The 54,558-nt window shown below is 44.4% G+C and overlaps 2 protein-coding genes across 2 annotated transcripts; both read left to right on the top strand.

Annotated features, from left to right (window-relative positions):
- Positions 1-12,469: 12,469 nt before the first annotated feature.
- Positions 12,470-17,751, top strand: LOC103608939. The gene is given in 5 exon segments (XM_008593327.1): positions 12,470-14,257; positions 14,259-14,473; positions 14,475-14,750; positions 14,752-17,400; positions 17,604-17,751. Coding segments are annotated over 5 exon segments (5,076 nt in total).
- Positions 17,752-18,307: 556 nt separating this feature from the next.
- On the top strand, positions 18,308-50,475 carry LOC103608938 (dehydrogenase/reductase SDR family member 2, mitochondrial-like). The gene is given in 9 exon segments (XM_008593326.1): positions 18,308-18,781; positions 44,129-44,296; positions 44,922-45,023; positions 46,134-46,158; positions 46,161-46,197; positions 49,249-49,305; positions 49,636-49,771; positions 50,022-50,068; positions 50,364-50,475. Coding segments are annotated over 9 exon segments (1,158 nt in total).
- The last annotated feature ends 4,083 nt before the right edge of the window (positions 50,476-54,558 follow it).

The following is a 54,558-nucleotide window of genomic DNA, read 5'->3' as shown; positions in this document are numbered from 1 at the left end:
GCTGAGCGCGGTGCGGGCGCAACACTGAGGGTTGCAATCCTGTTACCAGTCAGTAAAAAAGACAAAAAGGGAAAGAAAAAAAAAAAAGAAGAAATGAAATAGAATAGAAAATAACACAGTGCACTGAAACTACAGTCAGGGTGAAAATTGTTTTGTGAAATTTTTGTTTCATTCTTGTGTGTGTATGTGTGTGTATAGTGGGTTGTAATAAAAAATACTTCCTGTGGATTGAGGTAAAGGCAGTGTAACAGGCTGAACAGAAGTGACTCCATTTTGTTAAACTTCTAAATTATAAAGGTTTTTTTTCTTACTCTTGTAACCTGAACTGCAGAACTTGCAGCTGGACGTTAGAATACAATGATTTTTGTTCACATGATTGCTAGAACATACTGACTTTTGCTCACACTGAGTAAGGATAGAAGAAATTATTAACCCAGGTGGCCATTCTTTACTAGCTACTAACCAGATCTTTTTGAGGTTAACAGGAACTGAATCTGTGACTTGACTTCACGGAGGATGGTCACCATGAATCAGCTCCCACATGAGAAGTTCTTTGATGTTTATCTGATACCCACGCATCCCTGCTTAGATCACCATGAATCAGCCCCCCTAACACCTGTCCCTATACAACCCTTTGGCAAGTCTGGGAAAAGCAGAGATGGTCTTTGAGACAGGAGTCCACCATTTCCCCAGGCTGCCAGCTTCCTGATTAAAGGCTGCCTTTCCTTACACCAACACTTGTCTCTCGATTATTGACTATTGAGCAGCGGCAAATTCTGGGAAAAGCAGAGATGGTCTTTGAGACAGGAGTCCACCATTTCCCCAGGCTGCCAGCTTTCTGATTAAAGGCTGCCTTTCCTTACTCCAACACTTGTCTCTCGATTATTGACTATTGAGCAGCGGCAAATGGACCTTTGGGGTTTCAGTAACAGAAAGAGGAGGAGGAAAAGTTGAAAATCTATGCTTTACTGAAAACATTTACAAAAAACTTGATGGAATGTATCCACTTTTTTCTGATACTTACACAATGCTTATTTAGTGACTAGCCAACAGAGTCTTAGGTATGTAGGCCTGGAAATATTAAGTAACTAATTTTTACAAACAATGCCGTTCAGTCATTCATTCAACCCATATTTATTTATCATCTTTTATGGGCTAGGCTTCAGTGAAAGAATCTTTGAAAATGTCAAGAAAAAAGAACCAATCTCTTTGAATGGAACAATGAACAAAAATGAAGAAGATGTTTGAACAGGGATTTAAGCTGGGTTGGTAATGAAAATGAACAGAGCGATGTCCACATGAGAAAACAGGGAACAATCAAGCATGTTCTTCAAGACTCACTGTCTTTGCCTCGGGCGGGGTGGCAGGCCGGAGTGGACTGCAGGATCAGAACAGGCTGTCATGGGGGCACCACAGATCTTCTCAGCATAGGATCCCCTGGGGAGTGGGGGAAGGGCATGTGAACCTTCTGGGGCCAGAAAATACTCTCTTCACCTGGACAGGCGTGGCTCCTGCTTACACAGCTGACTCAAAGTATGCTAATTGAGAGGTGGGGAACGAGGATGATTTGGAAAGTCAATTTTGGAAAAGGAAGGAAGAGCAAAGGAAGTGAGAGAGGGAAGGAAGCCCACATGGGAGGTGACATTGGTAGGGACATGGAAAAGAGTTACTCCTGAAGGACTGTCTGTGCCATGTCACTATTGTTCATCCATGGTGACTCATATTGGAAAAATATGTTAGGTTATAGCTGAGTTGAAAATTACAGAAAAAGGACAGTCTTGGAATGAGCATAAGTTGTAGATGTTGTGGTATCTGACCAGGGTGGTCTCAACATTCTCCTCTGCTTGACTAAACTTCAGGCTTCTTCCTGATTCCAGGCCCCTGACCTCCCTTTTCTTAGAGCATTTACTTTTGAAAACCTGTCATTGTAAATTCTTTCTCTGCCCCTTTGAGATGTAAGCCTTTTTAGAAAGCCCCTTGTCGGTTTTACAACCAGGGAATTCTCAAAGACCTGGGAGCCATCTCTTTGAACTGTAAATATCAAGGAAGATAATGCCCTTATCTCCCAGTTTCTGTGGGATGGTGTTTGCCTTGCTCCAGGTTATAAAACTGCCTCCTGTCAGGAAAATAGAAGAAAGTTAACTTTTTCTTTGGGTAAAGTCAATTAGCAAACACAGGTGGCCTTTAATACCCCAAACCCAGCTCTTAAAAAATCCCTGTGCTTTGTTTCAGCAGAGTTGTTTTCAGACTTTTTGGCCTCTGTCTCCTATTGCAACAGCCTTGAATAAAGCCTTCTTTGTCTGTTTAACTTTGTCTGGTGTAATTTTTGCTTTGACACAGCCATGATTAGATCAAGGAAAAAACCTACCTGGACTTGGATTCAGGAAACTGGATCAAGGACTGTGCTCTGCTTCTAAATTACAGGGACTGTGGGCAACTTCTCCTCGTTGAGCTCAGGATCTTTACCTGCAAAATTTGGAGGTTGAAGAAGATGGTGTCCAAGCTCTCTTCCAGCATTGACTTTTTCTGATGGCCAGAAGCACTGGCTGACACTAGGGACTCTAACAACCTTATAATGGTACATCTGGTCATCAGAAAAACTTGATGCAGGAAGAGAGCTTGGAGACCACCTTCTTCAAACTTAAAAAGGAAGGAAATTCTGCAATATGCTACAAAATGTATGAAGCTTTCGCTAAATGAAATAAACCAATTACACAATGACAAATTGTTCAGAAAATAGAATAATTTAATCAGGGCCCCTCACCTTAGGTACAGTTGAAGGTGGTGCGGCATATTCTTTGTAAGCAAATTGTTCGTGTGGGTGGGTGGAGTTAGTGCACATGCACGGTGCCATGGGCTTGGCTGGTGTCTGCCTTGGGCATCTGTGCCATGTGTGGCCATGCTCTCGAACCTATGGCTCCAGGGAACTTTTTGCCAGTTATCTAGCTCATAGACCTGCATGTGAGGGGTCTGGTGACCCAACCTGGCATGTGAGGGGTCTGGGGACCCAGCCTGGCATGTGAAGGGTTTGTGACCCACTCTGGACAATGGGCTTGAGGGGCCTGTGAGCTCCAGACCCAGCCCCAGCTCAACAATTGGCCCAGTGGGTGCAGGATGATGGGCAGGTAAAAGAGCTCAACACAAATACTGTATGACTCCATTTATATGGTTAAGAGTAGTCAAATTCATAGAAACGGAAAGTGGAATGATGCTTTCCATAGGCTTGGAAGAGGGCAGAATGGGGAGCTATTGTTTAAAGGGTACAGAGTTTCAGTCTGAGGAGATGAAAAATGTTCAAAAAGGGATGGTGGTGATAGTTGTACAACAATATTAATGTCCTTAATGACACTGAACTGTACACTTAAAAATGGTTACAATGGGGCCGAGCCTGTGGTGCACTCGCCGCGGGTTCGGATCCTATATAGGGATGGCCGGTGCGCTCACTGGCTGAGCGCAGTGGGGCTGGTCTCAAAAAGGACAAAAAAAAAAAAATGGTTACAATGGTAAATTTTATGTTATGTCTATTTTACCACAACAGAAAAAATAGGCTGAGGCTTGAAAGATGAGTGTAAGACTAACAAGGAAGAGGGACACGCAGAGACTTCTAGGCAGAAGGAAGAGTATATCCATGTCTTGAGTGTAGAAGGGTTTCTCTTATGGGAACTAGAAAGAAGGCCAATGTTGCTGGAACGTGGGGTGTTGGGAGAAGGCAGGGTGGGTGGTGAGGATAAAGCTGAGGAGGTGCTCTCCCATCCTCACTACCAGTCACCAAACCCTACAGATGCAACCACAGCAACCTCCCCTGGGTCCCTGCTGCCACTGCTTTAGTTGAGACCCTACTCATCTTTTGCTGGTACAACTAAACCATCTCTTAACTGGGCTCCTCCTGCCTTCTAGTCTTTCCCACATGGCTCTGTACTGCGTGGATGAGACCACAGACTCTGGAGGCAGATGGCCTTGGTTTGAATCCTGGCTTTCCCCCTTGCTAACTTTGACCTTGGGCAAATCACTTGGCATCCTCAAATGCCCGTGGTTAAATGTGGCAATAATAGTCCCTGCCCCACAGGGTTTTTGTGAAGATTTAAAGAGCCAATATGCCGTCCCTGCTCCCAAGCTGAATGTCCTCTAGCCAGTCAAAGCCCTCGGGCATAGTTATAGGTGATTGCTTTAAGCTGCTGTCTGTGGGAAATTTGGGTGCTCAGGGAAAATGGATGAGGTACCCGCAGCATCACTACAATGGTCCTTGTCCTCTGACAAGGCTGTCATGCGCTGAGACATCCACATTCCCACATTGTCCTTAGTTTCCTTTGGCCCTGACAGCCAACTTCCATAAGGGCTTATTCACTCATGGTTGTGCTAAAAACAAAGGAAATGTGGGTGCATGATAACAAAAGTTCCTTGTGTGACACATACACTCACATCTGTTTTCTCTAGAGGAAGCAGTCACCATATGGCCCAGAGACTAATAGTGGACATCTGTCCCTTTCATCCAGTATCATTCACTGCAATAATCTTAGAGTACAACCAGACCACACATTAGCCAACTAGCTCATTTTAAGTGAAGTGGCTCAAATATGCTGAGCTCTAGCAAACAGAAGGCTATGAGAGGAGAGGAAATAAAAATTAACCCTAATTGTCCTGCTCTACCAGGCATGGCTGCTATTGTACAGCAAGTGTCTGTGGTGACAGAGCTGGAAGAATTATCCAGAAGCTTCCCTGTCCACTACACTAAAAAATTTGCTGGAGATTCTCACCCCTAGTGTTTGCCCCCAACCACCACTATGACCATCATCATGAGAGGGGAGAGGGGAGGCTGCAGCAGTGTTATGACAGTCAGGGTTCTCTCGGTAGAAGAGAAGCACTTCGATATTCCAAGGAGAAAAGATTTTAATACAGGGAATCAAAAGCTTACACAATGATTAGGTCTGGGGAAGCAGTATGGAAACTGAAATCAGGAAGGGCCAGGTTCAGGGAAAGCTGCTGACAATAATCCCAGCTGCCTACAATAACAGAGCAGGTGATTCTCAGGAGGCTGCCCGGAAACTGGAGCAAAGCATCTGTTCACAACTGCCAACAGGGATACTGACTTCTCTTCTGCCTCCCAAATGTCCTGTGAGTGCCTTTAATTGGCAGACTCTAACACAGAGCCATGCAGGAGACATTGGGCAATGAAATTCCAGACTTCCCTGCAATGCAGAGGAGAATAGAGAAAGGTCAGGGATGACACCTAGTTACAAAGACAATCTGGTACAAGCAAATTAAATCAAATCCCTGTATCAAGGGTGGAAGGCACACAGGATGACATCAAAGCCCTGTGACTCCTTTTGAATTAGTAAAAAATCTTATGGACACTATTAACAGAAACCTTAGGGAAAATTAAGCCCAGGCAGATGTCATGGCTCAATAATTCAGCCAGCTTCTATTTCCTTCTCAAATGTCAAACCGCCTGGAATCCTCGAATGTGAATCTGACACACACATGATTCCCATGTGGCATAGGCTATTTTTCCCTTACAGCCTGGTAGTGTTCTCAAGCATAACTAAACTCTTCGAAGTTCAGATGCAAGAGAGCAAGGTCCAGAAGCGGGCAGGAGCCTGCTCTCTCCCATGTTGAAGTCCTCCCTGGGGCAGCCCTTTGCAGGGCCCAGAGCCTCCCTAATGACTGGCACAAAAATCCACAGCCATCTGCTTTTGGTGACACCAGAGGGCTATGGCCTGAACCTATGGCCCCAGAGGACAGCCATGTCACTGTGAGAAAAAAAAAAAAAACACAGACACTTTATTTGGCATACAAGACATAAACACACGCAGTAGCAGGGTACTGTTCTGTTACACTCCCACATGTCTAACTGGGGAGACTGGGGAGATGGTGGTGTAACAAGTACAGGAGGGAAGGGAGATTTAGAGGAGGAAGGTGAATTCAGTTGGACAAGCTAAGTTTAAGCTATCTGCAGGACAGCCAGGTACAGGCAGCCAACAGGGCCTGGCAGCCAGGATTCTGTGTATTCCTCGTTGAGGATACCCAACAAAATCACCACACTGCTAGCTCCCTAGCCCTTCCCAGATTCACTCTTGTTCCTCCAGGCTCCAGGCACTTCATGCCCTGAGGACAACGCTGTGACAGCCATCTCCCTAGGAGCCCCTGCGGATCTGTCTCCCTGTCCACCCCTCACTCCCCTCATTTCCTCTACCACATTAGCCATGACTAGCGCATTGTGCATGTTCTAGGCCTGGGGTATTGAGTGTGATAACTTGGTCATCACTGAGCAGTCACTTCATAAATATTTGCTCAGTTGGACTGAATTGAACTGATAGGAAAGGCTAAAGCTTTTAAAATTATTACACCATTAGCTGCTTCCAAATCAGATTGAGGAGAAGCCAAACAAGGACCAGGCTGAGCCAAAAGCAAGAAGAGACCAGCTATGCCGGTGGTCCCAGCCCTGTGCCTTCACAGTTCCCCTTTTGCTGTTACATCCTAATCTACCAGCCACCTGCTGAAAACCAACCCCAGGATTCAATTGTACTAGAACTGATTTGGTTTGATTGCAGTAGAACTGCAATGAAGATAGAATGCAGGGCCTCAAAAGGTCTCCTTACTGAAAGTCAGGACCCTATCAGAAAAGGAGAACTCTGAGAACTGGAATGAGGACATTTGGGTGGATGAGATTGATAATGTTGAGCACCTAGACTCCCCTGTACCCTCTGTGTTGGCAGAAGTCCCCCCATCCCCTTGTTAGAAGGGGATATTCTTCTATTTTTGGAGACCCTGCAAAGACCTCACTTGAGGCAGGTGTCTCACGGATAATGCTCATTTACACCAAGATCTGCAGCTGCCTTCACTCATTTTCTCCTGACCAGCAACTAGGATCATGTTGCAACACAGCACAAATGGGGAAATACAGGCTTGCTCTATGGGAAAATAACATACACATCAAATGAATTGTTGGATTTGGCAAATACGAACCAGCAGGAACTGGGAGAACGTATACCAGTGGCTCTTGAGGTTGTTGGAGCAAGGGGAGAAATATAAGGCTGGGTAGGTAGCAGTTTATTGATATGGGAGCACTCTTCCATAACTCATTGACATCCTTGCAAGGTCACTTGGACCTGATTCTGTACATTGCTGGGATGGCTTCTTGAAGCTTGGACATGACAATAGCCTGTAATAAATATGGCGGAGATGCTGGAACTGCCTTGACAGACGATTGAGAAAGGGGTCAGAGGCTCCGGCAGGTAGGAATTTTAGAGTAGATTTAGGACATGAGGCCAGACAACCTACCACCTGACTACGTTTCCCAAGCCAAAGTCCACAATGAAAGGGGCTTGACCCACAGTTCTGGGTCAATAGCTAACAGTCATAGTGTACCTATAGGCAAGACAGATAAACATCCAGTAGAGTGTTATTTGACTTGTACTTAGGAGTGAGAGTAAAAAGCTGTTGAGCAGCCACCACAGTGAAAACTCACAATCTCTTAGCAGTTTCCAGACCCAAAGCTCATTTATCAAAGGGATGGCTAGGCCCCATTTTGGAAAGACATGCAATAGCATTTCAAGTAAACAATAAATATTCTCTAAATCCTTCCCCATTGGGAACTACAGCCATTTACGCAAAAAATGTGCATTGAGGACACAACTTTTGAGGGCTGTTGAATATAGGGGTAAACAATAAATATTCTCTAAATCCTTCCCCATTGGGAACTACAGCCATTTACGCAAAAAAATGTGCATTGAGGACACAACTTTTGAGGGCTGTTGAATATAGGAGCTGAGCTGACACTAAACCTCAAGATCCGGAATACCATAATGGTGCTCTGGTTAGAAGGTGGCTTATGGAGGCCAGGTGATATGTTGGCACCAGCCAAAAAAAGGACTGCTGGTAGCCACAGACCCACTCAAGTGTTGCTCGTAGGGACAGTGGTGATGGAAAGTTCTCCCAGTGGATAGTCTTTCAAACAACACTTTTGGATGTCAATTTGGTACGGGGAGAGAAGTGGCATGAGGTAAGATTACTTCATGATGGATGGCCTGCCTAGTTGGTCAGAGACCTGGAAGGAGCAAAACTGAGAGATTTGAGGAAGAGACTCGTGGGTGGACCTATGGGAGTGGGCACAAATTGTGCAGATCTTGTGTCTACATTGACACCCACAAGAGAGCTTCTACCATAGAGAAGGCATGAAGAAACCAAATAAATAGAATAATTCCCTTTTTGATTACTCAAGCGTTTGTGCAATGGACCAGTGATAGCCTAGGAGGGAAGCTATACATGCACCCAACAGCTTGAACTCCTTTTCACTAATACTGATCTCGCTATCTGCACTACTGAATTCTGAACCTGCCAGAAGTGCACGCTGGCCCTGAACACACTCAAAATGAAACCATTCTTCAAGGAGAGCAGCCAGCCACTTGGGCATAGGCTGATTACACTAGACCCCTTCTACCCTGGAGGAGGCAAATTCCTCCTTACTGAATATATTTTTCCTTCCCTACCTGCTTGTTTCTGCCAGCTCTGCTACCCAAGACTCTGATATTAAGATAAAAATATTTTGAGTTTTGTCCACAATTTCTGGCTCATTACTCCCATGGCCCAATTCTAATCTTCCCCTGCCTTTCTGTCTTGGAGCTGGCCACACAGATATTCTCTGACCTTCCTTGTCTGATTGGAGGTCATAAGATCCCCATTGCAGGGGGGTTCCTGACCCATATCTAGGAGGAAGGAATGCTGCACAGAGAGGCTGAGAAGAATCTGTAGAGACAGGCCTTGCTGGGTTCCCCACATAGTCCATTAGTGTTAGATCACACCCTTTTTATCCAATCATATTTCTACGTGGTTAACCATGCTTCAATCATGCCTACGTAATGAAGCCTCCATAAAAGCCCAAGAGGCCTGGGTTTGGAGAGCTTCTGGGTAGCTGGACACATAGTCCATTAGTGTTAGATCACACCCTTTTTATCCAATCATATTTCTACGTGGTTAACCGTGCTTCAATCATGCCTACGTAATGAAGCCTCCATAAAAGCCCAAGAGGCCTGGGTTTGGAGAGCTTCTGGGTAGCTGGACACAGAAGGACGTGGAGGTTCCTGGGGGGTGGCACACTCAGGGAGGTTAAGGGAGCTCCACACCCCTTCTCCCTATACTCTGCCCTTTGCATCTCTTCATCTGTATCCTTTGTAATATCCTTTACAATAAACCAGTAGATGTAAATAAAGTGTTTGCCTGAGTTCTGTGAGCCACTCTGGCAAATTAATTGAACTTGAGGGGGAGGTTGTGAGAAACCTGATTGATAGCTGGTAGGTCAGAAGTATAGGTGACAACCTACTACTGATGACTGGCGTCTGAACTGGGAAGAGTCTTGTGGGACTGAGACTTCAACCTGTGGGGATCTGACACTGTCTCCAGGTAGATAGTGTCAAAACTGAATTGAAGGGCACCCAACTGGTGTCCACTACAGAATAGCTTCTTGCTTGCTTGCTAGTGGGGAGAAATCCCCACACATCTGTTGTCAGAAGCATGTTGTGGGACTACAGTGGGAGAAAGTGCTTGTGGTTTTTCCACACGGAGGTTTTACAGGATGATTGAATTGTCAGCATAAGATCTTGTGCAACATTGCCTCAGATGGAGGTACCCATTTCATGGCAAAGGAGAAACAATATGGGGTGTGACAATGGGATCTACGGTTCTTGCCATACACTGCATCAACTAGCAGTCTTCCATCAAGGCAACATGGACTGAACAACAGAATGGCCTGTCACAGCTAATCTAGAACACCAGCTATGGACAAGACACTATAGGATTGGGACTGTCCTCATTCAGTATACTCACTCAATATATATGGTACTTCATCACCAATATCTAGAATACATGGATCTGGAAACTGAGGAGTGTAAGTAGTAACCACCTCTCTTACCATCAGACCCCGTGACCCACTTCCTGGGCAGGGGTGACCAAGGAGACATTTTCACCAGAGGAGTCAGTAAAGGTCCTGTGAACTTAAAGCTATGAGTACTACCTGGTCATTTTTGGCTCCTCATGCCAACAGGTCAAGAGGAGAAGAGAGAAATCACTATGTAAGAGAGGAAATTGACCCCAATTACTATGAGGAGATAGGTGGTTGCTGCACAATTAGGAAATGAGAGAGAACATCAAAATATATATGTTAGCTAGGGTCTTCTGATACCAAAACGAGGTTAAGTGTGCATGGATTTTATTAGGGCAAGTACTGGTGAGAGAAAATGAGGAGGGATCCAGGAGATGCTGGGAGAGCATCAGAGTTTCCAAATAAAAAAGAGAAGAAAGGAAAGTTGGGTGGAAATGGCCTAGCCTACTGTATAGTCTAGAAAATCTTAGCAAGGCTGCTGGGGATCTACAAGCTAAAGTCTATTGTCAGGGGAGTCCTACATCTCCTCGGAACAAGCCTGCCTCAGTGTCCCTTCTGTGCTCAGTCATTGTTTGGGAGCAGTGGGGGGGGGGCATGCAGAGGGTGGTATGGATTCCTAGGAAACGCCCAGATAGATTTCAAAGTGCAGCAGCTGGAGTCCTGGGATAATTATACTCCCTGCAGTTGGAGGTATGCAAGGCACATTAGAGCCATAATAGATGGATGGATGGATAGGTGATAGATAGGTGGACAGACGATAGAGAGAGAGAGAGAGATAAAATATGCATATATGAGGGTACTTCAAAAAGTTCATGGAAAAATAGAATTTAAATATAATACAAAATAGAAAGAAAACAATCACAACAATACATTGAACTTTCAGAAGGACAGAACAGAACTGTGATTACTAGAGATGGGAAAGGGGAAGGGGGAAAGAGGTTAGTGAGAAATTGATTAATGGACATGAAGAACGATTATGTTTTGTAATGATGAATATGATAATTATCCTGATTTGATCATCACACATTGTGCAAGTAATAGATTGGCAACATAACCAGCACCATTTTAGACAAGCCCAAGTACAAAATGATGCTGCCCACCTCCTCCCCTCCCCTCCCCCCTTCCCTTTATGAGAAGCCTCCTGACTTAAACAGAACCCCCTTTTGCTTCCGCAAGGACACAGTTCTCCACCCCGATCCACATTAGCATAATGACCCTCCTTGATAGTATCAGACAGCCCTTGGCGCACTATATAAGCTCTACCACCCCCACGCCTGAGGCTGTCCTCCATTTTCAGTGCAGCCCTGGACTGTCCTTCATTTTGAGTACAGCCGGCAGATTTCTTTCTTTAATAAAGCTTGAACAGTACAGGCATCTGGGCTCACTTTCTTTCATGCAGGTATTGATATTCAACTCTGTACCCCACAAATATGTATAATTACTTATGTTTCAATAAAAAAATAAATAAAACCTAGAAAAGATGCAAAAAATAAAATAAAACATTTCAAACTTTAAAATTAAAAAAAAAGAAAGCTAATATAAATCTGTCCATGAATTTTTTTGAAGTACACTCATACAATCTCCCTATTTATTGTTCTTTGTTCAGTCCTTCAGGAGCAACTGAACCAACTTCCCTTTGTAAAGAAAAATATAACTTTAATATGTGCAATTTGCTTCTGTAACAAATGCTTGCTAAAAACGGGGAAACATAACTAATGACATTTTAAGTAAAGCAGCTTCTAAGGGGCCATGTAGAGGTCAGGCGGGCCCAGGCACACTAAAAATTCCAGGAAGGGAGTGACCACCACCCAGTTCCAGGAACTGACCAGTTCCTTATCTAAAGGCCACCTGGCCAGACCCCAGGGAAGATAAATGATTGAGAAATGTGCTGTTCCTTATCAGGGTACCAGCCCGCTAAAGCCTACCTATAAATCTAAAGGTGCCTCAGATAACTAACAACTCATCCTGTTACAGAAGTCTGTCTAAAAAACTATATAAAAAGTGCTTGTGTTAAGAGCTCGGGGTCGCTTCTGTCCAAGAGACTGAGTGACCCCAGCATGCTGGAATAAACTCCTCTTGCTTGATTGCAGTGGTCTCTGTCTTGTGGTCTTTGTAAGGTGAGCAATCCCAACGTGTGGGATTTGTGCATGGTGCACAAGTCTTACATTTTTAGTGCATTGACCGGGAAGCGGCTCTCTCTCTCTCTGGGACCAGAGACTAGAGAACGAGGATTGCTTGAGCAGGTACCGCAGTTGTCTCTGTCTGTCTGCTGTGTCTGTGTTGGAGTCTTCTTTGTTGTTTACTGTAATCTGGTTTTGGATTTTCTGAGGCTCCGAGGTGAAGCCATCAGTCTGTAGTGGTCATAGCAGTGGGTAGACGTACTGGCATGTCGTGGCCACAGGAATCCTGGAGGACGCTCCAGATTCCTCTGTGGGAGATGAACAAGTTTGGCTCCACGGGAGATCTCTAGGAAGGAGACCCCTCCTGAGTTCTCTGATAATCTGGTTGTGACGCCCGTAGCAGGGGCGTGTCAGTGTTTTGGTTTTTGTTTGTCTGGTTGCGTGTGTGTGGGGACTGATGATTTTCTGGGGCAACATGGGGCAGACTGTCTCAACCCCTTTAAGCCTGACTCTGAAATATGGGATTGATGTGAAGGACAGAGCTCATAATTCGTCTGTGCAGGTTAGAAGGAATAAATGGGCCACACTTTGTTCTTCGGAGTGGCCGACTTTCCAACTCAGGTGGCCCACTGAAGGTTCCTTCTCTCCGCCATTGATCACAGTGGTAAAATGGAAGATTTTCAGTTCTGAAAGTCACCCAGACCAGATACCTTATATCATTGTCTGGGAAGATCTAGTCACGGATCCTCCTCCGTGGGTCCGTCCCTTTGTTCCCTTAACAGGTCCGTCAGCTGTATTTGCTCTTTGAGAAATAGAAAAGAAACTGGAGGTCCTGCCATCCACTGACCTGGACTGGCTTCTTTCTGATCCTCCTCCCCCTCCCTATCCCCCTTCTCTCCAAGCACAGGCAGTCCGCCTGTCAGCTCCACCAGAGGACCCACAAGAACCCAAGAGAGGGCCTGCTCAAGGGACATGCAGTAAATGAGTGGCCTCTCCAGAGGCAATTCCTATCTTCCCTCTGCGGGCTTATGGCCCTCCCGATGAAGAAGGCAACCAGCCTTTACAGTACTGGCCTTTCTCTTCTTCCGATCTTTACAATTGGAAATCTCAGAATCCCCCTTTTTCTGAAAACCCCCAGGGTCTCACTAACCTTGTAGAATCCCTTCTATTTACTCATCAGCCCCCCTGGGATGACTGCCAGCAGCTCCTCCAGGTCCTGTTCACCACCGAGGAGAAACAACAAATCCTCCTGGAGGCCCGAAAGAATGTTCCAGGAGACGATGGGCAACCTACCTTCCTCCATGATGTTATAGATGCAGGATTCCCATTAACCAGACCAAACTGGGATTTCAACTCAGCAGAAGGTAGGGAGCACCCGAAGGTCTATCACCAGGCTCTAATGGAAGGTCTCTGAGGGGCAGCAAGACGCCCCACCAATTTGACTAAGGTAAGAGAGGTAATCCAGGGGCCCAATGAGTCTCCGTCAGCATTTCTGGAGAGACTCATGGAGGCATTCCATCAGTTTACCCTGTATGATCCTAGTAGTGAAGTGCACAAGGCTACAGTGACAGTTGCTTTTACTGACCAGTCTAGCAGAGACATCAGGAAGAAACTGCAGAAGTTTGAAGGGTTACAAGATAAGTCATTGAGGGAATTAGTGCAGGTGGCTGAAAAGGTTTATCATAATAGAGAGTCAGAGGAAGAAAAGGAAGAGAGAAAGCAGAAAGAGCAGGAGGCTAAAGAAATAAAGAGGGAAAAGTGCCAAGAAAAAAATTTTCACAAAATTCTGGCCACTGTAGTCAGGGAAACTAGGGAGCCTAGTAAGACAGTACTGGGCAACAGGAAGGGACCCCTGGCAAAGGATCAATGTGTGTACTGCAAGGAGAAAGGACACTGGCTTCGAGAATGCCCCAAGGAAAAGAAAAAGCCTCAGGCCCCCAAAGTCTTGGCCCTGCAGGAAGACAGTGATTAGAGGGGACGGGGTTCGGGCCCCCTCCCCGAACCCAGGGTAACTCTAACAGTGGAGGGGAAGCCTACTCAGTTCGTGGTAGACACTGGAGCTGAAAATTCAGTAATACCACGAGCAAATGGACCCCTTCTCAAAGGGAAGTAGTGGGTACAAGAGGCTACAGGGTACAGGCAGTACTCATGGACTACCCAAAGAATGGTGGACCTAGGCGTGGGCTGGGTATCCCACTCGTTCATTGTTATACCTGAGTGCCCCTACCCACTACTGGGAAGAGACCTCCTCACCAAAATCCATTTTGGGTGCTCAAATCCATTTTGACCCCGAGGGACCTCGGGTACTAAATCGACAAGGAAAGCCTCTCAAGGTACTAACTCTCAGGTTGGAAGATGAATACCAACTGTTTGAAAAACAAGGGTGGGAGACCGGACAGATGCACTGGTGGTTAGAAAACTACCCCCAGGCGTGGGCAGAAACTCCTGGGATAGGGAAGGCTAAAAACCGGCCCCGTCCACATAGAGCTGAAAGCTCAAGCCAGCCCTATAGCTGTCCGACAATACCCAATGTCCCAAGAGGCACGCGAAGGCATCCAACCCCACATTGCCCATTTGCTCCAGCTGGGGATCTTATGAAAGTGCCAATCAGCCTGGAACACGCCCTTGCTGCTGGTCCAAAAACCTGGGACTAATGACTACTGACCGGTCCAAGACCTCTGAGAGGTAAATAAGCGAGTGGCCAATTTCCACTCCACAGCTCCTAACCCCTATAATCTTTTAAGTTCTTTACCTCCACAGGACCTGGTATTCGGTACTGGAGCTCAAAGATGCATTCTTCTGTTTGCAGCTGACTGTAGAAAGTCAAGATTACTTTGCCTTCAAGTGGAAAGATCCAGAGACTGGCCTAGCAGGGCAACTCACGTGGACCCACCTGCCTCAAGGGTTCAAAAATTCGCCCACTATCTTTGATGAGGCCCTCCACCAAGACTTGGCTATGTTCTGGGCCTCTAACCCTCAGGTAACTCTGTTGCAGTATGTAGATGATCTCCTCCTGGCAGCGGCCGACGAGGAACTGTGTCTGGAAGGAACAAAGCATCTCCTTACGGAGTTGGGAGAACTGGGTTATCAAGCCTATGCCAAAAAGGCTCAGATCTGCAAGCGACAGGTCAGTTACCTGGGGTGCCTTCTTAAAGACGGGAAAAGATTGTTGTCTGAGGCCAGAAAACAGACAGTGTTTCATATTCCGCCACCCGCTAATCCAAGACAAGCCAGGGAATTTTTAGGTACTGCCGGGTTCTGCCGCCTATGGATACCTGGTTTTGCTGAGATGGCAGCCCCGTTATATCCCCTCATTAAGAACAGTCAGCCTTTCAAGTGGGGAAAGGAAGAACAACAGGCTTTTAACAACATCAAGACGGCCTTAATGTCCGCACCGGCTCTGGGGCTCCCCGACATAACCAAGCCCTTCCACCTGTATGTGGCAGAAAATAAGGGGGTCACAAAGGGGGTCCTAACTCAAAGACTGGGGCCCTGGAAAAAGCCTGTAGCATATCTGTCTAAAAAACTAGACCCAGTAGCTTCGGGGTGGCCAGCTTGTCTAAGAATCATAGCAGCAGTCGCAGTTCTAGTAAAAGATGCTGACAAGTTGACTATGGGACAGAGTTTAGTAATCTCGGCACCTCATGCCTTAGAGAGTACTGTCCGCCAGCCCCCCGACCGCTGGCTCACAAATGCTCACATGACTCACTATCAGACTCTGTTACTGAATTCAGACCGGGTTACTTTTGCTCCACTGGCAAGCTTAAATCCAGCCACGTTGCTCCCAGACCCTGACCTTGACCCTCCTATCCATGACTGCCAACAAGTGCTTGCTGAGGCACATGGATGGTGGAAAGACTTGTCAGATCAGCCTCTGACGAACGCCAAAACCACCTGGTTTACTGATGACAGCAGTTACCTGGAGGAAGGAGTACAAAAAGCAGGAGCCACTACAATAGGTGGCCAGAACCTAATATGGGCACAGGCCTTACCTGCAGGAACGTCCACTCAGAAGGCAGAACTCATCGCCCTCACAAAAGCCCTTGAACTAGGAGAGGGCAAAAGAATCAACATCTATACGGGCAGCAGGTATGCCTTTGCCACTGCCCATGTGCATGGTGCTATCTATCAACAGCGGGGTCTGCTAACCTCTGGAGGAAAAGAAATCAAAAACAAGGCAGAGATCATAGCCCTGCTGGAGGCCCTTCACCGACTGCTAAAAGCGAGTATTATACACTGCCCGGGTCACCAAAAAGGGGATTCCCCCATTGCCAGGGGAAACAACTTGGCCGATTCTGAAGCAAGGGCGGCAGCCAATAGGTCCATGTCTATTCTGTTAGTTGACATCCCTAAGCTAAAAAATACCAAGTTTAAATACTGTGCTGAGGACGTAGCAGTGATCTCAAGGGACTCTAATAACCACTTTGATCAGGAAAAAGGGCGTTGGCATGCAGCGTCAGGCAAGCCTATCTTGCCACAAGAACAAGCATGCATCATGATCAAACAAATGCACCAATGGACTCATCTAGGAGTAAACAAATTGGCCCAGACTGCCCTGAGGACAAAATATCATATCATAGGGCTAAAACAATTAGCAGAACAGATAGTTAAAAGCTGTGTACCTTGTCAAAAAGTAAATGTCTGCAAAAATACAGCGGGACCTGGCAAGAGACTCAGGGGAGACAGACCAGGGATGTATTGGGAAGTAGATTTTACAGAGATCAAGCCAGGCAGATATGGTTACAACTATCTCCTAGTGTTTACAGACACCTTCTCCGGATGGGTAGAAGCCTTCCCAACAAAACAAGAAACAGCCACCGTCATGGTCAAGAAAATCCTGGAAGAAATCTTCCCACACTTTGGGGTGCCCAAGGTAATCGGGTCCGACAATGGACCCGCTTTCATAGCCAAGGTAAGCCAGGGAGTGGCCAGACACCTAGGGGTCGATTGGAAATTACATTGTATCTACAGACCCCAGAGTTCAGGGCAGGTAGAAAGGATGAACAGAACTCTAAAAGAGACCCTGACTAAATTAACCATGGAGACTGGCGTAGACTGGGTGGTGCTCCTTCCCTTGGTCCTGTTTAGAGCTAGGAACACCCCCTCCCGGTTCGACCTGACCCCCTTTGAAATTCTCTATTGTGCCCCCGCCCCCTTGACTTTACTGGGGAACGCCTTTGAACCCACTTGCCACAGTAACAGTGACTTATATGCCAGGTTAAAAGGACTGCAAGCAGTGCAGAAGGAAGTCTGGATGCAGCTGGCAGCTGCCTATGAGCCTGGGACCCCCGAAGTTTCTCACCAGTTCCATGTTGGAGACACAGTCTATGTGAGATGACATTGCTCCCAGACCCTGGAGCCCCACTGGAAAGGACCTTACCTAGTGCTCTTAACAACCCCAACGTGGGCCAGCCTGGTGGCGCACTGGAGAGTGCGCCACTTGAGAGCACGGCAGCGCTCCCACCGAGGGTTCGGATCCCATGTGGAGACCGGTTCCCGCTCACTGGCTGAGCGCGGTGCAGGCACAGCACCAAGGGCTGTGATCCCGTTACCGGTCAGTAAAAAAGACAAAAAGGAAAAAAAAAAAACAAAAAAACAACCCCAACGGATGTGAAGGTAGATGGGATCTCCACTTGGATCCACGCCTCGCATGTAAAACCCGTGCCGCCAGAGGACCAAGGACCAGGAGACGCCACCTGGAGAGTCCAGAGTTCCAAGGAGCACCCCTTAAGACTGAAAATTGTTCGAACACCCTAAATGTTGTAAGATGAAAACTCTCTTGCTCCTCTTATGCCTAACAATTCTCTTCCAGGGCACAAGAGCTAGCAGCCCACATATCCCCAGAAATTTCACTTGGTATGTTGTAAATGGGGTGGGAGATACAATCTGGAGTCAATCCAAGGTAACTACAGGTGGGTAGTGGCCTGACTTATTTCCAGATGTGTGTAAACTAGCTTTAGGAGCCCCACCCAATTGGGATTTAGAAGAATACTTTGATAGCCATAAATCCCCTGTCGCCCCCAGCCCACCAGGCCGCCCTGGGATATCAGGAGGGGTAGGTTGCGCAACCCCTTCTAGAATAAGTCAGCTAAGTGCTCTCACCTTTTATGTATGCCCTGGGTTCCACCGTGACAGGAAACTCAGCTCCTGGTGTGGAGCAAAAGCAGATTATTTCTGCAAGAGCTGGGGGTGCGAGACCACAGGAGACACATATTGGGTTCCATCGTCATACTGGGATTATATAAAGGTAACTGCTAATTATACCCACCAAAAGACTGTCTCTGCCTGCAAGGGATGGTGTCACCCCCTCCGAATGTCCTTCACGGATTCAGGAAAAAAAGCCATCGGATGGGAAAAGGGATTTACATGGGGACTATGGTTTTATAAAACAGAATATGATGATGGGCTGTTGTTTACCATCAGACTCAAAATAGAAACCCAGTATACTGCCATAGGCCCAAATAAATACCTAGTTCCAGGGGTCAAACCAAAGACTACCCCAGCACCCCCGGGTACCCAACCAGAGTCCTCAGTCCCCACTGCAGGGACAGAGGCAGCAGCACCAAAGGAAATAACTCAGCCCCCTGAGCCTAGGCCTCAAAAACAACCTGGGTTATTCCGCTTAATTTCAGAAGCCTTCAAGGTCTTAAATAGTACCAACCCCAATGCTACCCACTCCTGCTGGCTTTGTTATAATGTTGCTCCCCCATATTATGAAGGAATAGCCTTCAGAAATGGAATTAATACTACAACTGATGTCTCCAACTGTCGTTGGCAGCAACGACAGGTCAGACTCACTCTGTCAGCTGTTATGGGGCAAGGAATATGTGGGAAAAATACCTTCCTCACACAGCCAGCTGTGCAGCCAGACTCTTACCGTGACCCAGTGGTCTAGTGACACATATCTGTTGCCCCCTCCAGAAGGACGGTGGGCCTGCACTATTGGGGTCACGCCCTGTGTTAGCTTACAAGTCCTAAAAGGGACCCAAGATTTCTGTGTCTTGGTTCGGTTGTTGCTTCGGCTCAGTTATCATCCCTATGAAGAACTATTATCATATTGGGATAAAAATAATGGGAACTATGGAACCAAAAGGGAGCCCCTAAGTATCACGCTCTCTGTCCTCTTAGGCTTAGGATTGGGAGCAGCTGGGGCAGCTACAGGGGCTTCAGCTCTAGTTATTCAACATCAGAATTACCAAAGTTTACAGGCAGCCATAGATGCTGATATTAAAGAAATAGAAAATTCAATTACTAAATTACAAGAGTCCTTCACCTCTCTTTCTAAGGTGGTCCTGCAAAATAGAAGGGGGCTAGACCTCTTTTTCCTTCAGCAGGGAGGACTCTGCACTGCACTAAGAGAAGAATGTTGTTTTTAGGGCTGACCCCGTGGCGCACTCGGGAGAGTGTTGCGCTGGAAGCACAGCAGTGCTCCTGCTGCGGGTTTGGATCCTATATAGGGATGGCCGGTGCGCTCCGGTGTGCTCACTGGCTGAGCGCAGTGTGGCCAGTCACAAAAAGGACAAAAAAAAAAAAAAAAAAGAATGTTGTTTTTACATTGATCACTCGGGTAATTAAAGACTCCATGGCCAAAATTAGGGAAGGCTTGGCCAAAAGAAAAAAAGAAAGGGATCAAAATCAGGGATGGTTTGAGCCATGGTTCAACTCCTCCCCATGGCTCACAACCCTCGTGTCTACCCTGCTAGGACCATTAGTTATTTTAGTATTGCTTCTGACCTTTGGTCCCTGCATTTTAAATCGCTTAGTAGCTTTTGTTAGAGAACGTGTTAGTACTGTCCAAATTATGATGTTAAGACAACAATATCAGGAATTAAATCAACTAGAGACAAGTATTTCATGATTGAAATACGCACAAGAAAAAGGGGGGATTGTAGAGAAAAATATAACTTTAACATGTGCAATTTGTTTCTGTACAAATGCTTGCTAAAAATGGGAAAACATAACTAATGTCATTTTAAGTAAGGCAGCTTCTAAGGAGTTATGTAGAGGTCAGGCAGGCCCAGGCACACTAAATTCCAGTAAGGGAGTAATTACCACCCAGTTCCAGGAACTGACCAGTTCATTATCTAGAGGCCACCTGGCTGGACCACAAGAAAGATAAACGATTCGGAAATACACTGTTCCTTATTGGGGTGCCAGCCGCTAAAGCCCACCAATAAATCTAAAGGTTGCCTCAGATAACCCATAAGCAGTATACAACTCATCCTGTTGTAAAAGTCTGTCAAAAAAACTGTATAAAAAGTGCTTGTGTTAAGAGCTCGGGGTCGCTCATGTCCAGGAGACTGAGTGACCCCAGCATGCTGGAATAAACTCCTCTTGCTTGATTGCAGTGATCTCTGTCTCCTGGTCTTTGCAAGATGAGCCTTCCCAACAAGTAAGATTCGTGCTTTCGGGCCAGTCTTACAGTGACACCTGTGTCACTGTGTAGAGTCACCATCAACAAGGCCATCACCAGATGTGTTCCCTGGACTTTGGATTTCCCACCCTCTGAAACTATAAGCAGTAAATATTGTTTCTTTACAAAATACCCAGTTTCAGGTATTTCTGTTGTAAGCAGAAATGGACTAATACACTCATCTGATCCTTGGTGTCTAGTCTTTACCAGAATACCTCCTGTAGGCATGGTTGACTGCCCCTTCACTGAGATCAGTTCCCAGCCCCTCAGGAGATCAACTGATACCTGTGAATCAAATCCCCCACCCTAAGTCACATTGTTGGTGTGGATCAAAGCCCCCACCATAAATCACAGTGTTACTATCTGGCTGGCCCCAGGACCCAAGGCAAACAAAGGCACTTCTACCAAACAGGACATTCCAAGGGCTTGGAGATCACCTTCCAGAAGCTGGGAGCAAAGGCAGACCTCTTTTTGGATAAGGTTAAATTTTCTACTATTCAGCAAGTCTCCAAGTCTTATTGAAAACAATCAGGGGAAAACTGCAGAAGAGAATTTAACAGCATTTCCTTCCTTTGCACACAAGCGTATGGTTCGTTAAGAATCCTATCTCTGAATCTGGATATTCTGTTCATCCTGAGAACTGGACTTTGAGAAGAGAGGAAGAACTTTGTGAATATCACCTGAGATTCACTGATCTGCCAAGAAAAGTTTTAGATTTCTGTGAAAGAAGAGTGTTGTGCTTTTTAGTTTTGTTGCTATTCTTATGTTCATTAGAGAGAGAGAGAGAAAGAGGAGTTTTAGTGAAGCAGATGGGTGGACTACTGCCTCAGGCATCCACCCAGTGCCGTCATGCTTTCCAACCTACAGCTTCCAAGGACCTTTTGGCTGGTTACATAGTTCACAGACCTGCGTGAAAGGGTCTGGTGACCCAGCCTGGCATGTGTGGGGTCTGGGGACCCAGCCTGGCATGTGAAGGGTTTATGGCCTAGTCTGTGAATGGGCTTGAGGGGTCTGGGAGCTCCAGACCCAGCCTTAGCTCTACAACTAGCGTGGTCACCTAGCTTTACAATTGAAGCAGCACGAACAGGATAAAGAGCGCTACAATTGGTGATGTTGACAGGATTCCAGACATTAGCCTTAGCCATAGTGCCACAATTGGTGTAGTTGGCAGGATTACACCACAGCTGGCGTAGTCGGGGTCAAGTAGCTCTGCAATTGGCTATGTTGACAGGATTAAGAGCTAGACAATTGGTGCTGTAAAGATTCCAGGCCTTAGCCAGCCAGACAAGAGCCTTAATAAAATAATGTTAGAGTATATTCTTGTTCGTATTAATTTGGCTTGTGATTAACTGCTTTACAGTTCAAAATTGTCAAATTGTATCATATAGTAAATAACATTAATTTTTAAAATGTATAACACTTATTTAAATAAAACTACCAAGCTGAACTTTTGAAAATTTAATTCCATTTTGGTTTAAGCCACTTACTTAAGAGAAATGTATTATCTTTGCCTTAATGGTTTTTAAAATTTATGGAAAGGAATGAAAAAGATTAATTTCAAGAAAGGTTACTTAATCTTTGACTACTGATTCTATTCAAGATAGATTGGCTGAAAAAGTCTGGTTAGCTTTAAATAGGAGAAAAAACTATTCTTGCATATATCACACACCATGTATATAACTCACGAGCACTTCATATAGTATGAATGTGTCATAAAACCTTTAGGCCTACTTGGATAAGACTTTTTTCAAAATCAAGTAGGATTTTTTTTTCAAATGAAAAACTGAAGTCTCCTCACCTACACAACTGACTTGTAGTAGACGGGCTATCCTTTGTGGGGAGGAGAAACTACACCAAAAATATTAGACTAATAAACTGACCACAGAAATAATAAACTGGTCCACAGAAAAATAGCATTCTCTATTCAAATGAACACTGACAATTAACAGTGGGTTATGACATCCTTAACTTACTGTCGCAGTAATGAATCATAGCTTTAGATGTAATGGTGTTTATGCAGGATTCGTTGAGACCTGAAAATTATTTCAAGTCTTCCATCAAGGTAGAAAGATTGAGAATGGCCTCCCTAGAACCTACTGCTGCTGTGTCAATGTGACGTGAGCTTCTGTGCCCTCTGGTTTGCTCACTTTCTAATCCCTGACGACTATGAAGAGCAAAGTTCTACTGACCACCGAACCCAGCCACTCAAGAGACAGGACCTGTTGTGGTTTTGTTTTGTACAACTTGAGCACCTGGGCCCACGTGGGCACCTGGTTTACTGCAGGGCTGAAACACGGTTGCCAGTTTCCCTATGTTCTCATGAACTCTTTCAGTCAAAAAGTGCAGAACTGCTATTAAATGAGGTAAATATACTCATGTGCTCATACAAAAAGATCTTCTAGACACAGCATGACAGAAAACAAGTTACAAAGTGGCTTATAGCATGTAAATACATTTATGTAAACACATCAAGTTATATGAGTTTCTAGCTGATTGTGTGTTCACAGAGGATGAACTAAGCTACAGGTGAAGTTAAAGGATGTAATACTGTGATAAAATAAGAAACACCTTTTGGTCTTCTTCCCTGGACAGAGCTTGGACAGAGCTCCTATAATCTTTGTAATTTCCTAAGGGATAAAGCTGCTAAAGCATCTTTTGTTCTAATATTTGGTTTTTGACCCCATTCCTGACACAGAGGTACTAAATGCCTTAGATTTCCTAATGATAATATCAATGTTTGTTCTAACGAGGTGACTCCTGCTGGGCTTTTATTCTAGTGAGGTGACTCCTGCTGGCCTTCTGGATGCAGCTGGTCACCAGGAGGACTGAGTCATGATTAGAAACTTGGAACTTTCAGCCTAACCCCTGTTGCCAGGGAGGGGAGAGGAGCTGGAGATTGAGTTAATAATAGACCATGCCTACATGATGAAGCCTCTACATAAATCCCTAAAAGACAGGTCTCAGAGAGCTTCTGGGTTGGTGACACGTCTATTTTGCAGGAGGGGGTTATACCCCAGCTCCACAGGGACAGAGCCCCTGTACTTGGGTACCTTCCAGACCTCACTCTATGTATCTCTTCATCTGGCTGTTCATCTGTATTCTTCATCATGTTCTTAATAACCTGGTAAAAATGTTTTCCTGAGTTCTGTGAGCCATCAGAGAAAATTATCACACCTGAGGAGGGGGTTGTGGAACCCTCGGTTCACAGACAAGGCAGACAGAGTGTGGGTAACCCGGAGACCCACTACTTGCAATTTGGCATCTGAATTGGGGGAGCAGTCTTGTGGTTCTGAGCCCTTAACCTGCAGGGTCCGCACTAACTCCAGGTACTGTCAGAATTGAAATATAATACTTGGTTGGTGTAGAGAGAGTAGGAAATTTGGTTGGTGTGAAGAAAACCGCACACATTTGGTCACAGAAGTGTTGGAAGTGTTGAATGTAGCAGAGAAAACCATTTGTTTTCCTCTTTAAGGTAAATTGGGGGCCGGGAGAGAATAGAAGGAAAAAATTGCCTCATCGAGAGCCATGGAAAGAAAAGGAACTTTAATAATGTAAAACTGCTAAATATAGCAAATGGGATGAGAGCTGCTATATACAAAATGACAAATTAACAAAGTAATATATCCATCATCTGTATATCAATTTATAGTTATCAAAACATTTATATATGTGTGTCTATGCATGTATGTTTATGTAAATATATAGATTATGTATATGTGTATGTGTATATAAATTCTCTGCCTGAAGACTGAACACATTGCTTCTTTACTGGGGCAGGAACTCTGAGTTATACCTTCAAGTCCTGAGTCATATTACTGTTTGTTCTGAATAAAATAAGCATAAAGACAAATATTTGCAAGACTAGGTACTAATGCCAGTTACCTTGGCAAGGATGCAAACTACTACTCCTCTGAAAAGCATATGTGAAAGCCAGATAAAAGTAGGCCTACTGTGGAAAGAAACTGCCTGCTATAAAGGGATTAATTGTTTTCATACATTTAAGCCTGATCCACAACTGTCAATGGAAGCCTGTATCTTGCTAACAAGTCTTAGACATGTAATATTTGAAAAAGGACAGATACATCCTGTACCAAGGACTTTGGAATGGAGATCAGGAAACTTGTAGCTGAGAAAACCTTTACAGAGGAGCGTAGGCTGAAATTAGGGATGTCCACTGTCTTCGTTCATTTTCTGCTGCTATAACAGAATAACAGACTGTGAAATTATAAACAATAGAAGTCTATTTGGCTCATGGTTCTGGAGGCTGAGAAGGCCAAGAACATGGTACCAGCATTTGTCAAGGGCCTTCAGGCTACATCATATCAAGTAGAAGACAAAAGGACAAGCAAGCACATCAGACAGAGAGAAAACAGGGGCTGAACTTATCTTCTTATCAGGAGCCCACTGCCACGGTACTAACCCACTCCTGTGATATGGCATTAACTGCTCTCATGACCCAATCACCTCTTAAAGGTCTCACCTCTTACTGTAAACACAATAGCAATGAAATTTCAGCATGATTTTTGGAGGGGACACTCAAACCATAGCACCCACTTTAAGTGGGACCAGGCAAGAGGTTCTGTAGTTGGTTTCCCGACTTCAGCCTTCATTCAGACACCCCCCTAACTTCAATAGGTATGTTGAGTCAGGATGCAAAATTTCTTGAGTTTTAGTCCACCACATTTTATTCATTTTGTAATTGAGCCCACAAAACAACTTGGCTTAGAAGAGCATGGAGCTTGGAGACCAATCCTACCACTGATGGAGGATGATTATATTGGCTGGGCAGGTTACTTAACTTCTCTATGACTCGGTTCTCTTATGTGTAACATGGGGATAGTACCACTCACCTCGATGAATTTTTATATTGTTGAAAACATTGAATGAGCTTTATTTATTTCATAGTGAGCATTCCAAAAAATGGACCCACTAATTGTGGAAACAAGCACTCTAGAACCCTCTTTAGGAAGAAAGGGGCTGTTTTTAAATGAGATCAAATACCAGCTGTGCTGCCCACCCCATTAATCTCAGCTTGGACTCCCTGAGTCTCAACACACAATCTTTATAATCCTATAAGATGCTCAAGTCATTTGCAGAGGACAGATATTAAGACAGAGATGTGATTTTTCTAAGAGAACCAAGAAATTCTAAATAATAAATGTCTATCATATGAGATCCTAACTCTGGAGGAGTATAAAATATTGACTCTGCTTTAAAAGTACTATCAGCCTTGCAGAGGTTGGGGGAGGGGAGGTGGCAAAACTTAAGAGTTTGGCTGTAGAGACAGACACGTAAAACCAAATATATTTCTCTAATAAGGCTTCCTGGCAGAAGTGATTATTTCCAGAGGAGGTGATGCCTTTGCTGAGTCGTTCTTTCTTTTTTTTTAATTTTTATTCTGCTGCAGTGGGCTACTGTGAACTCACAGGGAGAGGCAGGAAACACCAAGGCTTAAGACAGGAAACAGCGTTTATTGAAGAGTCTGTTGAGCCAAATGCCAGCATAAGTCCAACGGCTGAGCACTGAATGCAGTGGGGCAGTCATTTTTATATCATAGCATTTCCAGGTTTTACATAGCTGGGTAGAGGGTGCTTTATCTTATGGTGGAAAATTACAGGCAAGGAAAAAAAATAAGAGAAGTTCAGTTTCAGCAGTCTGTGATAACCACAGGGTGAGAGAAGGTGGGGCTGTATGACATCTTGGCGGGGGTCTTGGTTACAGCATAGCATGGCAGAACATAGATGTCTAATGGCCACAGCCAGGCTTGACACAGCTGGGTAAGCGCAAGTGCCTCAGTTCTTTTTTTTTTTGGCAGCTGGCCGGTACGGGGGTCCAAACCCTTGACCTTGGTGTTATCAGCACCACACTCTACCAAGTGGGCTAACCAGCCAACCACTTTGCTGAATCTTGAGGGTAAAGAAGGTACAATCCTGGCAATGAGGAGAAGCAAGCATGAAAATGCAAGAAAATTATTCTGTTTATAATAAAAGAGCTTGTAAAGTCAAAGGGAGATGAGGCTAGGAGGTGGGTCAGGGAAACATTAACAAAATCTCAGTGTGAGAAGTCAAAGAATTTATACTTTGTGAAATATACTAAAAAGCATATGTACTTCACAGGGCTTGGTTTTCCAAAGTCTTGTAGTTTCAAATATTAACCTTGCAAGGACAGGAAATTTTCCTCAGGCTATAAGTCTCTGATTTAAGATAAAAAAAAATGTGGCACAGCAGGTTGCTGGCTCAAAGACAGACTAGTTACTGATTGTTATGTAAAGATACTGAGAAATTTCTATAAGAAGAAATGTTTGCTAAGATCAAGCTTGTGTTGATAAGATCACTTGTCTACTGGAATATCATCTGGCTTGTTTCACTAAAAGTTACCAGCCTATATTGTTAAACTATAACCCCACCTTTGTTCTCTTCCTGTAACCTCCTGGTCTGGAAAATAAACGCAGGAAGAGAACCCCAATTCGGCGTTAATTTCCTGAGGAAGGAATGCCTCTTGCTTAAGGGTTCCTGCAGGAGATTAACCACTTCGGGGCTTCTCACTGCTCAGAAGAGATGGGCTTTGAGTAATCCTTTGTGTCTCCATCACCCAGGGGAAGAGGGGTGATAAATCCATGGGGGACGAAGCAACACAAAGCAACAATACTTTATCATAAAAGCCAATGGGGAGCAATTGTTGAGTCTTAGCAATGACAGGGACTTGCACAGCTTTTTACCTTGGAAAGATCACTCCAACTTGGTTTGGAAGTAAAGATACAGGATGTGCCCAGTTTCCCTGAGCTTGGGTTTCAGGACATTCCTCTGGGTTTCCTGCCACTCCCTGAGGTCTCAGGCCCCCTCCTGTGAGCTCTCCCCTGGAGGAAAGCTACTGTTAACAGCTAGACCAATTTTTAGCACCAATATGGGAAAATGAGACAACAGGGGACTGGCTTCTCCAATCCAGTGGTTGGGCATGCTCAGTAGAGAGCACAGAACATTCTGGTGCATATAACTAGAAAACCACTGATTGAATATTCCTTAGATAGAAAAACTATAAAAGCTGAATCCCAGGTGAAGGCAGGGTTGTTGCTCACCCTCCTGGAGGCAACCTGTACTTTGCTGGCTGAGGTGTATATTTAACTTTGTATCTAACTTACTTTCAGCAAGCAGCTGCTCATTCTCTTGAGCCAGTCTGCACTTTCTATTGAACTTTAAGTATGCTTTTCTTGCTTTTGTCTGTATGCTTTTCTTGCTTTTAGACTTCATGTCTGTACTGAATATACTTTTGTGTTAAATTTGGTGTGGGCTCTGCTCAGTCTCTGGAGCTATGCTGCACTCTCTCTCTGGAACCTGTATTTCTTATCTGTTGTATTATACTTGTTCTCACTGTCTACTGTGACTCTGCCCTTGAATTCTTTCCTGTGGCAGAGTCAAGAACCAGGGAAGAGGACTGGGTGGGTTGAGGCTGACTATCAGGCCCCCCGGACCCTACCTCCCACATCAGTAATAGCAGAAAAAAGGCTACAGCTACTCTCCAGGCAAACACATAACCATTCCAACTAACACAGCAAGAGTGGAATGGGGAGAATACCCATTAAAAGTTATCAGATGTAATATTGGCTGAGCTTGGTGACAGTGGAATATGGAGGAGTGAGAAGGAGTTGGGCTGACTCTGAGGTTTCTGGCATGGAAAACTTAACAGATAGTGGTGTGTCCAAGAGGAGTAGTCTCGTAGGTGTGTCCTGGAAAGAGGAGAAAGGGATGGATAGCCTGAGAGCAGAGAGGAGGTAGCTGCCCAGACACCCAAGCACCTGCCCAATATTGAGAGCTACTCATCACTGGGAATCCCTCTAGACCTCAGACAATGCAACTGGGACCCTCCACCAAGGTGATGAGTGGATGCTGAATATTATATACATTCATGTTTTATATATATTTATAAAATCATGTCTTATATATATGATCCATATATTCATGTTTTCTATATGTATAAAATCGCATGTGCCTGAGGCAGGTATCCCATCCCCTGAGCAAGAGAATGTTATAGAATACACGAGGGTACTTCAAAAAGTTCATGGAAAGATTTGTATTATCTTTTAATTCTATTTTCCACAAACTTTTTGAAGTACCACAAAGACTTTCCAAGAAGTAACCAGGCATACATATTTTTAGAAAACCAATTTCCTCATTCATGTAAAAGGTTCAGAAAAGGCAAATTTATAAAATTTGTAGAGACAGAAAGTAAATCAAGGTTACTCAGGGCTGGGGGCGGGAATAGGGATTAACTGTAAAGGGCATGAGGGATCCTATTGGAGCAATGAAAATGTTCTAAGACTGACAAGGTGACGGTTGCACTTCTTGGTAAAGTTACTTAAAATCATTGCATTGTCGGGCCGGCCCAGTGGCGCACTGCTACAGTGCGCCGCTTGGGAGTGCGGCAGCACTCCCGCCGAGGGTTCAGATCCCACGTATAGACCGGCCGCTCACTGGCTGAGCGAGGTGCGGGCGCAACACCGAGGGTTGCGATCCGTTGCCGGTCACGAAAAAAGACAAAAAAAGGAAAAAAAAAATCATTGCATTGTACACTTAAATTTTATGATATATAAAATATACTTTAATAAAGTTGTTTTTTTAAAAAAGAAATCAATTTCCAGATCTTCAACTTGCATGTGTGGTCTTTACTAAAAATGATCTGCCTGAGAAAGCACCTGTGTTCAAGGTTATTTAAATTTTGCTTTCCTATCTCACCTGTTAGTTAGCCAAGCTCAAAAAGGAAGAAAATCATATTCTTCTCCTATCCTTATTGTTACTATGGTGTGTTGACTCAGAGTGAAGAAACTTCCCACTTGCCAACAAAAACACTATTCTACATATTAGTTACTGGGGTGCCTCCTTTAATGATTAATGCCTTAGGGCTTCTTATCTTTCTCTGTCTTATACTTAATTTGGCTAACAGTGTAGCCTGGCATAGAAATTAAGTGTCTTAACCAGTGTTGAGATGTTCTGACTTCAGATATATTATGAAATGGGGCAGTGGATGTGTTAACAATTTTCATCCAAGGACCTCACCTCCACACCTCAACTATTACCAAGGAACGGCAAAGTAACAATAGCATCTATTGAGAAAATGGAACAATTTGGTCAGGCTCCCCTCACCTCGGAGCCCTTTCAGGGTGGTTCAGTAGGTGTCTGTGTGGGTGGAGTGGATGTGCCCGCACAGCACCACTTTGGCTGGTGTTTTACTGTCTCGGGTGCCCGACCTGCTTGTTTTTCCAGACCTGCAGCTTCCAAGGACAGTGTGGCCAGTTGCCTAGCTTACAGACTTGCGTGAAAGGGTCTGGTGACCCAGCCTGGTGTGGAGGGGTCTGGTGACCCAGCCTGGCATGTGAAGGGTTTGTGACCCAGTCTGTGAATGGGCTTGAGGTGTCTGGGAGCTCCAGACCCAGCCCTAGCTCAACCATCAGCCCAGTTGGTGCAGGATTACTGGCAGGTAAAAGAGCCGTGACAACTAGCGTGGTCACCTAGCTTTACAACTGGCACCACAAACAGGATTAAGAGCTAGACAATTGGCACTGTGAGCAGGATTCGAGACATTAGCTTCGCAGTAGCCCTTGGTTGAGGAGACAGACGAATTGGCATAGTTAGGCAGGATTATGCCACATTTGGTGTAGCCTGAGACAGGACTCTGATCAGGCACAGGAGTTGAAAGCCCTTGGAAGGAGGAAATGTGGCTATTCGTGAATATGCTGTGCCCTATGGCCAACTTTCTGTTGACCAGGACCTGGTTGCTGCACACTGTACTGCAAGGCAGCATAGACCAGGTACTATGGAAGAAAACCTCTTGGGAAGGGGAAGAAATGTGGCTGTCTTTGAGCGTGTGGTGCCTGGTGGCCACTTTTCTGCTGACTGGAGCCTGGCTTTTGCTCACTCTGCTGCAAACTGATCGAGAGCTGAAGCGGAAAGCAGAGTTGTTGGCAGATGATGTGCAGCTACTGGCAGATTCGAGGCAGAAACCAGAGTCGTCGGAAGCACGGATAAATGTCCTAGAGGATGATGTGCGGTGACTGGCCACTCCTGCCTCTCACACCAGGGAAGACAACCAACCCAATGTTGAGTTGGGGGAAACTGTGCATCTCCAGACACGACCTGCTGTGCACAAGAAATTGAGGCACGAGCAGCCTATGGGACTGGACGGACAACTGGTGGGCAATCACAGGTGACCCAGTTAACTACCTATGTCCCGTATACCCAGGTTGAACTGGTTGACTTGGGGAGACAGTTCAGGCAGAAACATGGGGAGACCCTGGCTGTTTGGCTGTTGTGGTTATGGGACCAAGGGGTGGATAGTGTAATGTACTCTGGTGAGGAGGTGAAGAAATTGGCCTCCATCACCATGAACCCGTCCCTGAGACAATGGCTGCAAAATAGCCTCAGATATGCACCCAGATGAGGTAATCACTCCTTAATGGACTGGGTGAATGCAGCTGCCTGAACCACGTGAGCAAATGCTGGAGAACTGCCCAAGATTGTTAGTAAATGGCAAATGTATGCTGAGCTGGTCCAAATCATTCGGGAGCTGGGGATATGGCAGTCCATGTTTAATGTGAACATTCATGGCCCAGACAATGAGAACTTTACAGGCAGCATGAGAGACATAGTGCTGCAAAATGCCCCATCAATGTCCTTTGGGTTGCTGATGGCCATACTGGCCCCATACATTAGTCATACTATACATTAAGTAACGACTGTGATATTCAGCTTGGGTGAAGTAGAGGATAGCAGACAATCAAAAGGGGTCTGAAAGGGCGCTAAGACCAAACCCCCAAGAAATACTCAGGATTTTATCCCAAAGGGACCAAGCAAGACTAGCTGTAAGCAGATGTGTCTTGACTTGCTTGCAGCAGGGGTTGATAAAAGGAAATTGACTGGCAGCCAAATGCAATCCTGTTTGCCTTGTGGCAGCAATTGTGCCCTGAACAGCATTTTACCAAACATTGGGAAACAGGTAGCAAGGTATGCTCAGTGGATTTAAAGGACTTTTTGGTTGCTCCCGAGGAGGCAGATGAACTGATCCATTCTGATTAGGGAGTAGGCCAAGGTACTTGTCTTTTGGGGGCAGGCGAGGACTGGAGGTCTCATGTTGAATTGGCAATACATTGGTCAAGGACAAATGTGCAGCGTGTTTTGGCATTGGTGGATACAGGCACAGAATGTAGCCTGATATATGGCAATCCAGATAAGTTTCCAGGGACCACAGTTCATATAGATGGCTATGGAGGACATACTACTGAGGTCAAAGCTGTGTCATTGCCATTGGGCATAAGATGATTACCTCCTCGTGTATATACTGTATATATATCCCCTGTAGCTGAATACATCTTGGGTATGGATGCACTTTATGGTTTGTACCTGCAAACAACAGTTGGAGAGTTTGGGCTGTGAATATGGACAGTAAAGCCTGTGTTATGAGGATATGCTAAACATGACCCACAGGTGTTATCCAAGACAAAACATGTAGTTAATGTAAAAGCAGTATCGCCTACCAGGAGGACATACAGAGATAAGTGCTACTATATTGGAATTAGAGAAAGTTGGTATTATTCATCTGGCTCATAGCCCATTTAATGCTCCGTTATGGCCAGTGAGAAAGCCTGATGGTAACTGGAGAATGACTGTAGATTATCGAGAACTGAACAAAGTAGTGCATCCTTTGCATGCAGCTGTGCCTTCAGTTCATGACTTGATGGATCAGCTGACAACTCAGCTGGGGACTTATCATTATGTATTGGACCTTGCAAATGTTTTTTCTCCATTCCAATCTCAGTTGATAGACATGATCAGTTCACATTCAGCTGGGAAGGAAGACAGTGGACCTTTCAAGTATTGCCCCAAGGTTATCTGCATAGCCCAATCATCTGTCATGGTTTAGTGGCTGGGGACCTAGCCAAGTGGACTAGGCTCAGCACGGTTACAGTATTTCACTACATTGATAATGTGGTATTAACCTCTGATTCTCTTGCAGATTTAACCCAGGCAGCTCCAATGCTGCTAAGTCATTTGGAACAACGTGGGTGGGCCATGAACAGAGCCAATATGCAAGGACTTGGGCTATCCAGTCAAATTCCTGTGAGTGGTCTGGTTGGGTAAGATGAGGGTCATCCCAGAAGCTATTATAGATAAGATGCAGGCATACCCTCGACCCACAACAGTAGCTCAGCTACAGACATATTTGGAACTTTTGGTGTATTGGAGAGCTTTTGTACCCCATATGGTCAAATGGCACACCCACTATATGCATTGACAAAGAAAGGAGCCCTCTGGGATTGGACTGAGGAAGTAGAACAAGCTTATTGGTCTACAAAAAGGGCAATACAGCAAGTACGAGCTTTACAATTGGCATCATAAGCAGGATTAAAAGCTAGACAACTGGCACTGTGAGGATTCCAGGCCTTAGCCTAGCCAGAGCAGGCTCCTAGCCATAGCCTCACAGTAGCTTTTGTCATAGCCAGACAGCACCAATCCAAAACATTCAATGATGAAACTAGCTTTTCCAGGTATTTCAATGTGTGCAATTCTTTTCAGCTCATCTCAGCACATTTATAGGTTGTGTTAACTGCTGGGGGTAAAAACAACCTTCAAACAGATAAAGCTGAACTGTTTAGTGACACTACCAACTTTTTCAAGATACATTGAATGAAAGCCATGAATAAAAATTTCACTTGACTTCCTCAGATTCAATGTGAGTTCATCATAAAGGTAGTAAATGCTTATTTTGTCAAGTCACACCATGAAACACATACCTCAGCTCCATGATCACTCATCTAGGCCCTTGACGCTGCCCAGCTTCATACTCTCTTTGCGAATACTCTCCCACTCTCTTGACAACTGTTTGATTCTCTCTCCTCTCTCCTTAAATCCCCAGCTCCTCACCCTCAGCTAATGACCTCACCTACTATTTCTCTGAGAAAATGGGTAAGTGGGAAACTTCCACAAGTTCCCACCACACAGCTCCCATCCACCCTTATCTCCTCCTATCGATTCTATCTTCTGTCCTGTTACCCTGGGTGAATTACAGGTGCTCCTCGCTAAAAGCAACGCTGCCCTGTGTTCTGGCCCCATCTCCTCCTGCTTGTTCCAGAATACTCCTCACTAGTCAAGCCTCTCTGCCCTGCATTGACAACCTCACCCTCTATCTTGGACCACTGGGATCCTCACCAGCCTACTGTCCTGCTGATTTTTCTCCCCTTTTAATCAGCTTCCCCATCTGGCAATTGCCCTGTTTCTCTCCTGACCCTACACCTTTTTTTAAACTATAGAACTCTTTGAAATTGTTGTTTGTATCTACCATCTCTTACTTTTTTCTTCCCACTCTCCCTTAAGCCCATTCCAATCAGGTTTTGTGCCCCTACCACTCCACTGTAACTTCTCTTGTCAAAATCACCAATAAATTCCACATTGCTAAATTTAATGGTCAATACTCAGTCCCCATTTTACTTCAACTGTCAGCAGCACTTGACCAGCTGATAACTCTCCTTCTTGAAAACTATCGTGACTTGGCTTTGAGGGGGCCAAATGCCTGGTTTTCCTCCCATATCTGCAAAAAAAGACTAGTAAGTCATGTCCCCTAAACATTCATGTGCCACAGACCTCAGTACTTCTGTTTTTTTCTTATACTCCCCCACTAGGCAAACTCATCAAGTCTATAGGATGATGACTCCTAATTGTATACTTCTCACCTGCACCTCTTCCCAACTCCATACTTGTGTATCTCATTGCTTACTCTACATCTCCACTTGTATGGTCTAATAACCATCTTAAATTTAATACAACAAGGCTTGCTTGGCTGGTGAGGTGACCCAGAACTTCTCCTAATGGGGCCTGAGCCCATTCTTCCCTTTGCCAAGTCAGGATCACTATAATTGTCTGCTCATGGTTAATGCAAGGCGTGGGACCACCAAAAGATACCCCAATTGATCCCCTGAATTCCAGACATATTCCTCTCTGTCCTCATTAAGTATCAGGTATCCTACCTCTTTATGAGATCTTCTCCAGGAACAGCATCTATAATGGATGGAATGTTTGTGTCCCCCCAAAATTTATATGCCAATCCCAATGTGATGATATTTGGAGGTGGAGCCTTTAGGAGGTAATTAGGTCATGAAGATGGAGCCCTCCTGAATGGGATTAGCACCCTTATCAGAAAAGGCCAGAGAGCTAGCTCTCTTTCTGCCATATGACAATACAATGAGAAATCGTCAGTCTGCAACCCAGAAGAGGGCCCTTACCCTGATTTCAGACCTCCAACCTCCAGAATTGTGAGAAATAAATTTCTGTTGTTTATAAGCCACTTAGTCTATAGCACTTTATTATAGCAGTTGAACTAAGAGAGTACCATATTGACAGTCTAGACTTGGTCACAGCCCAGCATTGGACATTTAGCAAGAGCAGAAAGTAGATAAGCTTTGGTGAAAGTAGTCACCCCTGTGGAGTCTATGCATTGCCTCCATCCCTACCACCATGACTACTCTATTCATAGGCCCATTGTGCAAATACCAAAGAGGCTTATGACAGGGGCTAGCTGACCCCTACTGGCCAAGTCCTCCTGTCCACTGGTTGTTTAGTGTCTTCTCTACAACAGATACTCACTCATGGGTATTAATGTACAATGCAATGATCAATGTACTTTGTGCTCCCTCCCATAAGTCCATCCATATGTCTCTTCCCCAAACCTCCTTGTCCCTGATCTCCCAATCTTGCACTCTTTTCCAGGCCCCTGAGCAAACAGCCAAGCCATTGTCACTACCAGGAGTCCATGGACATCTGTGGTCTAATAAAAATTACACATTTTGTTTTGTCCCTAGTTCCTGGCACAGAGCTCCCAAAGCCCTTTGAATCCCCTCAGTGATATGAGTTTCTTTTGTATGCTAAAGAGATAACTGATGCCTGGGAGCCCCTAGAAGGTTTCAGGACAGAGGCTGTCACCAGAAAGACCAAATCAAGACTAGAGAGCTGGAAACTTCAGCCCTACCCCAAAACCTCTGGGGAGGGGAGAAGAACTGGACATTGAGTTAATCCCTGATGGCCAATGATTTAATCAATTATGCCTATGTAATGAAATCTATATAAAAACCACAAACAATGGGGTTTAGGGAACTTCCAGGTTGGTGAACACCTCAAGGTGGTGCATCTACAGAGGGCATAGAAGCCCACGCCCACCCACCCCACACCTGGCCCTGTGCATCTCTTCCACCTCAATGCTCCTGCATTGCATCCTCTATAATAAACCAGCAAATATAAGTAAAAGTCCTCTATAATAAACCAGTAAACATAAGTAAAGTGCTCTTCTGAGTTCTGTGAGTCATTGTAGTGAATTATCAAACCTGAGGAGGGAGTCATGGGAAACCCCTATTTATAGCCAGTTGGTCAGAAGTATGGGTGGCCCTGGGACTTGTGACTGGTGTCTTGTGTGGTTGACCCTTTAACTGGTGGGATCTGCACTGAGCAGTTAGTGTCAGAATTGAATTGAATTATAGGACACCCAGTTGATATCAGAGATTTGGAGAACTGGTCAATGGTGTTGAAAAACCCCACACAATACCTTAACACAGGCATTCTTCTGTCTACAACGTGGCTAACCAGGTCTATTTCTCAACTCTCTGCTCACTGGTAGGAATTCCCCTCACCACTGTCTTTCAGGGCCACTTCTGAATGGGGCTGTAACGTAGCAGCAATCACTTGGTATGTACACCAACATAGCATGTCTGCTTATACATTTACCTGTGAACCAGGACCAAGGTACTTCCTCCCATGCCATCTGGTCATAGGGAACACTGCCCTAAGGTGGTGACATAAGCTGGGAGAGAGGCATCGATGCAATAGATGTAGTTGACATGGGACCTGGGCCCTCTGCTTGTGTAACTTACTCTGGACCTGCTTAAGCCCGTTCCCTGTTGTACCACTTCCTTCAGATCTGTCTGCCTGACTTTATGACTGACAGAGCCCTGGTTGTGATGTACAGGTCTAGTCACACTGTCCTTTGATATTCCATGGTCAGATGCTCAGTCTCTACCAGGGCTCAGGTGCTACTTTTGGAACTTTGAATTCTCATTGCTCTCCCCTGCATTTATCATGGCCTACCTCCAGAAACCTTGGATTCTGCACTGAGACACCCTGTTGGGGCTTATCAAAGATTGCTTATAGATGTTTACCAGCACAGGTACCTGTGACTCCATGAGATCTGCCAGGTCCTGTGGTCCAAATGGCAGGGCTGGTTATATCACATCCTGACCTGCTGCTGAGTCTTCTCTTACTCTGGGCCCCTCTCAGAACTGACAGCCTTCATAATTACCCAATAAATGGGTTGGAGCAGAACTTCCAAGTATAATAAATGCTGTTCCCCAAACCTGAAGAGAACTACCAAATTTTAGTGTCCTTCACCTTTGAGTGAATTTTTCAACAAGTTTCAGGCCACTGGAATCCTAAAAGCCACGCACATGACAGGTTTCTGGATCTTTGTAGGGTTTCCTTCCACCCCTGAGGCACATGTTTTACCAGGACATCCAGAGTCCTTGCCACTTCCTGCCTGTCAGGTCCATTTAACATTGTCATCAATATAATGGGCCAAAATGAAGTTCACATTTCAAGTACTCAGGTGCCCAAGCCAGAAAACTGGGCCTCATTTGTAGCTCCTCCTGCTCCTAGGGTGACCAATCTCTCACCAAGGCCTGATAATTCTAACTTGTAAATAGCTCCCAAATCTAATGTTTCCTCTGCATCCATTCTACTTCTGACTAGTTCTAGCCTTGGCTAACTATCTTTCCCTTCCCTCTCCATACTCAATCCTCCACTCTGTTCCATGCCTTTGGAGGCCAACCTGCATAGATAACATCTGGCTTCCCAGAGGGTTTTACTGATGGAGAGCACTGTGATAGGTCAGAGGGAGGGGAATGAGGTGATATTTATTCCTGTGGCTTCTCCTGCAGTGATGTCCCTGGCTACCTGTAACACTTGACCATAGGTCACAGCCCCTGACAGGTAGTCTCCATCTCTCTGTTTGTTGCAGTAACCCCTTCAGGGCTATATGGTAATGGAAGCCCCTGTTGCTATCTCTAGGTGCTGTATCATCCCTTGTGGTTTCCTATACCTTGCCTCTGTAAATAGCCCCTTCATGAAACTCTCTTTAATTTATCCAATGTAAGTATGTTATCTATTTCCTGACAGTATCTGATTGATACACGACCTTGGTATGTCATAATCCAATAATCTCCTAGCTGCCAGATCAAAAGCGTACATGTGCACACACACACACACACACACACACACACACACACGCCAGAGTTGTCTCTATAAGGAAAAAATCTGACCATACCAATATCTGACCCCTTTGCTTTTCTTTTTAAATTTCAATGACTTCCATTTGCCCTCTGGATAAAGTTCAAGCTCTTTTTCTTGGTGTGTAACAACCACCACCATCTGGCCCTTAACTAAGTCTACAGCTAATCTCCAGCCACTCCCCACCTGCTACTTGATGTTTCAGGTATACCAAACTCTTTGTAGTTTCTCCCACTCTTTGCTGTTTCTCTCATCCTTGCCTCTACTCATGCTACCTTCCTTGCTTGGTATGTGCTTCCATAGTCCCAAATTCCTTACTTCCTAGTGCTATCATACTGGAACAAGAAAAGGATGCCCACTCTCACCACTCCTATTTTAACACCGTAATGGAAGTCCTAGCTAGAGCAATTAGGCAAAAGAAAGAAATAAAGGGTATCCGAATTGTAAAGTAGGAAGTCAAGCTGTCCCTGTTTGCAGATGACATGGTTTTGTATAAAGAGAAACCTAAAGAATCTACCAAAAATCTTCTAGACCTGATAAACAAATTCAGTAAAGCTAAAGAAAACAAAATCAACATACAAAAATCAGTAGCATTTCTATACACCAACAACAAACTAGCAGAAAAAGAAATTAAGAAAGCTATCCCATTTATAGCAACAACAAAAATAATAAAATACCTAGGGATAAATTTAACCAAGGAGGTGAAAGATGTCTACAATGAAAACTATAAAACATGATTAAAGAAATTCGAGAAGACACAGAAAAATGGAAAGACATCCCATGCTCATGGATTGGAAGAATCAATATCATCAAAATGACCATACTACCTATAGTGATCTACAGATTCAATGTAATCCCTATCAATCTACTAATGACAATACTTCACAGAAATAGAAAAAACAATTCAAAAATGTATATGCAACAACAAGAGATCCCCAATAGCCAAAGCAATAATGAGCAAAAAGAACAAGGGTGGGGTGGGGTAACACACTCCCTGACTTCAAAATATACTACAAAGCAATAGTAATCAAAACAGCATGGTTACTGGCACAAAAACAGACACATAGACCAATGGAACAAAATAAAGAATTCAGAAATAAATCCATGTACCCACAGCCAACTGATTTATGACAAAGGAGCCAAGAGCATACTTTGGGGAAAGGATAGTCTTTTTAGTAAATGGCACTGGGAAAACTGAAGACCCGTAGGTGAAACTAGACCTGCATCTCTCACCGTATACCAAAATCAACTCAAAATGGATTAAAGACTTAAATGAAACTATAAAACTTCTAGAAGAAAACATAGGGCAAACACTTCAGGATGTAGGACTGAGCAAAAACTTTATGAATAATAAAATACTTTGGGGAAAGGATAGTCTTTTTAGTAAATGGCACTGGGAAAACTGAAGACCCGTAGGTGAAACTAGACCTGCATCTCTCACCGTATACCAAAATCAACTCAAAATGGATTAAAGACTTAAATGAAACTATAAAACTTCTAGAAGAAAACATAGGGCAAACACTTCAGGATGTAGGACTGAGCAAAAACTTTATGAATAATAAATTCAGAAGCACAGAGAACAAAAGCAAAAATTAACAAATGGGATTATATCAAACTAAAAAGCTTCTGTATGACAGAGGAAATAATCAATAGAGTGAAAAGACAACCTGCAGAATGGGAGAAAATATTTGCAAACTATACATCCTACATGGGAGTAATATCCAGAATATACAAAGAACTCAGACAACTCAATAGTAAAAAACCAAATAATCCAATTAAAATATGGACAAGCAACCAAACAGACATTTTTCAAAAGAAGGCATACAAATGGCCAACAGGCACATGAAAAAATGCTCAACACTGCTAATCATCAGAGATATGCAAATTGAAACCACAATGAGATATCATCTCACCCCAGTTAAAATAGCTATTATCAAAAAGATAGAAAATAAGAGTTGGAACGAACCTAAATGTCCTTCCACAGATGACTGGATAAAGAAAACATGACATATATACACAATGGATACTACTAAGCCATAAAAAAGGATGAATGTCTGCCATTTGCAGCAGCATGGATGAGCTTGGAGAAAATTATAAGTGAAATAAGCCAGGCACAGAGAGAAATACCACGTGCTTTCACTCATATATGGGAGCTAAAAAGTTGATCTCATAGAAGTAGAGAGTAGAATAGTGGGTACTAGAGACTGGTGGGTGAAGGGGAGAGGGGGAGAGGGGTAGTCAGTGGATACAAAACATTAGAGAGATAGGAAGAATGGGATCCAGTGTTCTATAGCAGTATAGGGAGACTACAGTTAACAAAGTACTGTGTACCTTTGAATAGCTAGTCAAGATGATGCCGAATGTTCCTAACACAATGTGACAAATGTTTGAGGTGATGGATATACTAAGCACCCTGATAAGATCATTGTACACAGTATGAATGCACCCAAATATCACATTTTACTCCATAAATATATACAATTATCATAGGTCAATTAAGAAAAATAAATTAAGAAGAAATAGAGAGTAGAATAGTGGTTACCAGAGGCAGGGAAAGGGAATGGAGATGGGGGGACAGGGAAAGGTTGGTACACCAGTACAAAGCTACAAAGTTACAGTTAGATAGGAAGAGTAAGTTCTGGTGCCCTGGGGTGACAATAGCTAATAATATCATATTATATATTTCAAGATGGCCAGAAGAGAGGATCTTGAATGTTATAACCACAAAGAAATGATGAATGTTTAGGTGATAGTTGATGCTAACTATTCTGATTAGATCACTGTACAATATATGCATGTATTGAAACAACAAGCTATACCCCATAAACATGTACAATGAAAAAAATAAATTAAAATTTTAAAAAAGAAAAGAATCAGCTTGGAAAATTAAAAAAACAAGTCATGTGTATTGTGACCCCAGTTATGCAAAATTGAATAAATGGATATTAAATGAGAATGGATATATACAGAAGGGGACTAAGAAAAGGGTAAAATAATAATAATAATGGTAGTTAACTTAGTGAAACATCAGGTTTTTATTTTTTTCTGTTGAAGGATAACTTTTTAAAAGGTAAAATCATGACCTTCATACAAATATAAAATGAACAAATGCCAAAAATTCTATTAACTCATTAATGAATGAGAGGAACCACTAAGATATTACAATTGATCAAAGGTAAAATCAAAGAACCACACATATACAGGCCATAGAAACACTAAAATAAATTTTCCTAATAGATACAAAGCTGATTTCTTCCACAGTGAAGGAAGAAAAGGAATTGAAACTCCTCCAGATAAAATTTATTTACGTTTATGGTTAGGCATCATTTGCATTGTTCTTAGTTATCTAAAACTCACAGAGTTGTAAATAGCTCAAAGACAACAAAATGTGCAGAGGCCCCACAGAATCAGGTCACCTAGAGGAGTGTGCTAGACCAAGCCTAGTCTTGTAATGAAGACACCCAGTACATTGCAAAATCAGGTTCGTTTTGAAGTCTTTTGCAACTTTTCCCTAAATATCTAAAAATTTTTACAATGAACATGTACTCTTTTTTAAAGGCATGCATCCTTTTTGAAAAAAAAACCCACAATATGAGAAGCTCCTTTTCCTAAGTCAACTTAGGTATCGCCTCCCCCAGGATATTTTATCTAACCACCCCCACCCCAAGATTAAGTTAGGTGCCCTTTCCTTCCCTGTGCTCCCATAAAACTGTGTTAATCATGTTCCTCCTACAATGTATTATAATTATTTATTTTTCTGCAGGCCTAGCTCAGACTGTGAGTCTCTTGAGCACCAAAATTATGAGTCATCTTTGTATTCTGAGTGCCCAGAACATGGGAGGTTCCCAGTAAACGTTCAGTGAGTGAATGAAGAAACTAGTGCACTCTCAGGTTCTGTATCTGTTTCCAAGTAAAGCAATGTGTGATAGGAACAGAGAAGCAGAGAGAAAAGAGAGAGAGAGAGAGATGCTTAGCTTTTGCTTCTCCCAAGCAGATCTTCTTTGTCAAAAAGACTGAGAAATGGTTTTGGGAAAGGAGACAGAATGATTCTGTCCTTGAACAAGATGAAGCCCCAGAATTTAAGAATTTAAAACCTAAGAATAAACCTCCTGGAGTGACATTGACAAAAAGATAAGTGGGAAGAGAAGGAAACCTTACATTCTATTTTGAATCCTTGGCTAGAAGGAAGGTAAGAAACCATAATGAATAGAAATTGGGTAGGAATAATGAGTATGAATTGTAGGAGCTAAATTTCTGACAAAAAAGATTATGAATGTTTGCTTCAAAGTTTGATTCAGTGTTTAAAGTTTGCTTCAAACGCATTTATCTGCTTTGATATTTGCCTGAGATTTACTAAGTTTGAATTGCTTAAATAAGGGAATTGGCTTTATGTTAATAAGATAAGTACCTAGCTATGGATTTGTGGAGATTCAAACAGAGGGCTAGTACCCTAAATAACAGGAAAGCACAGGTTTACAGTGTACACAAAGCCTGGTGCCACCCAAAGCCTAAGCACTTAAAAATCAAGAATGGCTACTTTACAATAAATGTTTTGAGACCAGAGCTAGATTGACACAACTGAGAGCACAGGGAAAAAGTCTGACACGCTGTGACTAAGGAATGTGACCCATGGGTCCAGTGAGGCTTCTAAGAAACTCGTATTACTCCAGCCAAATTTTTTTTCAGTCATTTATTCATTCATTCAACAAATACCTATTAAGGAATACTAGGTGCTGGCCACCCTGCTAAAAGTGATAAATGCAACAGCTGCTTCTGGTGAGTGAGATAAATGTTAGAAGAGGGGTAAGCACAGGGGGCCACTAGGTCATATGAAGGAAACAATAAATCAGCTTGGGAGAGGGGGTCAGAAAGGACTCCTCTCATGTGCTGAAAATGAAGATAAGTCTGGAAGAAGAGGCCAAGGGATGAAAACCAGCCAGAGCAGAGCCCTGCAAGCAGGGAGTGAGGTGTATCCCAAGGCTTGAGGCCAGAGACACACAGGGGATAAAATGATAAAACACATCATCCTTAAGCAGCCATGAAATGACTTGTAATTTAGACACTTTACAGTTTACAGAGCCCTTTCATCTTTTAATTTATTTTGTCTTCTCATAACAAACCTTCAAAGTAGATGTTCATTATCCTAGGGAATGTCCATTAATAAATATTTATTGAATCGATGTGCATATATGTCAGGGTTTGATTCCAGGTAACAGAAACCACTCCAGTTAGTTTAAAGAGAAGAGACTTAATACAGGAAATTCTTTTTTTTTTTTAATTTATTTTTTATTTTTATTTTTATTTTTATTTTTTTTAATTTTAATTTTGTCAATATACAATGTATATGATTATTATGGCCCATCACCGGCACCTCCCGCCCTAATACAGGAAATTCTACATTTGTAAAACCCTTGGAAGGGCTAGAGGGGCAGGCTCTAGGCTAAGTTTCTAGGAATGATTCCCAGACCACCCTGTTCTAGCCCAACAAGGGAGATGTTTTTCATCTCCCTACTTACAGGAAGTGCTTACTGGCGGGCTGTGATTGCCTTTCCAGAGGCCTCCCTCCCTGGACCAAGTTGATGAAGAAGACCAAACAGAAACCTCTATGTTTAGAGACTTGTGGCTTCACTCTCCTTGAGAAGCACCAGCAGAAAGGCCAATTGTACGGTCAAACTGGCCAACAAAGTTGCCACGATCACAGGATCCACGAAAAGGTGAGACCTACTCTTTGGGAACTGGGAACTGTGGGTGTCTCTGGATTTTGTGGAGCTTTCTTGTCTTAGCCTTATCCCCACAAAGCAAAGCCTGCTAGGCTTAAGGGCTAGTAGTTTTTTGGGAATGTGACCCTAGAGAGAACAGCGAGGAAAGGAGACAAAGGCAGTGGGATGTTGTGGAGTTGGCCCACTACAGGCCCTTGGGTGACAGGTTCATCTCATCACTGGGTGATGGGTGCACCTCAGAGGCATCCATCAGGGAAGACAAGGGAATTCTTCCATTGCTCGCTTCTTCCACAGTCAAGAGTTGCCCTACATGGGTTAATGCCCAACTTCCACATGCCTGTGAGCACTCAGTGGTTTCACAGGCCCGAGGCAAGGAGCTCTCAGGCTGCAACTGCAAAGCTAACCAAAGCATTGAGGAACTGAGAATGGTTGTTACAGTAGCAGTTCCAGTGGGAGGTGAGGCCATCAAGATCTGATGTGGTACAGAGGAGCTCCAACAGACCCGTGCTGACATATTCCCTGCTTACCTCCTCTGGTCCTCTGACCATCCAGAAGTATGGCATGCAGTTAGCTGCTCTGGGTTAGTGGAGAGAATTCATTTGGTACCACAAGGCAGAAATGCAGCAAGGAAGAAAGGGCTGACTCAGTTCAAGGCTGAATTGTCACCTCCCCTCCATCTCTGCCTGCAGGACTGGCCTCACCATTTCCTGGCATCTGGCCCAGTATGGCACCCATGTAGTCACCAGCAGCAGAATGTGGACCGGGCCATGGCCGTGCTGCAGGAGGAGGGGCTGAGCGTGACAGGCACCAAGTGCCACGTGGAGAAGGCTGAGGACCAGGAGTGGCTGGTGGCCAAGGCGAGGGGCACAGAAGGAAGTACAGACAGGGATACAGGGATTCTGCTGCTGTGACCCGCACTAGGGGAGAGATCTAAAGGCATCATCACATGAATCAAGTCAACTATGTGTCACTCAACCCCTGAACAGACCTGGGCCGAAGAATGACATGCTCGGGAGGGCAGAAATTGGGGTAGGGAGCATGCTGGTGGGGAAGGAGGAGTCTGCTTACAGCCACCAGCGTGTGCCCAGTGTCAGCATGTCCTCCTGGAAGACCCCTGAGGAGGGATCTGAGGGAGACAGACACATCATAGAGATTTTGTAGGTGACAGTAAGACTTCAGGAAACAGTGCAGGTAAGAGATGTGCTTGGAGACTGGTAGCCCCAGTGCCTGGGACTAGAAGGAGGACATGAAAGGGTACCTGGGGTGATACTCCACCCCTTTTAGTCCAGAAGCTCAGTGCCTAGTTCCTGAAAGAGAAGAGAGGGATCTCCATCCTCACTTGGTGGTGTTGTCCTCCTGTGCTCTGGATTTGACCCAGACACAGCCCAGGGGCAGCTAACAGGAATCCCCACCTCCCAAATGCAGCAGAAATCTTCTTTTGCTCCCTGACCCTAGTCCTCAATGTCCCCTTCTTGCCTGCAGGCCCTGGAGTGCTGTGGGGGTACCGACTTCCTCGTGTGCGTGGCAGGGTTCAATCCCTTGGCGGAGAGCACTCAGGGTGCCAGTGAACAGGTCTGGGACAAGGTGAGGTCTGGCTGCACCTCATCTTCACCGCCTGGGGAAGCCTCTCTCCATCTCGGCTCACACACCCAGGGCTGGCCCTCACTCCCACTCATCCATCCTCCCATCACAGACTCATTGGCACAGAGCGACACTGGATGCCTGGGTTCTTTAAGCCTCAGTTTCCCTATCTGGGAGACTGAGGTAAGAGTGTCTAAATTACAGTTCCGATCCCCACTGTTCAGGAGCTCCCAGTCTGCAGGGAGTGTCCACTGTAAAACCAAATAGTCACAAAAAACGTGGGGCACAGAGGGGAATGACTCCCTTTCTTGCCCAGGGATGCTTAATCTCCTGAAATCCAGTTTATCAGTTTGCTAGGGCTGCCATAATGTAGTACCACCAACTGGGTAGATTAAACAACAGAAATTTATTGTCTCATGTTTCTTGAGGCTAGAAGTCTGAGATCAAGGTGTCAGCAAGGTTGGTTCCTTCTGAGGGCTGTAGGGGAGAATCTGTTCCATGACTCTCACTTTGTTTCTGGTGGTTTGCTGCCAATATTTGGTATTCCTTGGCTTATAGAAGCATCAGACCAATCTGCCTTCATCTTCGTATGGCATTCTCCCTGTGCATGTTTTTCTCCATGTTTCCCCTTTTCATGAGGACACCAGCCAAACTGGATTAAGCACCCACCCTATTCCAGTATGACTTCATCTTAACCACATCTGCAATGACCCTATTGTCAAATAAGGTCACTTTCTGAGATACTGGGGGTTAGGATATCAACATATGGATTTAGGGGGTACACAATTCAACCAGTCTTCCCTAGACCCAGTTAGCTAGTGCCTTCTCAGCCCGAGATGGAATATTGTCCTCAGACTGGTGCCCTTGGAGACATGGGGTGATATCCTGCAGATGCTGAGGTCTTCCGCCTGCAGAGTCCTCAGCCTGATCCCTTTATTCCTGTGTCTTCAGGCACCCCCCTTCCATGCGTGCCCAGGAAAGCCAACTCTCTGACCACTTCCCTTTGCCAGAAGCCGTCATGCCAACATTCTAATGTGGTATATTTCCTAGCACAGTGAGAACACTGGACTGACTGTGTCCCCCTCCCCCACCCTTCCTTTTTTCTGATCTCAGGTCTTGAACGTGAAGGCCCCGGCCCTGCGCTGAGCCAGGTGCTGCCTCACATGGAGAACAGGGGGTGAAGGTAGGGAAGGGGGCAGAGAGGGAGTCATCGCTGTCAAACAGGGAGCAGGAGAACTAGAAAGAGGGAGCTGGATTTGAGTTAGATCTTCTCACTGGGAAACAGGCCGGTAATACAACAGTGAAAGTTTGACTTTCAGGCTTCTGGGTTAGCTAAAAAAAACAAAAAAATTCTATCCATTAGTGTTATTCTTTCGTATCTAGAGTGCCCAGGGAGTCTGGTAAGGGCTCTACTGGAAGGAGAACGAGGGATCCGCAGACAGAAAGGCCCAGAGTGCCCACAACTGTCCTGGAATCAGAGAAATGGAAGTGGCCTCTCTTGAGCTGCAGAAGCTCAGGTCACAAGAGTCCAGGTTGACAACTCTGTCATCCCACAACCTGCCTGTAACCAGACCAGACTGGTTTCCCAGTCCCACTCAACTCTTATACCTCCTGCTTCCTAATTCTTATACTGGCCTTGTCCCCTCCCCACCTACACACGTTCCCCCAGCCCCTGCCAGTCAATCCCCAAATTGGAAAGCCTGCTTCCTTGCCTCTCCCCACAGCCCGTGGTAGAGGCCTGCCTGACCAGCTCCATCCTCACCTGGGGGATGGGCCCACAGCTGTCTTGTGCTGTTCTGACTTGCCTCTGCTCTCAGTGACTTGGGCTGCTCCCAGAGGTTCTCCAGGAGCCCAGCATTTGTCCTGTGGCAGGAACCGTCTGGCTGTGCTCCAGGGAGCTCCTTCTCACTCACTGGATTTCAGGCCCAATCATTAGAAGCTTTTCATTTTCCGGCCACTACAGGAACACAGCATCTCCTGAGAAGCCATCCCCATTCCAGTCCTCCCGCTTAGGCCTGTCTTCTTACTGTTCCCAAATTCATTTCCCTGGCCATATCCCAGCCCCTCAGGCCGCTCCTGCTGCCTAGCCGTGCCTCCTCTGAAGGTCTGAGCCACCTGGTTATCTCCACCAGCATTGCCCTTATGCCCTCCTTGAATGGTCAGTGGAGGTTTTCTCAACCTCAGGTAAAGCGCTTTGCAGATGTATCTTTAAGACCGCCCTTCCAGCTGGACTGCTTTCCTTCAGTTCCTCCCATATGGATATTCTGGAGGAGCCATGGAATTCTGCAAGCACATACTGGACACCTCATTATAGGTGGGCTTCTTCTCTGACCTGTGTAATCATCTGTGAAACACAACTAGGACTTCTAACTAATAATGACTTCCAAAGCCCCTTCCAGCCCTAACAGGCATGATGTGGTATGAGATTGAACCATATTTTCAAAAATACCATTTTGTACATAAAAATGGCCAAATACAGTAATTTATGTGGTTCAACACAATACAATGGTTTTTAAACTGTTTGTAGTAACAGAACCCTTTTATTAAAGAATACCTGCCACAGGAACCCAATATAGAAAACAGACAAGAGCAGAGATGTCCAGGTTGAAATGTGGATTGTGGGCACAGGGCTCAACCCCTTGGTCTCTGCCTAATTCCCCGTTGTTGGTCTTGAGCACCTCTGCAGAGTCTGGCCTCACAAAACTGATGGTAAACTCCTAGCATAATGAAGTCAGCATGGGCTTTAGAAGCAGAGAGACCTGTCTTTAGATCCTTGCTCTGACACAACTACTCATTCTTAGCAATTAAGCTTTCTGAGCCTTCATTTCCTTATCTATTAAGTAGGAATAATAATGCTTAGCAGACCTGTTGTGAATATGACTTGACATGATAAAATATATCAGTTACCAAGCAACATGTACATAGTAGAAACTATACATATATTTACTAAATAATAAACTTTATTTGAAAATGAATATTATCTAGCCTATAGATTATCATATAAGTAGTATAAATATAATTTAATAATAATTAAATTGGCCTTAATATTTATAATAAACATTATTGATATTATAATTATTACTACTCTTATTAGTTATACGATCTGAGCAAGTAAAACGTTGCTTTCTCCAACCTTGTGAACAAGGCAGGAGTTCACGAAGGAAGGTCCATTTAAATTGTTTCCATTCATCCTTATCTACCTGTCAGAATCCTAACTATTCTTTACAATCCAATTTAAATGGAGCTTCCCATATGCTGAAAGAAAATAACTATCAACCTAGAATTCATACCTATGAAATACATCTTTCAAAAATTAAGGCAAAATTATAATGCCCTCAGACAAACAAAAACAGTTTGCTACCAGAAGACCTTCACTTAAAGGAAATTCTAAATGGTGTACTTTAGGCAGAAGGGAAAAAAATAATCCCATATGGAAAATCTAGGATAAAAGTAAGAATGAAAAATACAGAATATAATATGTGAACAAATTTAACCACTTATAATCACTTATTTGCTTATAAAAAGCAATAATGGTGTTTCGTGGGGCTAAAAAATTTTAAATATGCAAAAAATAATGTTCAAATCAGGAAGTTAGAAATGGAGTTAAAGTGTAAGATTTTCATGTTGTTTGAGAGAAGGTAAAAATATTAATCTTAATTTCGTAAATTAAACAGGTCTGTTTTACTTTCCAGGGTAACAGCTACGAGACTGGCAACAGAGTATGCAGTATATTTTCAAAGTAATAGAGAGGGAAGTGGAAACAGAAAATATAATCCAAAACAAAGCAAGAAGGGCCAGGAAACAAAACAAAGAACTGGGGGAATAAAAAATAAATTAAAAAGTACAAAATTGGATGTTAGACACTAATCCTAGTATATCAGCAATTGCAGTTAAAATATAAAGATTGTAGGGCCGGCCCATGGCTCACTGGGGAGAGTGTGGTGCTGATAACACCAAGGCCATGGGTTGAGATCCCCTTGTTGGTCATCTTTATAAATATATATATATATATATACACACACACAAAGATTGTCAAGCTAGAATTTGTAATCAGAAACAAAATCCAAACATAATTGAAGACTTAAGAGAATATGGAGATAAATCCCAGGCCCAGGCCTCTCTCTGCCACTCGCACAGCCTGCCTCCCCTCTTCCAGTAGGCTCCACTCTCAGTCACACCCAGGATGACTGGCTTCAGCTCACACACTACCCCATCCTTATCTTCCCAGGCAAGGTTCAGTGGTCCCGGTCTCCTCATTTGCAGCCTACACTCTACCTGCTGTTAAGTATGATTGTCTGTGGTGAGGGTAAGAAGAAACTCTCTCTCATTTCAACTGGAAAAGTGGGTGCATGAAAACATCCAAGGTTTGACAATTGCTCCCTCAGGAAAACTCACATGCAAAAGTGATCATTGTATGTCACAGATCTTGCCTTTAACATAAATGCACTTAGTGGGAGCCTCCTGCTTCCTCTTTTGGGCATCGTCTCCCAGAGTTGATGATCTGGAGGTGTTATTGGGATGGATTTCCTGAGCAAAACCCAGAAAATCCAAGGTCTCTCCCTTGTCCTCAGTTCTAGCCTATTAATCTATTTCCCTTTCTGTCCACAGAGGATAGGGTCTACAGTGTTAGTAAAACAGCAGTGCTGGGCCTCACCAAGACCCTGGCAGTGAAATTGGCACCAAAGAACATCCAGATGAACTGCCTCATACAAGGAGCCACCAACACAGACTTCGGCCAAATGGCAGCTTGTGTTCTACCCTCACTGAGCAGCAGGGTGCTTCTCCCTTCCAGGCCATGCCCCACAGAGACCTGGATTCTCAAACCTGGACCTGTGGACTCTTGTCCTGATGCTCTGGTCCACAGCCTTTGGGATCAGCAGCAGAATTAGAATCAGTTCTCTGTCGGGCCACAAAGACCACAGGCCAGCATGATGTAGAGCCCATGGGACTCCTTCTGTATGAGCAGCACTAACCTTTTAACCTTTCCTATAGCTCATCGAGGACTCAGCCTTATGGGACCATCTGAAGGAACTCTATGGGATACAGAGGTTGGTTGTGGTGAGGCAGTGTCCATTGTGGATCTGCCTTAACATGATCTCAGAATCTTTACGATGGATAAAAGATCACACACCACCCCTCTGCGGGCTGTTACCCATTTCTGGGGTCTGACAACATGCTCAGGCCTGGGGTGACCTCTGCAGGTCCCTGTGGAGCCCACATATCTTCACTTGCAGACCTTTGCTCCTCCCATGGGGGGTCTTGATTTCACAGTGTCCCACGGGAGCCCAGAGCTCATGGGGAAGGTGTCATCAGACTCACCCCCCACCTCCTCTTTCCATGCAGACTGGGGCGACCTGAGGACTGTGCAGGACTTGCGTCTTTCCTGTACTCTCCAGATGCCAGCTACATCACTGGGGAGAACATTGTGGTGGCCAGCTATTCCTCTCACCTCTGAGGGGTGTAAGCTCAGAGCTCGGGCTTGCCTCTCCATGTGGGAGCCCTGTGTGGCCCTGGGGCCACCATGCTGCAACACCTTATTAACAATGAGCCTGTGCCCCACTTTAATTTCAAAACCTTCACTGCCAGAAATAATAAAGGACAGCAGAAAAGAGAGCTTATGGTATGCAACTATTGTTAAAACCAGCTAAAATAATGTCGGCTGTGCCAGGAAACAAAATGTGTGCTTGAGAGTCTTGGGAAAAAGAAAGGAGCTATAGTTAGGGAGAAAGCCGAAAGGAAGGAGAAGACAATGGCTTTTTGAGCACGTGACTAAATGCTTTCACATGGATGTCTACTAAATATCTGTGTGAGCCTGATATTTTAATCTCTAATTTTACAGCTGAGGAAGCCAAGACTTGGAGGGATGTAAGGAAATCTCTGAGGACAACACCTAGTCCAGGAACAGGTACTGAACCCCGGTCTCTTTGTACAACAAAGAGGGATCAGCACAGAACCCTTGTCTGAGGGGAAAGACCAGCCCCCAGGGTCCTCATTTTTCCTTCAGATCCCTGTCCGACAGGTTAGATCTGGTCTACCTGACTTCACATAACTCAGCCTTCCACGGATATATGTGCCAGCGCAGTAACTATTTCTCTAATTTTACAGCTGAGGAAGCCAAGACTTGGAGGGATGTAAGGAAATCTCTGAGGACAACACCTAGTCCAGGAACAGGTACTGAACCCCGGTCTCTTTGTACAACAAAGAGGGATCAGCACAGAACCCTTGTCTGAGGGGAAAGACCAGCCCCCAGGGTCCTCATTTTTCCTTCAGATCCCTGTCCGACAGGTTAGATCTGGTCTACCTGACTTCACATAACTCAGCCTTCCACGGATATATGTGCCAGCGCAGTAACTATTATCTCTCACTTGATGAATTTAGCCCCCTGGCACCTGAATGTCAGAGACAGTGGCAGGCCCTGTGCGTGCCCCTCCCGCGTCCCCTTGGCCCACAATGGAGTCACAAGCACCTTCAGTGGACAATTCCCATACACATCGAGGGCTTCCTATCTCAAGCCCCTGAGTCACCCTCCCTGAGGGCTTTCTCTGGCCACAGTGGTGTCTCTGCACATGGGGGAGTTAGTGCCTGCACAGTAGCCCACACCCATGAGGATGGGAGATGGGGAATCAACACCCCACTGCTTGCTCCTTGTGGAACAATGCTGGGGTGTGGTATACACAACTTCTAAGAGGATGCCCAGCAGTGGGCACTCGCCCACAGTGATAACCGCTCTCAAACACACCCTTAATTGTCTTTCCTTCCTTCCCTGTCTCCTTCTCCACTCCCTATTTGTTCTTCCCTGGTTCACCTCCCAAGGAAGCTACTTACATCTAAATTTTGGTCTCAGGGTCTGCTTTTGGGGCATTCCAAACTAAGAGAGTGACAAAACTTTTCATCTCACATTTACAAATAAAAAGCTAAAAGTGCAAAGGTCTCACCACAGCAACACAGTGGCTGAAACTCATTCATCCTGAAGAATAGTAAGTCAATTATTTACAATAAGCACATAATAAATGGAATCAGATTCTTTCTTTTTGATAGGTACAAAGAGTTAGAAATCAGAACTGTGTTGTTGCTTAAAGTTGAAGAAAGTCAGTATTATGTTTGAAAAGAGGTGAAGTGGAAATGCTGGAAAAGACTAACATCAGACCCCTCCCAAGGCTACCAAGAAAGGAGATAGCAAGCAACACGGCACTGAGTACCTAAAGCTAAGGAGGAAGTAACCTAGAGAGGTGGCACAGAGCATGGCAGAGAAGGCAGAGGGAGGAAGGCCAGGAACCCTGAAGATCGACTACGCAGCCTTTGCATCCTTTCTGAATCTCTTTCTTCATTTGTCCTTGGATTCACATAAGATTCTTGGAGGTACCTGCAGCCTATGAAACTATAGACACATACTGGGACTTTGGTTCACTGTTGTTTGGTTCTGACATGCTTAACAGAGCAATGTTTCAGTCTTTTGAATATTTTCTTTCCATTCTGGACTGTTTTGTCCTAAAGAAGTTTTGTTCCAGGAGAGTAGTTTAGGAGATATCATTGCATCTACAGTTAACCAAGAAAAGAGCAATTTGTTTCAGGAATACAGAGTATGCACAGATTTGACAGGTTATAAGTATATGGGCTCATACTTTTCTGCTAGCATAACACTGCTTAAAGGCATTGTTGGTTAGTTTCATCCAGTTCTAACCACTTCTATCTTCTGGCTCTTGCTCTGATCTGATTCTTGAGATAGCTTTGACCTTTTCTGCATGTTTACCCTTATATTTACTTAAGAACAAGAAACCCTAAATGAAGAATCAGAGAATCTCAGGCATGGAAGTGGCTTTAGTTCCTCTACTTGGACCCCTGTCTGAGGTTTATTCCCTCTGCAACTTTACAGCAAAGTAGACCTCATCCTCTCTTGAAAAGCTCTAGTGGCATGGGGAATCCCCTCTACGCATGGCAATCTACTTCCTCCTTATGTACTTGAGAAGACCCTTTTAAAAGGAGCAGAAACCTGTCTCTCTTTATAGTTTCTACCCATTATTCTTAGATGCATCCCTGGGACTTGCATCGTTGAGTACTAGTGAGAAAGTCAATTTTCTCCTCTCCATGACAGCCCTTCAAACCATAAAACAGGTCGTGTTATCTCCCTTCACCTTGGTGTTACAAGTTGGCACTCTAACCAGTAAGCTAACCAGCCAGCCCTCCCAATCACTTTTGGGCATCGGACAAATAACATCTTCCCAGAGTCACTTTATTCATTTTCTCAATTTTATGTAAAGTGCCTTACGAAAATAATTTCAAGTCCCTCCACCACCTCCCACCCACACCACAGCAGTGTGCAGCTCCCCAACTGGTCCCGAATACAAATTTCAGAGCTACTACTAAGGACAGATTGCCAGGACATTTACTAGGTTCTCCATATAATCATTACTAATAAAGAGAAATTATTGAATGCTTAATATGTGCCAAACCCATTATATCATTTAATCCTCAATTTTATAAATGAGAAAAAGAAAATTGGGATGTAAAGTTTCCCAAAGTCACCCGCAAAGTTAGCAATAGAGAGATTTGGACCCAATCCACCAATTTCAATAGCCACTATTTTCCCACCCCTGGAAATTCTTGGAGGAGAATGATCCAGAGAAAGGAGATTCCCCAGGTAAAATGAGTTCATGCTATTCTGGGTGTGTGGGGACACAGTGTGGGTCACATTGCTTAGAGCATAAGCTTATGAAACTAGACATGACAGTTATATAAACCTATATGTGCTGTTTGGGGCTGGTATGTCTGCTTTCCAAACCCTGGGCACCCCATGTGTAGATACAACCGTGTCGCAACTCCATGGATCTCTACACACTGTTCTTTATGCCTTCTGTCCACCCCATCACCTCACTTCCAGTTCTACCCCACCCTCTTCTGACCATCTCCTCCACCTTTTCGTGGAAAAGCCTTATCTTTAAGCTAAAACAATGCACTCAAGTCAGAGAAGTACCACTGGATGTTTAAAGTTGCCATGAATTTATACACCATAGATGGAATTAGCTGTCCAGAGGAACCCTTCCCAGGGCTGCTCATGCCTACAGTTTGATCTGAAGATGCCTCACTGGGGAAGTTACAGGGGGAATCTCTCTATTATCAGTAAGCAGCCTCATTAAGTATGATCCATAAAATCCATCCGCAAACTTAAGAAACTTCAATGTGCAAGGAAGTTTTTTTGAAATGGGCTTGGTTGAAGTTCCAATGAAAAATGCAAACAGAAGTGCATCCCCTGAAGTCTAGAAATAAGAAGGTAAAAGCATAAGGATGTGTCACTTTATGTCAAGCAATGTGCAGGGGAAAGAGAATTAGAAAGACTTGACCCACTCTAAATATTCCTTAGCTAGGATGGGTGACAAACTGACTGAATTTGAATAAAATGCTAACATCAGTCCAATATTATCTAACCCACTGCTCATATTCACATTCCATTTGAATATTTAAATATATGAAATATCGGACTCTAAGATGGCGATGGGTCTGGAGCAGCCGTGACAGGAGACAGCGCGATCCTGTGAGCCGT

Source organism: Galeopterus variegatus, unplaced genomic scaffold (assembly GCF_000696425.1).
Source record: "Galeopterus variegatus unplaced genomic scaffold, G_variegatus-3.0.2 Scaffold9003, whole genome shotgun sequence".
Lineage (NCBI taxonomy): Eukaryota > Metazoa > Chordata > Mammalia > Dermoptera > Cynocephalidae > Galeopterus > Galeopterus variegatus.
The sequence above is the reverse complement of the archived record's forward strand: the minus strand, read 5'-3'. Positions and strand labels throughout refer to the sequence as shown.